The 66,843-nt window shown below is 43.6% G+C and overlaps 3 protein-coding genes across 12 annotated transcripts in view; 2 read left to right on the top strand and 1 right to left on the bottom strand.

Annotated features, from left to right (window-relative positions):
* The first annotated feature begins 28,651 nt into the window (after positions 1-28,651).
* id1 (inhibitor of DNA binding 1, HLH protein) lies at positions 28,652-29,859 on the top strand. Its single transcript, XM_079342247.1, has 2 exons — positions 28,652-29,109; positions 29,323-29,859. The coding sequence occupies exons 1-2, from the start codon at positions 28,753-28,755 to the stop codon at positions 29,356-29,358; spliced, it is 393 nt and encodes a 130-aa protein (XP_079198373.1). The 5' UTR covers positions 28,652-28,752; the 3' UTR covers positions 29,359-29,859.
* A 2,735-nt stretch (positions 29,860-32,594) lies between these two features.
* Positions 32,595-59,992, bottom strand: ncoa3 (nuclear receptor coactivator 3). Of its 2 annotated transcripts, XM_079340959.1 has the most exons (23): positions 59,878-59,992; positions 45,884-45,942; positions 43,814-43,918; positions 43,440-43,600; positions 42,165-42,265; positions 41,809-41,983; positions 41,470-41,661; positions 41,047-41,133; positions 40,586-40,729; positions 39,852-39,999; positions 39,183-39,739; positions 37,976-38,961; positions 37,768-37,891; positions 37,415-37,624; positions 37,060-37,272; positions 36,826-36,943; positions 36,480-36,651; positions 35,774-36,136; positions 35,495-35,617; positions 35,131-35,371; positions 34,854-35,046; positions 34,477-34,717; positions 32,595-34,373 (listed from the first exon to the last, which is right to left on the bottom strand). In XM_079340959.1, the coding sequence occupies exons 3-23, from the start codon at positions 43,897-43,899 to the stop codon at positions 34,362-34,364; spliced, it is 4,647 nt and encodes a 1,548-aa protein (XP_079197085.1). In that variant the 5' UTR covers positions 43,900-43,918; positions 45,884-45,942; positions 59,878-59,992; the 3' UTR covers positions 32,595-34,361. The 2 variants fall into 2 exon arrangements, with proteins under 2 accessions (XP_079197085.1, XP_079197086.1); XM_079340960.1 differs by lacking the exons at positions 45,884-45,942; positions 59,878-59,992 and adding an exon at positions 45,720-45,784.
* Positions 59,993-62,073: 2,081 nt separating this feature from the next.
* The window catches only part of zmynd8 (zinc finger, MYND-type containing 8), a 17,452-nt gene continuing 12,682 nt past the window's right edge, over positions 62,074-66,843 (top strand). For 2 of the 9 annotated variants that reach the window (XM_079340961.1, XM_079340969.1), the window contains exons 1-4: positions 62,074-62,144; positions 63,357-63,493; positions 63,863-63,903; positions 64,103-64,481. In XM_079340961.1, coding sequence (XP_079197087.1) covers positions 64,468-64,481 — 14 coding nt within the window. In that variant the 5' untranslated portion in view covers positions 62,074-62,144; positions 63,357-63,493; positions 63,863-63,903; positions 64,103-64,467. The other 7 variants (XM_079340963.1, XM_079340962.1, XM_079340964.1 and 4 more) reach the window with 7 other exon arrangements.

A 66,843-nucleotide genomic window follows, 5' to 3' on the forward strand; every position in this document is an offset into this window, starting at 1 on the left:
TAAAGAAAGAAAGAAGAAAACAAGACGATGTCTCCTCTTCTATTCCAATTTGAAAGTGACAAGATAAAATTGTGTATTAGGGTAATTGCTTGGAAGCATTGAAATTAAAGCTGCAGAAAGAAGGTATTTTTGCAGTTCAGGAGCTAATACTGTTTTCCAATTTAGTCTGTTTAACATGCAGGCTGTGAACTGTTCCCTCTGACAGGGCAAACCTCATTAAGATAGAGCAAACTAATTCACTTGCGAGCCGAATCTGTTTCTACATTTTTTTATCCTTTGCGATAGAGAGACAAACCCAAAATTGGGTCTTTGGGGTATACACAGTTGAAGGTAGCGCTTTTTCACATCTCTTATCAAAACACATGAACTGTAGATTAAAGACAAGAAGGGAGAGGATGTAACCCGAAGCTTCCTTTGAACTGGCTCTTACAGAAATAAAGCCTTTTTACAAGAAGTGCTCTTTGAACAACAAAACAGTGAAGAGCATGGACTTCTGAGCCATATGGGATCATTTAACTCGTGTGTCTACTCCTGCTGATAAAGCACTGCGAACCTTTTATGGAATGGAAGAAGAGAGGGCAAAGGGAAGGAAAGAAGGATAGAGGAAAAGGAAAGACCAAAGGCTGGACTTTAACCAAGCACTCAGCATGGGATGTGGCATTTACAGAGAGCAGCCAAATGCCATGGCAATTAATCGGGGGGTTGAATGCCAGCTGTATCAATGACCCTCGTACATGGTCATGGGTGCTCTTGTGCACATGAATTAACACACACACACACACACACACACACACACACCTACCTCAAAATAGATCCATATTCTGTTCTCTGTTTTCATATTAACAACCCAGTGTGAATAGAGTTCTGTAGTTTGTTCTAACCTTACTTCCATGTCTCAAATTAGGACACACACAGCGAAATGGAATGAATACATCACTTACACAATCACAGTCTAAAGCCTGGGAGATGGCACACATTTTACTCTGCGGGGAGTTGCAAATTGCTTTTGAATAACCAAGGTCTAATTGACAGGAAAAGAATGTGCTGTCATTTCGCTAGCGCAAGTGTCATTAACACATTTTTCATTTTGTACACGCTCCAAGGCATTATTGTTTTGTTGGCCCGAATCTCTCCCCGGTGCAGTGAATATGTTTTAAAATGATTGTGAGCAGAATGTTGTTATAGCTACGCAACGCTCCCCGAGGGAAACAAAGCACAAGAACAATTGGCTCATTAGAAGCAGAAACACTTCAAGCCACAACATGGCTGGAACGCTCTCCGAGGACAGAAAAAGTCAGTGAGTGAGGAGCACAGATGGATGGATAGGTGGGACAAGAGGAGAGACTTAGGCACACAGACGGAAGAGAAGCAACCTTGTGTTTAACACTCAGTTTGCACAAGAAATCTTGTGCAGAGCTGAAGAGCGATGTGTTACACATAATTAGATTATGGTAATCTGATTATCATTGTCGTTACCTGCAGCAAAGCAGTGTGTTTAAAAGGTTTACCTACTTTTTACAATTATATACTTGTGAAACTTGACTACATGAGCAGGCTTCATATCTTATACTCAATATACAGGTTTCTGTATTGGTAGCAGCACTTCTTAGGACTTTACTCTTTTCATTGTATGAATGGACAGTGTGACAGTGAGCCAACATGGACAAACACAGGACCCGAACTCTTAACAGATCCCATTAGTTCTTTGCAAATTAAATGTGACTAATGGTATGCATGAATTTGAGATTAACAAGAAGCTTCCAGATGGATTACATGTACATCTCCCGATTCTTGACAGGTAAAGAATAGAAACTCAAATGTGCTTTTGAGATTGTGATAAAGTGTTTCTAGGTTGTGCAGATTTAAGACCTGTTATTCTAACATCAACAATGATCATGAACTTGCTTCAGGATAAGATTAAACTTCTGTTTCACTTATACACCACACTCTGAAAGAGTAGTAAGCAAATGAATTGCACATTCTTGCTATACCAGTGCTTTGGTTTTTGACACAAGGGTCTTCTCTTATACCTTAAATGCATGGTGATGACCTTTGCTGTACAGCTTCAGTTGCTCTCTGGTAGAGGATGAGAATGACTCCCACAGAGCTGCTTCACTACAGCCTTTTTCACAGGACATCTATAAAAAGACAAACTGAGTATAAGTGAAAGAGTCAATGACCTTACTGTGACAGCCTAATACATAGCTGTCCTAAATACATCTTACTACAACTTGCCAGAGAATAGGCTACTACCAGTAACTGGTGTGTGTGTGTGTGTGTGTGTGTTTGTGTGTGTGTGTGTGTTGGGGGGGATTCTCCATCTGTGTCTCTTTTTAAGCGCAACTTTCAAATACTAAGCCATTACAGATGCTATAGAACAAACATAACTAGCTACAGGCGACATGAACTGCTCGTGTGTTGACATGTGCCATTGGTTATCTTCTCAATACAAGTCTGGTCCGATATTGTTTGGTGTAACAAACAATATGACACGTTCGCGTGTATACTTAGAAGCGTCTTTACATATATAAACAGGGCAAAAACAAGTTCACACAGCCGCTGCATATCCTACTTTCAGAGCGGTGACAGCTCTCACAGGACTAGCATAGTTTCACAGCGCCCTCTACCGATCAAAGATGGATACGCTCAATTCTTAAGTAAACTGTTTCTAAAAGTTACTGATGAAATGTGCTTTTAATGATTTCTCATTTGCTGAGTTATTGTCGATACGTAAATAAGACAAGGCGATAATATGGGCCTATATGATATGCCTATTTGTTATACAGTCACAGGTGTGTGGACCTGATCGTTGATCTGTAACGAAGGCAAACTGAATGCCTTTATGTTTACTATGCTGGTGAAGACGACATGACATGGAGAGTCGATGTGTCTAATGACTCCATGAAAGTTAGATAATGCTAAAATGCATTGTATGTCTATAACATGCATTCTTTAATAGTTCTGTATTTTGTTTATTTCAGTGTTTACATTCCCTTTTCTGTCTAATTTGATCTCACTATTCCCTCGGGTTGCTTGTTTACTAACTATACCTTGGATATATTTTTACTGTTTTCTAAATTTCCCTAAGTGTGCATTTGTCTATTCTCAAGTCTTGTCTTTAGTTTTTCTTGTTTTATTAAGTATTACCTTTTGTGTGTTTTCTTGTTCACCTTGTGCCCTCCCTGTAGCCTCTGTTTTATATCTGAAACTCTTTAATGTCCTGTTGTATTTTCTAGTTTTTCATTTCATACCTTTGTGTTTCCCTCCACTGTGACTGTGTGCAACATCCTCTTCACCCAGTAGTGTAGAGGTGCCTTAAAAAGTGGTTATACTATAATGTCAATCAATCTTTGGCATGAATCAGAAGAGATTTAAATTTGAGACATGAAAAAATAAGTGGGTATGCCCCACATGTGTATACCCTACACTACTGTCTTCTCTGTACTTTTGGGGTAATTCTCTGAATTACCCCAAAAGTACTCTCTATTTTCCTTAAACCTTATTGCATGTAAGATTTACAAATGCATCCACATTGTCATGATGGAACTGGACCCAAATGCAGATGTGGAACGATAGCATAATTTATTTTAACAAAAACAAAAACTTATTTTGTTCAAACCAAAAAGAGAAGACAGGAAGCCACTATAGGAAAAACACAGAGCCACAAGGAATCATGCAAGAATGACAAACACAAGAACTCTGACATTCGACAACTAAATCAACACAATGGTAATCAAACACAGGTGAAGACAATAAGGGCAGTCACACTGGAGGGAAACAGAGAGCGGCAGGAATAAAGACAAGAAACACAGAGGACAACTAATAAATCAGTAACCACTGAAGACACAGAGAAAACCATAAAATAATAATACACACGAGAACACAGAAAAATGGGATAATAAATTACAAAATACAACAGAAACATTCAGAGAAAAACAAATAAGACAAACAAGCAACACTAAATAACAACAAGGAAACCTATAAACTTAAAAAAGATTAAAGTAAATAAGAACAAATCACAACACACATTACACAATTGAAAGCTTCCTTTCTTCATTGTCACAATTATAATTACCACCCTACACCACCACATAGAAACAAGGAAAAAAGACAACATCATATTAACTTCTTTGTCACCGTCCCATTTGATGATGTGCCTTAATCACTGCCAGTCAAACTTTACTCAAGATAAACTTCTATGTTTAATGTGACTCTCTCAAACATTTGCCTTAAAGGGGGTCATGACATTTTCTTTTTTATTTAGGCCATACATACAAAGTATTCCTCCAATATCTATCTTTGCTATAAAATGTATTGCAATGCTGAAATTTATTTTTCACTTACTCATATCAAACACAAGAGGGCGCTATCCGTTTTATTTTCACAAGTGGGTAAATCCAAGTGAAAAGGAAGGAATGGCACCCATTTTTAGTTTCAGATCACTTAACATAGTAAAATGTGTCTTTAAGTCAATCAATCTAACATTTCCTGATTATACAGTTTATGTTTTTATTATTATGAGGATATCAATGCATATTGATTTTTTCTTTTCTACAGACATTTTGGATCCAATGTTTCTCTTTATATGACGATATATGATGATAAAGTCAAGTGATTCATGATAGAGTAATTTACAAGCTAAGAATCAAAGAACTGAAACATTTGGACTGAAAATGAAATCCTTCTGCTTTCTTACTCAATCCATTAGGAGGCTGATGTTTCTGTCAGGCCGACGCATTGTTGAAGATAAGTGTCATAAACAATTTAAAGTCTATTAATAACAGCTGCAGAGCAATAGGTGTAAATGAGCCATGACAAAAGTGTTTGACATCCATCATGATCCATTGTGTGTGTGTGGGGGGGGGGGGGGGGGGGGGGGGGGGGGGGCCTGTGGTGCTTGGATTACATAAACTTGTCCAAAAGCCATGGGAGAGCAGCAAAGACAGGAGTCCAGTAATAACCTGTGGATCACTTCTCTCTGAGTCAACATCAAGGCTCTGTGTTTATTTTTCATTATATCCTAAAGACCATGAGCTCCTGGAAGATAGACCTCATACACATGGACAGAGTCTTACCTAAACTACAAGATCTATCTCTGCATTCCTATTTTCAGTCCTGAAAACTACCATAACCCTGAAGAACAAGTGATGGCTTCATCTTCTATGACTCTTTGTTTTCTTGAGGTGGTGGTAGAGGTTTTGCAGGTGAAACAACAGATTACAGCCAGGGATAGGTGCCCATAATCTGTTAAATATGTCTCTGAGAATTATTGTTGTCATTATCAAGAGAGTTGTTATTACAGGCCTCTCTCGAGAACTGTTTGGTTTACATTCACAGGCAAGGCAGGATCACTGACAATAATAGCTGAATAACAGATAATTGATACATATAACACCACATCCCATGAAGTGAGTAATAGCCGTGATAGGAGAATAACCTTAAATGAAGCAGAAGGGTGGTGGGAGGGGTGGAGAGAGAGGTTGAGAGAAAGGTTAAGTGCCACCTGCAGACAGCAGAGTGTTCAGGACATTATAAGACAGCCATAAAAAAAGAAAGCCCTCTAAATGCAGTTTGTTACAAACCAGTTTAACGCACTGGAACAGTTTACGGCTGGAGCTAAAACACAGTAAAGTACTTTACACAGTCACTGTGACTGAGTGGTTTGACAGACACATATAATCACAAGATTGCACAGACACTCAGATTTTGGAACAACAGTCTTTATTTTGACACAATATATTTGGTTGGGTGCTATAATTACATGTTATCTGTTAAAATCCTGACACTTTAGTGGTAGACTAGGAGCTCTTTCATTTTTGTCTGAACCCCCACTCATACTTTTGATACAGATTAAAAATAAATGAAACAACACCCAAAGAAATATTGACTTTCTGCTGGATTCATTCTCTAACTGACATTCAGGTAATTTTAAATAAACTACTCTTCTGAAGGTCGCACAAGTATGGATAGTAACATATTAAAACAAGTTGTTTGTGTTTTTTGTTGTTGTTTTTTTTTTTCAGAAAAATTTGAAAAATGTGTTGATTTCTAACTTTTGCTGAAAAGCAGCCACTGTCGTTACCTCACTAGATCCTTTAAAGGTAGTGGAGATTGACATTATCATTACTGTGAGGTTTAAACATTGTTTGTCCAACTTTTTCAAGCCAAGCAGATGATACTCAAACATATAACAATAGTTATCCTCTGTGGCTATGGTGCATCAGACAGCACACTTTTCATCATACCTTACTTCGTCACTAGGCAGAGTTTATCCTAAGCCTGTGAATAGCACATTGACTCTGTTTGCCTAACTCCCTCAGCACACACACAATTACTGCCAACCTCTGTGTACCACCACTACTGCTGAGCCTCTCCCAGTGGGGCGTTGTGCAGGCCTGTGTTGAAAGCAGTGTTGTCCTAGTATGCCCAATGATTCACATACAAGGTTATGCCAATGTGCCTGTCTCAACAAACAGTACTGTTGCAAACACCAAGCTTATTAAGCAACGACATTAGAACCAATAACTTTCTCCAGCTCTGCAGACTCATGAGTAGCACACTCTCTCTCCCTGTATTGGAATGCACAAACACTTATTGTGCCATAAGTGGGTCTCGGTAGGACAGTAGAACTAAATAAATCAAATCAGCTGAATCTCAGCCTGGTACACAGTAAATCTCTCACCAATAAGATCTACATCTGGCTGACAATTTGGGAAAAAATGGAAAAAAAGACGGGAGAGTTTTGACTTTTTCTGAATTATTTAAAAACCCAGAGAAAAAAAAAATCAGTGATTCTCCAATAAATAATTTATTTGTTGGTGACAAAATAGCAAGATTTGAGGCTATCAGTGAACAGATATGCAGCACTTAAGCAGGAGAATTTGAGCTGTGTAGTTGTCACAGAATAGCACAGTGGGGAAAACATTTCCCCTTAACCTTTGTCTAGCGTGATATTTAAGACCCCCCCCCCATCCTCACAACAGGTGAGGGCCTTACCAACAGTTTGCACCTGTAATCTAAAGAGCTGAGGTCATCTCAATCACATGGGACTACTTTAAAAAAAACTCCCTCTATTGTATCTGGTGCCTTTTCTCTCACCTCCGGTATCTGTCCTGTGACTGAAAACAAGGGTGGGAACCAGAGCTGATACAGGTGGTGAGAGGATGTTCGAGGTTCGATGTGAGAGTGAGAGAGGAACACTGTTTGTTTTAATTGCTTCCAGATAAGGCAAACAGCAAGCAGCTCTACCCAGATGTTTTCTTAACTTCTTTAGTCATCTCTTTCTTGACTACTTTCTGAAGAAAAGTATTACCTTGTTGTACCGCAGTAGCTTTATAATTTGTTCCATTTGAGGTGTGTGTGTGTGTGTGTGTGTGTGTGTGCGTGTGTGTGTGTGTGTGTGTGCGTGTGTGTTGGGGGAAGGGGGGGGTGTTAGGCGACAGTCAGGCGAGCAGCCTCACAGGTTCAGGCCTTGTTGGAAGGGTATCGTGTAGCTGCCTTTTACGACCTGTTTAACACCAGAGAGTTGAACAGGGCCATTTATCCCACAGTGTATAACACACTGTGAATGCGATATCGTGTAATAGAAAGCTTGTGTTCATTTCTGAGGGAGGAAATCAGGCCGCATGGAAAGAAAGAGAGGTCCATGTTCATTAAACTGGCGTCTGCCTCTCAGGATCTGCAGACATGAGCTTCTTTACAACAACTTTCCACTATTTTAAAGGGAGACACTATTGTGTTGTGCTCATGTGCCAAAAGGCAAACCCTGACGCACACAGTTTACAGGAGGAGCGATTTTTAAAACAGCCACAGTCTGGAAGAGAAGATCATTTGCATAACAATGCATGTCTCAGCTAGAAAGTGGAGGTTTGTAACTGCCCCCAAAGACTGCATGACCAAAACATATTTATCTTCTGAAGCCGAGGGCTTCATCCATCATGCTGATGCACTTTGTGATAACACATTGTCTCTGTTTACACAAAACAGGCTTCTGAGCTAATGAGCGCTCCCATATATATATGAGAAAGTTAGAGATAACAACTTTCACTTTACAGGCTTTGTTCCTTATAGGACAGAGAGCTAGAGGAGATAAATAGTTTAAATGACTGGTGAAAGGAAAAGTGTCACTTCTGATAGAAAGTGTCACGTCTACTAGATCTTACACTGAACAAGGAACATTTGCCATGCAATAACAAAGCTAAATAAGGGAGTAAGCATGGGAGGTATCATGTTGATCCCACTGTTTATTATGTATGTCAGAGCCAATGTGTTTATGTGACTGCTCTGTGACTTAAGAGTCCGATCTTCAGTTATTTGAAAGATCACTTCAGGGTCCCCCCTGTGAACACTTAGAGGGAGAGGAATAACAATCCACTCTATGATATCTTCCACATGCTCTCTGTGACATTTAATAACGTTTTTTTTCGGACTATTTTGTCCTCCGTCAGATGTGTTTGAGGCTGGGCAAGAGGGGGAGAGAGGAGAAAGAAAGAGAGACAAGGGTTAAGGAAAGTGAGTGGGAGAGAGGAAAAAGTGAGAGCTGATATTAAATTTCAACTGAGGCCCGGCAGCTACACAAATAGTGGATGAAGGTGGGCGGGGGGAGACACAGCAGCTGAGGCAGAGGAAGGGATGGACGGATGGATATGGAGAGAGGAGAAGAAGGGAGGGAGGCGCTCAGCAGAGCCACTCAGTCTAGACTCCAGATGTGCAGGCAGCAGCAGTGTGGCTGCTTTGGCCCCCACCAGGCTGCTCTGGGAGTATCCCCAGCACATGTCCCCACGCCGCCTGTAAATCAGCCCAGCCAGGCCTCAGGCAGCACCACAGCCACAAAACCCCTCCGCCCGGACCCCCAAAACAGGCCGGCCAGCGACAGACGGACGCCGATGAGCCCGCTGTGCCGTGTTAAGCCTGTAATAGTCTCCATCACTGCCTAGATGAGATAGAATAGGCCCCGAGTTTTAAAAGTGACCTCACTTTTCCATGTTCACTTCTGTCTCTATTTTTTGGTGGGTGTTTGCATGTATATTCAGTTGATCCTTTAGAGCAGATGATGTCCATCAGAATACAGCTGCCTATACATCAGAGGAATTCTGCTCAGTGTCATTAACTCAATCGTCTCTCCTCATTTAGCTCCACCACAGATCCTCTCCTTCTTTGCCTCTCAGTCTCACTGGCACCAGGGTTCTCCATCAATAGCTTCACTGCTTCCCATACTTGACATCCACTCCAACATCCACAGCGTACATTCACACAATTACAGATTCCTGCTAGATGTGAGTGTGTGTGTATGTTATTCCTTTCCCATCAGAGCTCAACACATAATTAGATGTTGGATTGAGAGGCTGGGCCCAAATATAGTAAGCAATGCAGACCACAAACATGCGCTTAAAACCAGATTTCTTATTGTACTCCATCACACCAGAGAGAGCTATTTTAAAGAGAGGGTGAAAGTCTTTTAGTGGGTCATTGGGCAGCCTTTAACACATTCAAGTCCACACGTGCAGAAGGAGCACAAGAGGAGGAGGCCTGTGTGAGGATGTATGTGACTCTAAACCAGTCCTGTGCTATTGTGCAAAGTGCTAAAGTCAACGCTTCTCTCAGCTGTTCAAACAGGTAGCGTGGAAACATCCAAGCTGTGTTGATCAGGCTGCAGACATCCTCTGAACAAACAGGTGAGTACAGGGACAAAAATGTGGAGGTTGATGTCTGTTTGTGTGTGTATTTGTGCGTACACTCAGCCGTGACTCTGTGGCCCTGGGAAAAAACAAGGGGACTGCTTCCCTGTCTGACTGCTGTGTGTGAACAGGTGAACAAGCCGCCGTTTTTTTTTTTTTTGTCCAACCAGAAGACACAAACACATTACAGAAAGACGCAAATAAAACCATCCTCTCTCTCCCTCTCTCTCTCTCTCTCCCTCTCTCTCTCTCTCTCTCTTTCTCACATACACACACACTTAATCCCAGCTGATCCTCCTAAACATACCTACACCTGCTGATTCCAGTGGCAGCAGCATGTGTGTGGGTGTGTGTGTGAGAGTGCGCTTTGCTGTAGTCCAAACACCCTGAATGTTGTTTCTTGTTGAAGGGATTGAGAGGGAGGTGTCCTGTCATCAAGGCCTGGACCCTGCATGGGATGCCACAGGAAAAAACAGCTGACAGTCCGTGGAATGCTCCTGGACGTATGACGTTAACTGGCTTTTAACCTTTACACTGTGGGAAGGGAGCACTGCTAAAACACAGCAGCGACCTCCGACTGGACTGTCATCTGAAGATTACATTAGACAAAGAAGTTCTTAAGAATCAACAATGATGATTAAAACCATCAGAATGCCTTTTCTTTTATAAAACTCACATACATACACATACATTGCACATATGGAGTTTAAAGGGATACTTCACCCATTTGCATGAAGCTTTGTATCATTAGAAACACGGTAGTAGTGTTGAATGGTCGTGAATCCAGCCCTCATTTTGCCCTGAGACGAGAAAAATATGTTTTTCTTTGCCTGAAAGTTTTCTTCATGTGATGCAATATGACGCTTTTTGCATCACATGAAGAAAACTTTTAAGTTTTGCAAATGGGTGAAGTATCCCTTTAAAGAAACGTTTGCTTTTCCCTGTATATGTAACATAACACTGAATATCTTCATAAACATTTTGAAGACTATATCTTCTCTTTAAACATTGCATTAAACATATGTTTTCTTTTTTGATCTGATGTGTTCTCATGGGATGGTTAGATGTCACTTAGACACTCCTTTTTTCAAAGAGATATCATGTTGTTAATAACTTAAAAATGGATTTGTCAAAATATTAACATAACGATGAGCTGTCAGTCTTAGACATGGTTCGGTTACGTTTAGGATTGAACAGTACAGACCGCTCTCTGAGAGGCAAAATGTGAACCTTTCAAACGCTATTTACTGTAATCCATCTATTGACTTAGCAATTAATTGCTAACTGTTTGAAACACTAAGTTAGCATAACATTTATGAAAACACTCAACAACATTGTTAGACATAACTTTAAACTATTAATGTTTAACTTGAGTTTAACTACTATTCATTATATTTAGGTAATCAGTATTTTAATATTATATCCATTTCTTACTTTGATAACATTTAAGACTTGCTAACGGTTTGTACTAATCTTTATTGTAGCACACAGTTGAACCCCTGGTAAGCAACTTAACACACCAAGTACTTATCCTGATGGCCTTACAGTTGACGTAGTAGTCGTTAAGAAGGATAGAGTAAGCTGCAGCCTACTGCCAAACATTTACGCTGAATGTCTTCTATGATTTAAGATAGGGATAGAAAGATCCAGCAACTCAGACAATAACACGACAATCGTCCTGTCCTAAAACAGCCTCCACTTTAACCACAAGAGGGCCACCTAAACCATCTAAGGTCCTTCAGGGGTCCACAACAAATAGATGTTAGTGTGTCCATGTGTGTATTTGTGTGAGTGTCTGTTAGCATGCATGCATGAGCAATCCAGAGTGTTGGGGTTGCAGTAGACAAGGCAGTCAGTCAGAGGGCCCAGGGCTCTCCCACTTAATTAGTAGCAGGACTGTGGCACAAACAGGCCAGCAGCAGAGCAGCCGCCCGGCCAGCAGTCATCATGTGAAACGGCTGAAGGGGAGAACATCTCCCTGACACTGCAGATAGAGCCGTTCAAAGAGCTTATCTGTGGCTGTCTGGCCTTGTCTTATCTGATCTGACCCCAGCTTATACGCCTCCTGTTACATTATGTTTTATCTGGTGCAGAGGGTGGAATTGGTGCCTGTGTGTGTGCATTCATTTGAAGGTCTGTGTGAGTGTGTCTTGGAATCTGGTTATAATGTTAAATGCTTGGATGGATGTCAAAACCTTGTGAGGTCACCATAAGTTGTAACACAGTAAAATAAGGGGGTGCATTGGTGGGGGTTGTATATCAGATCTGCCACAGGTAATGTTACTATTATGAAGCAATCTGAAATCATTTAAGCGTACATTAGTGGGGTGATTTATGAAGTGATTTATGGGAAAGTTACTCAGGCAAATTCTGGGACCTGCAGCTCATTCTGTTCAGGAGTGGTTTTTTTTGTTGAAGTGAGTTAAAACCAAAGCTTAACAAATGCGAGAACATAAATAACAGAATCTGTCATAGTGAAAGTGTAAAAGTGAATCAGTTATGTGTGCAGAATAATATTCTTCAAACAGCCCCCTGAGCTTTGTATGAGTGTGTGCTCATCCTCCAGGTGATCATTTATTTTCTATTATATGCTAATAAGCAGTGTTGCATCTTTCAAACAAGCCACTGCACAGTAATTACATACCCTCTCTAAGCTTTTCTTTTCTGGCACCAACTGGCTGTGGGCAGGGACCAACAATTCAGAGACAATTTAGCTACAATGCTGCAGTAATTGTTGTTGCCCACTGTCTCCCCCTGGGGTGACCCCTCACTTCCCGAAACACAAACACATGCAGATACAGATGCACATACTCACACACATTAGCACACAGTGTTGACACAGCTTCAGCAGGGACCCCCACCCCCAGCACACACATGCACACACACACACACACACACACACACACACACACACACACACACACACACACACACACACCATGACAACTCTCCTTCTTCCCACCTCCCTCCTTATGCCTTCTTGATCCCTCATCTCAACATCCCTCCCTACACACACACACACACACACATTCATGCATGCATGCACGCACACGCACACACACACAGCACTGTTTGGTAGAGATCAGAAGCCCAGCTCAGAGGCCCCACACCTGGGCATGTTTGCAGAGGAAGCGGGCCCTGGGCGGGCTGCGCTCCATGCGCCTGTCGACTGGCTCCACCAAGTCTGGCCAGCTGTGCTCCTGGCCTGGCCTCGCGCTGTGGGGGCTGTGCAGCTGGGAAAGGCATGTTTCCCAAAAGAGGAGAAAAAAGACAGAGAGGGGAGGAGGGAGGGAGGACACTAAAGAGAGAAAAAAAGAGAAAAAAGGGCTTTAGGTTATTTCAAGCTCATTACACATTCATCCCTGAGCTCTCCTAAAGCATCTCCTTTTATATGAAGAAAACATTATTGGTTAAGCTGGGTGATTCCTTGGACATGTTTGAATAGTTTATTTTTTCCAGAATTAGCAAGGCAGTTTAAATGTTTTAAAGTATAACAGTAAAAGTCTTACATAGCAAACAGACAAGCTTTATTTCTTCAATTACGCACCAAGATTAGCTCATTTTCTGACACATCTGCTTTTTCGGTTAATAATGTGACTTTTAAATCTTGGATTTAATCTCTGTCTGTTAAATAATAAAGGTAAACTATAATAATCAAAATTGAGCCAACATTTTCTCGTATTTCAAAATGCCATATGTTCTTGAGGACATATGTTTTATGCATTGCATTGTTTAACAAATTATTGAGTGCTTGAACGTTTTGCAGCAGTTGTGTAATTACCACAAAGTAATGTGGTAATATGTTTAATTCATGAAAATAAGTAGATAGATGACAAGCAGACAGACAGACAGACAGACAGACAGACAGACAGACAGACAGACAGACAGACACTTTATTGATCCCAAGGGAGATTCAAGTATTACCAAGCTTGGTATCTGGCAGATGCTCAAGCGCCCATAAACAGCACAGGTATACCTTTAGAGACAGAACAAAGTGATGCAGCATTTGTCGTTTCAGATGTCACCTCTTGTGTGTGTACTTAAACTCCTGCAGCCATGTGGAGCTCCTGATGGCTGCTGAGCCCAGCAGTAGCTCAAGATGTGGAGAGGTCGCCATGTTCCTCTGTCAGTCAGATCTTCAGGGTACAGCCAGCGGGACCAAGCCAGGGGGACCAGCGCCAGAAAACTCCAGAGCTAGGCTATCCTGCTGAAACATGACCAAAGCACAAGCCTCGTTCTGGACAAGAAACCACTGCTCAGCCTTTCTGTCCTCTGAGCCTCCATCCCTCAAGATAAGACATCAATGCCATAATTATAATAGAGTAAAAACAAATTGGACAAATTGACATGCATATTGTTATATTTTGGGAAAATAAATCTGCCAGAGATTGCAGCTGCTGTCTCTTTTGGTCATTGCTTGAAGCTCTATTTTCAGACCAGTTACCTTGATAGCATCTTTATAGATGAGGCAATGGTCAGCGGCACACTTGAATAGGTTTCCCTTTGGGTTTGTTTGACTACAGGTTGAGTGTTCAGGTGAAACAACACTAGTTATCCAGTCCAACTGTTTATTGCCCCTGCCAGGTTGTTCTCCCTCAGAGAACCTCAAACATATGAGAGCAGCCGAGCAAACAGAGGCGCAACACACTGCAACCATTTGTCCATTGCTGAAGGCACACAGCCTGCTGACACACACTGTTCTGTCTGTGAAGAGCCCATGTGCAAGCCAGAAACCCCTTAAAGAAGGCTCTCACAGCTTGGCCTCTATGTGGGGTGAGGCTAAGAGGTATACTGGCTGACAGCGGACCGTAACCTTTCTTTAGGTTAGGTTGGAACGGCACCACAGGATCTTAGCCTCTGTGCTCAGAGTAGTGCTGGTACCTTCTGCCTTCTCACCTCTGGCCTGACCCTGGACCTGCCACCCTGCTGTCACCAGTGGCCCAGGTGGCCTGATAGTCATACAGCGAGTGCATGAGGTGAACATATGCCACATAATAGGAGTTGGAAACTTTTTCCAGGAAGTTCATTTGTGTTATAAACCACATATGATGAGAGATACAAATGCTGCAGCAATAAATGAATGTTTTATGGGTGGCAGGTGATGTGTTGCAGGGCTAGAGACACCAAAAACTCCAACAGCAAGGAGTCCACAATCAAAATAAATTCACTCCTACAGACTTGGGCAGCTTCTTTCCTCGGAATTGCTCCCTCTTTCTATCCTTAGGCCTGTGCTTTCTTACCCACTCAGGGCTCACCCTTACAGGTTATCTGTGATTTGTCCTGCCTAAACATCACAGTTCTGTTCTCAGGCTTGGCGTACCGACCAGAGCCAGTCTCTGCTCGCTACCAGGCCCACACACCCACTGCATTCCTCCACTCCTAGCCAGAGGGGAGGGCGAGGTGCAGGAGGAGGTGAAGATCGACTATTTTCTCCAGATGAGCAGGTATGAACTTTGATGTCTGTCTCCTCAATCTCATTGGGTTTGTATGATATCTGTTTGGTTAATTTTTTCTGCGATGCTGCCCTTTACAGGTCATTCTATTCATGAGGTGATCCATCTCTGGGGTATCACATTTGCTTTGCTTTGTATCAAAATAAACCTGCAGCTTAGCAAAGTTAATGGAAAAAAGAAGACCTCTGGAGACACAGAAAGAGAGATAGAAAAAAAATCCTGACAATAGCAGAAAGTGAGGATTATCTCTGCAGCTGTCTGTGCGTCAGGAAGTTCTCTCCCAGAGATTCAGCTCTTGTCGGCCTGATCACAGAGGCAGAACAGGAAGTCCCACAAAAAGAAAAGGAAGTGAACACCAGCTCCAGGAAGTGAGTTTTTGCAGCTTCGGCTCCACGAAGTCTGGACCCTGAAGGGAGGGGTGGGGGAGGAGGAAGGGAGGGAGCCCAGCTGAACTCCAGAGTGTGAGAGAGGAGGAAAAAAAGAGGGACAGAAACAGAAAGAGAGACAGATGAGGGCGTAGTGACGGCAGTGACAGCTGTCTCCATGCAGCCAGCTGTGTGTCATTTAGTGAGTGCTTATAAAAATGAGCCTGGCACCAGGGAGTGATGTATCTGATGCTGTGGCGCCAGGCGCTCTGCTTCAAATGACATGGGATGCCACCACCAACTTCCTCTCAGCCTACACACACACACACACACACACACACACACACACACACTAATATATATGCTCACAAATGAAAGAGCACAAAAAGCTACATTCAGCACAAGTATGAAGGCTTGTTTTTGTGTGACATATTTTCAGCCTCTTCCATCCTTTCTCAGCATTCTCCTACAATAGAATGTGGTTCCACAAAGCATGTAATTACACAATAGTGTGATTCAATAGCACCAGAGCAAACACAGCGAACGTCAGGACAAACAGATTTGCGGCTCCGCTGACAACATCCCCACCGCGTCCCACTCACACACACCTGTGTTCACACATTTTGTGACTAAGCCCAGTGTTTTGCATGTAAATAGAGTGTGTCACTGCACTGTGGAGGTGCTAACCTCCTCTGTGCTGCACCTGGGCCGACTGCTCATCTGCATGAAGAGGGAGGGGTAGTGAGGGAGAGAGCTGCAAGGACACAGAGGGAGAATATCAGAGGTGTTAATGGGTTAAAACCTGATAATTGGGGGGTACTTATTGTCACTGTGAGGCCTCAGGGACAACAGATGAAAGATCATTTGGATATCTTAGAGGTCACACGTAACTTGAAGTTCCTCTCAAGTTATATCACTTTAGTGCCCTATAGACATGTATCCTACAGTTTTTGTCTTTCTCTCAGCTCAACTTCTGAGGTGTTTCTTCTTTCACTATTAACCCCTTGACGCCTATTGTCGCAAATTTGCATCAAACTGCTTCCGCTTCAAATGCAGCCATAATAGCGTCCGTATTCCTCCACTGCCGGTCAATGCATTTTCAATACATACTGAGCAACCTTTTGCAAGCATTAGTTTGTCATAGTAGGCTACCAGTCGGAGACAGAACAACATCTGTTTGATGTGCTATGTATGTGCTATTTTTATATAATATCTATTTATGTGCTGTTTTCAAATAATTTAGCATCTACTTGAAAGCAGAAACACATGTAAAAAAATGTTTCATACTTGGAAACAAATTCAGGCATCAAAAGGGTTACAGAGTTGTTTTGTATTTGTGGTGCATCTAGTACTGTTTTTTTTTGTTTTGCCCCACTTTGTGCACTGTATTGTATTTTTTATGTCACTTTTGTTTTCCATACTTCCTTTTAAGGCTTTTAGTTGCAGGTGTGATCCTTTCACTTCGTTGCAGTTTAGCTCATCTGCATCAAAATCATTTATTCTAGTACATATAAAACCGTGCACACTGCGTCTTTAAAAGCTTGAATTCCCTATGCATGCTCTGTGCGTTTATTTTCAGCATTCAGTATTTTAATGAGTGCCTATATCATAAACATGTGGTTGTAAAATGTCAGCGAGCCGTGAAACCAAATCTCAAAATGTGCCCTGTGAGATGTCTTCAGATTTTTTTAGAACCTCTTCAGTAGGGAGGCAGAAAAATTGAATGACATGTATTAAGAAGGAACAGTTTGACTTCACAGAAATTCCGATAAGTTAAAGTCATCATGTCTTGATGCAGCCAATGTGACCTGTACGTTTCTTTGTGTCCTCCTGCATGTCCTTTATCCTCGATCCTGCTCCTTTTTGTCTAGATGGGCGATTAAGCAGAAAACCATATGTTCTCTTTTTGCTATCAGAGGCTATCAGGGCCTCACTACGGTATCCACTCGAGCACCATCAAGGTCATCTTAAAACCCTGCAGACTCATTACTGCTTTTAGAAGGCACTCTGGTGTCTTTGAGTCACTACAGGACACACAGTCATAACATTTGGATTGGAGTCTCCCAACAGACATAATTCAGCACAGTTTTGAAAGCAAAAAGCTGATAATATTCAAAATGACGTCTGTCATCATAATTTAGAGACTGGGTGCTCTGACTCAGCTGAGATATTTGGTCATTTTCCTAGTTTCAATGAATTCAGTGGTGCAGTTTGTGTTGTTTCAGTCTCATTTTCAGTAAACTCTGTGATCACCTTGCCTTTGCGTTCCACAGGCCTTTCACTGGGAGCACAAAGGGAGAGAGGGGCATTAGTCCACAAGAAAAGCCCAGCTTTGGCTTCTTAAAGAAAGCAGAGGTTTAGCTCTTTCACTTCCACTGCATTGTTATGCTAAGGCCCAGCTTGGGAATAAGAGTGAACCATTAGCATCTGAAGAAGAGCCAACATCTGAGGGAAACATGTCTTTAAGGCCCCAATGAAAAGAATCCATGCTGTCTCTCCCTCTCATTTTCTCATTCTCTTACTCATTCACTTGTTCTTCAACTCGACTCTCATTCCTCGCCATTCTAAAACCCATTCTCTTTTCTCCCAGATTCTCCTGCAGGCTCTTTTGGCGCGAAGGGGGATAAGAGGTGTACATTGGTGTGTGTGTGGGTGGATAGAGGATTAGGAATCGAAATACTCCATCAAATATTAAGTGTATCTCTAAAAGGATCTCAAAATCGACTTTATTTATTCGGCAGTATATTTCAAGAAGAGATCTCAAAGGTAATGTGTTTGGTAGTGCTTTAAATATATAAGACACTGTCATGTGTTTTTATTGAGCCATATTATTTAGACACCTTACATAAGAAAAAAGAAAAAGCTGTTGGCTGTGTCCTTATTTCCAAAAAAACATTAATATTCAAAGATTCTTTCAACAAACAAAATAGTTCAAACACAAATGGAAAACACCTTCATAAAAAAGTCTAAAATTGGCAAAACTCTCTCATAGCTGACTTTTATCATCATCTCTATACACTCTGTGACATTGGTGTACACAATATCAAGACCTTGTTATGACTTAATGTGATGCGTCGGAGCAACCAGCATGAGCAAGTTCAATTATGTATTATATTTCTACCCCATCGATTAGTGGACTTAATTCCCAGCAAAAAGTCCTATTAGTCATTTCAATCTGTTAAGTCAACCATTGGTGTTTAAGGTCCAAAGTATGTTTTCACTCTTCGGTCAAAGATAATGCATAAGGATATGATTAGAACTCATATCTTCTATTTCCCTAATACATTAACTAAGTAGTCCATCACAAAAATAATGCTGTCAGCAACTCCAATTGTTCTTATCTTCATGGGATTACATTTTGGACAAATGTGAAAATTAGGTACAACCAAGTCAGTAATCAGTTTCATTGAAATGCTCCACAGGTGTTTTACCTGTGGCACTTCTCAGGGTTTGCAAAGAACAGGTGATGTTTACTTATATATACAGGTTTGGTTGTTCTTTTTTCAAGTCCTCACAAATCGTCACACTTTATCATCTTTTGAATGTCACTGAATGACAGCAAAGCTGAGACAACATCGGGGACCTTATATAAGCAAACCTCCAACAAAATGTGACCAAGGGTTCAGACGGCTTCTGATGTCTCACTGCTGTAAGCTTGGGCTTGTTGAAAACGGTCAGAGCATTGGCTCTGTTGCTCCTGTTGTATGCTGGAGTTGGTCACGGCCCAAACACACACACGTCATTCTGGGAGTTAACCCACAAGGGTCAATACTAGACATGGGGTAGAGGGGTAGGGGTGCTAATTCTTAGGGAGGGAGAGTGATACTGTACAGATAAATAAACACTCACTGTTTGGGAAAAAAGCAGGAACCGAAACCCAGAATGTTGAGTCACCGAGGTTGGTGGACTGCTTTGCTCCCAGCTGGCTGCTGACAACCAACGGAGAAGGGATGAGCTGAGTGATAACAACAACACCATCACCAGCAGCACTGTGGAGCTACTGTCTGATAAACACATGACTCTGACAGGGCTTTTTGGTCAAGCCCTTCACAAGCTGACTAAAGCCTCGTTGAAGCACAAACTCTTTCGGGAAAGAGAAGAATGACTAAGTGATGCACCTGCCTCTCTGTCAGGCTTGCAGAGCCGGCACACTGACAGGAGGGAAGGGGGTGAGAGGGCTGCTTGAAAAAAAAAAAAGAATTTTCCAAGGACAGGAAAGATGTTGTGAAATCATATTGCGCATGTGGCCTGCACAGCTGCAGAGGGAGTAAATCGCTTCATGTGTAACAGTATGAATCATCAGTAGAGTTCCTTAGAAGTCAGCTCACACTTTGAGCTGAGTTTTTCTCTCTCTCTTTTTCATTTTTTTCTCCCTATCTCTCGCTCTCTAAAATACACTGCTTCCTTTCTTTTTGACTCTCATCTGTTTCCATACCTAGCCTTCTCTGTCACAGGTGCATTATATGAAACCAGATTACCCACATGCTATAAACCCTTAAAACATATCTACCGACAAACGCACACAAGCATGCGCACACACACGCACTACCAGAAATAAGCACACCTCTGGAATCACAATGAACAATGATGGAGTTATCTCATCTATCTCTCTCTTCATCAGCATGAGATCATGTGACAAATATAACACACATTGCTCACACATTTCCTCCCCCCACAGCACATGCAGGTGGCTGGCTGCAGCAGCAGCCGTAGCAGCATTCCTGCTCTGTTGTTAAGTGACATCTCCTCTGTAGAAGTGTCCTCATCCTCATCCAGGAAAACATGATGACTCACAGGGTTGTTTACCTCATGTGGATCTCATTTTATTTCACTGCTAATGTATCTGGAATGCTTGCGGGTGTTCACCTTTAGCATACACTATTAGATGTCAAATAAATAGGTACAGGGAATCAAATTGTTTCTTTCTTCTATGGCTCACAAATGGCCTGGTCATATCAGCAGTTAAGATTACAACATCTTTAGGTAAAATCTAATTACTCTGTTGCGGTTTCCATTTTTACTTACCCACGTGTTGTTGGAGAGTCAAACAGTGTGGCTCAAAAATGTGTGTTCTTTGCCAACAGCTGCAAAACAGGAGCCGTCGACAACCTGTATCTTCCCTGTTATCAACCACATACAAAGTTTGAAAAATTGCCATCATTCTTCAGTAATCTTTAAAAAAAACATAAATGAAAAAAATGTCCCTATTTGGGAGAAAGAAAAACAGATGCCTGAAGATCTATTGTTACTGGTTTGGGATAGCATACGCTGCTGGCTGGTTGAGATGTCAGCTTTTCAGATATGGTACAACTGGCTCGTCTTGCTACTTGTCAGTAGATCCTGAAACTTCAAGGAGTGTGATGTGTTTTGGGGTTTTGTGTAATGGTTTTACGGAAGAGGGGCAGCTGATAAGGGAAAAGCCATGAAGTGGAAAGACAGCCAACATCTTTATATGTCAAGGCTCTGATGCTGAATTGAAAGCTTAGGAATGTGCCTTAAATGCTAATACATTGGCTAAATCCACCCTGAACCAAGCTAGCTGTTGTGCCCTCTGGGGCAACAATGTTTTCTAGGGTCCCTAAGGACTGTCTAACAGTGCCCTGTGTGGTCCAAGCCCCCCCCCCCCAAGAGAGAGCTGTGGCCTGGGGGACTCTGGGCTTTTGCGTCCTCCTTTGATATCAGGAGTGTTGGAATGGAGGAGCAGCACTAGAGAGGGAAAGGGGGGGACTGGCTCTCCCTAGTTGCCAAGCGAACGCCATATGGGCAGCTCACTGGTGTTACTGGGGGCCCAGGGCAGTTCCCAGAATTCACATGATAATGAAGCCTGAGGCCATTCAGAGTGCTGGCCTAAAGCTGGGCCTAAGAGCTTTTGATAGCCCCCAGCAGCCTGTAGGCCTGCCCACCCTGGGCCCAGCCAGCTTTCCTGCCAGGCCCAAACCACCTGTTTGATTTTCCCAGGGCCCTGCCATAGCAGAGGGAGAGAAAGAGGGAGCAGAGAGGAGGAGGGGAGGGGCAGCAAAGGAATGTCTCCCTCTTATTTTGTCACCGAGTGTGTACTTCCCATTCACTTCCTCTTTATAATCCTTCGGCCCTCCCCTCACGTGCACACACACAGACACACAGTTGCATTAACACAGGCGTGCACACGAACACACGCAACCCGGCATAACCTAGATGCACATACGCACACACCCCTGCTGACCCACACATAGGCTCTGTACCCTTTTGTTACACCCCCTGAAACAATCCCAGGGAGAAGAATGAAGTTTAAAAGTAGGGCACCTTCTGCTGCTTCAAAGTTTCACACAAACAGATTCCTGGAAGTGGGTCCTGGGTGAAAAGCAGGGTGCTTGTCTTAGCAGTGTGTCTCTTACTTCAACGTGGGAACCAGGGAGGATCCAGGCAGCTGAGGGGACTGGGAAACTGGCAGTGAAGGACATGGGTCTGTTGACTAGGTGATGGAGACTGGGTTGAGTGAGGGTACAAATGAGGGATGGGGGGGGGGGGTTTGGGGTGTTGCTCATTACAACTTTACTCATCTATAGGTACAAAAGAATTCTTTGCAATAAAATGTCATCTGAAAGAGTGCTCCCTCTTTCAAAGAGATTCACTGGTAGAATATTTCCTGTCGAGAAATCATGTGATGTGATCACAGTAACAAAACAAGCACTGAGTGCACAGGTGCAGGTGTGACGCTGTGTGTTCTGCAGCTACTTCTCGTTTCCCGGGGTAAAGGCGGGGCAGCGCTCCTACAGTTTAACCTGAAATGCTGCCTTGCTGGGGGCTAAACACCTGCGCTGCACTCCCAGGGCTACAGAGAAAAGGTAAGGGAGAGTGGGGGTGGGTGTACACCTAACCTGCTTGTGTTTACCCCCATCCCTATACCGAACAGGGTCTCTGGTTACTGTAGTCCCCCAGCTGAGCTTTTCTTTTAACATTCTCATGCACATTGTACTAGGGACATCTGCATAGAAAACATAACAATAACACCTCTGTAGCGCTATTGAGTGTGACAAGAATACCCACACCTACACCTGTTGCACCTGCACCAGCTTCTATCGTACACATGAATAGATAGGCAGATTCCCACACCCAGGGAAATTAACTTCCTCTTGCTGTTGTGCTCACGACACAGCTTTGATAAATAGAAACAACAAACAGGAGGGGAAACTTGAGCGCACTCAGATCACAGCTGAGCCAGCAGTGACTGTTAAGGTGGGACTTAAGTGTCAAGAGCATCATAAGAGAGAAACAAAAACTCCCCGAGGCCCAAATAACTTGATTATACCCGCTCCACAATCAAAACAAAAGTGGCAGGCCCAATCTGTTCACTGTCAATGGCGGCTCTCATTTGTCAAGCTCATCCAAGAGGTTGGTTCTCAGGCGACTTGCACAATGCCCAGTGACAAACAGGAGGGCTCTCCTTTTAGCCCTGCCTGCCACCGGGAAGCCCATCTGAAGTATTAATCTTTGGGTGGAAGAGTGGAGGAGAGGGCTCAGCCTGGCCCAGCCATTGTCCCCAGGCCTGAGCCTTCTGAATGGGGCTTTGTCAGCTCCCCAGCTGCCACTGTCCATGCTCCATCTTTGGGCTTTGGCTCCCATGTCCCCTGGCCGTGCTGACTGGACGCCTCTGTGCAGCTGTGGGGATGTGCTGGTTTGTGTGTGTATGTGTATGTGTGTGTCTGTTGTGGGACGAAAGAGAGATTAGGTGACAGACTATTTATCTCATACTCACACACACAAACAGATGAAAACATGTGGCTTTAGGTCTTGTCAATCTGAAAAATGGCATTCAGTTTTCATGAAAACTGAAACAAGATAAGAGTTCCTGTTTTTCATGCCTTGGTGCAGTTTCCAATTCAAATTGAATATCACTTTTTGGGTGTCTATAAAAATGCAATTAACAAATTTACAAAAAAACAACAACAACAAAAATGTTTTTGGCAATGACCTGGGTTTGGGCTTCCCTTTCCATTTTCATCAGCTGTCTTAAGTGTAATTAATTAATTAAAAAAAATATTTGTTATAACTCCAACAATGCTTCCTGGGGTGCAAGTAGGTGGACTATAATCATGAAGGTATACTGGAGGGGACCTGATGGTTTCCCAGGGGCAGTTATTTATTTGTTCTCTTTTTCCCTCCTAAAGCAGGGAGCAGCTGGCCAGCAGCATTCAGGCCAGTCCCCCAGCAGCATCCTCTGGCTACCAGCTGGGAACAGCTGGTCTCTCCTTCTGCTACCAGTGGACCAGTGCTCTGCTGGAAGTCCTGGAAGAGACAGGGCCACATAGGATCTGACAAACAGGCCGCATTCACACATCGACAGATTCTGCTAATGAACAGGCCTCATTAGGCTACATTTACAGTTTGTATAGAGGTGCGTCTATTGTTCAATACAAGGGAGGAGCAATAGCCATGGGGCTCCTTGGGACAATGGATGACTCTTCAGGTTATATTGTCTGTTTCACCAAGGTCTCTCAGCATATATATATATATATATATATATATATACATATATATATATATATACATGTATATATATATATATATATATGTGTGCTCACGACAATACACATATATACAAAGCTTACAAAACTGTCTAATGGAAGGTGATTGCTACAGTGAAAGCAGCTAAAAGATTCAGAGAGATGGTCTAGGTGGGATGTGAGATAGTTGCAAGCGGTGGGTGGGGGGTGGGGGGTGGGGGATGATGATCAGTGGACGGAAAAGGGACCTTAGCGTTATTAGATTTGCAACAAGCCGTAACACTGTCTACCATTGTGTATCCCTCCACCCTTGCCCTCCCCCTAGCCCTAACTGTAGAGAACCTTACCCAGCATCCTTTCCTCCCCCTTCTTCTCCTTCTCACCCCCTCCTCACCCAGCCCCACCCCAGCAACCCCCACACCCCTAACTAAAGCTCTCTCTCCAGGCAATTGCCATTGGAGTGGAAAGTATTCCAGAGCACAATGCCTATGCTCTCAATGGGTGCTTTAGCATGCCACCAGTGCGCTGTCACCAGCAGATGGGGAGCTAATTAGAAGCCATTAAAGGGCTTTGATAGTGTGTGTGGGAACCAGGCAGAGGGAGATGGCCACAGGGGTGTAAAGGAGGGGTGGGCTTCGAGTCCGGTGAATGCACACCAACAAACACATACACATGTACACAAGAGGGTGAAAGAGATAGAGAGAGACCAAGCTGTCCCTGCGAGTCCTCCTGGGCCAAGGACGTGGAGCAGAGGACACCTGTGGAGCTTCAAGGATCTCTGGGAGGCTTCCCGCACATCAGCTATCAGATGGAGATAGCGTTCCTGTAATCCACCCCATGCTGTCTCGGCTGGAAGGGCATCCATACCCACCCAGTCTGCTGTCTGCACACAGGAAACACACCAACAGGCAGCAAGGCTCCAGTCCGTCTGCCCTACTCATGACACATCTCTGAACCAAGACTCCCACAGGAAGTGACTCCCAACCACGGGCCCTCAGTCATTACAGAGACCAGGCAGCCCAGGGAGTTGCCATGCCCAACCAGGGCACCAGCAATCCAGGCGGAAACATACACATCACACACCCACAGATACAGTGACACACAGAATTACAAACCTCAAATCAGCACAAAGTTCCACCACTTCTATCTGAGACACATATCAGTGCTGAGTGCCACCAGTCAGTTAGTGCTCTGCTAGTGTAAGTTCTTGTATCCGATACTAAACTCACCCCTCCCAGTCCCATATGAGCCTCTCCGCACACCTGCACACAGGTGTGATCATTATCACGCAAACAGGAAGAGTGAGACTGGGAACTGGAAACTAATCCCACAGCTGCGCGGAGATGGCTTACGTGTATGCATGCGTGTGTATGCTTGTGAGGGTGTGTGTGAGTAAAAATTGTTGAAAACCTGCTTCGTGTGCATGTGCTATCCTTTCATAATAAAATTCCTGACCATTTCTTTTCAACAGAGTATCTCAATAATCACGCTGAAGTACAACCCCCAGTGGAAGAAACCTTTTATTTTCCCCTCACTCGTATTGTGCTCTGGTCACTTTCATGTTTCAGGAAGTAGTACACACACTACTTATTGTCCCCACAGTAATAATAACATCAGCCAAAGTGTGAAAGCATTGCTGGAATGTCCTATTTCCTTGAAGAGAATACATGCACTAAGTTTTCCTCTTTTGGCTTCCTGTAGTGTGCTTTTGTAGATCTATTTACTGTAGTGACAAACAGGGTGTATAGCTAAGTTTCCCCTCAGTACCAAATGGAACAATTTCCCTGAAAATAACAGTTCTGGGAAAAGGATTGTGTGCTTGCAAAATTTAGCCAAGATACACAATGACCTGAAGCAAAATAAGACAAAGTGTTGCCTCTTGGCTGTTTGATTGATGCACAATGTTGCAACAACACTTACACAGTCAGTAGCTTGACTCAGAAATAAACTGTGAAGTGATAATTGGCTCTCATGTAAAGAGCCCACTGGGAAACAACGTCTGTATCAGCCATGAAAGAGGGAAGAAGAAGTGAAGGGGAGTTGTGAGAAGGCACTGTCGTTCTGTCAGTTAAAATCAGGAGCTAATATGTTTCACTTTTCTTTCCCCTCCTCTGCCTCTTCCCTCTGTCTTCTCTCTCCCCTTGCCTTGATGTGCTGTAAACAGGCTAAAAAGGGCCCAGCTGTGTGGAGTTATTGTTGGTGTCAGTAGGAAGTGCTGATAGCTTTTGCAGCTGAACAAAAGCTGGATGAGGGGAGTGGAGGGGCGCTCCAGACACTGTGGCTCCAGCCTAGATTCTCTCCCACAATCCCTGCACCGCACTCCCATTGTTCTGCCCACCCGGCACTCCCTCCGCCCTGTCAGCTGCGACCTAGGACAGAGGGCAAAAAAAGAAAAAGGGAAAAAAAGAAAGTTTTTTTAAAGGTTTTTACAGGCTACTGCAAGAAACAGTCCTGGTGGTTGTTAAATATGTTACAAGACAACCCCAGCATTACTGGTGTTATCTCTGATCAACTTAAACATCTGTGCAGATAAAAGCAGCCAATCTTTAAATAGCAGTCATATTAAAGTCTAAAGAGCGAAAGCTGTTAATTACTTAAAGACGACACAATTTCTCTTAGACTTTATAGAACAAACAAGCATGCATCAGCCTGTTCAATGACAAAGATTTACATGGCATTTAAGGAAATCTTTCATTTAAAACAACACACATCTTAAAACAGATATTATGCACAACATTAACAGTGTAGATGATTCTTATTTATAATCAAACAACAGTGTATCATATTGACATGGAATGTCCCTTAGATTATTTTCTCAAAATGTAATAATGTATAACTTTGAGGGATTGAAACGGTTTGTTTAAAAATGTTGAATATTTGTACAAGGTTACCTGAAGTTAAAACATGCAGATTGAGACTTTGCTACTTATCAGTTTAAAACAAATAGGTTCACATTTTGCATGACAAACAGATTAAATATTTGTTGTTATACTATATTTAAGTATTTTATACATCAAAGACACTTGTATTGAACAATATCCAGGCCTGATGCAAGCCCAACATTTTGCAGGTGAGAGTTTTTGAAAAGTAAGATTTAAACACCTGGATCTAGTACATTTTTGAAGGAGTTTCTCTCTTTTTTAAATTGTATTTATACCATGGCTATTTTTATTCAAGCGTCAAAATGTTGTTTTTTTCAGTAAAGCGCCAAAATGATATTTTCTGCTGCTTGTCCAAAATGCATTTTAAATGCAATACTAATGATTTATTTTCATAATCAGAAATAATTAGATGACGCATAAAGTCATCTTAAATCAATAATAGAAATAAAGCAAAATCGTGAGATGACTGCAAAACAATAAGTAATAGTTTATATGTAAGCAACAGCTATACACAAAGTTGAAAGTTGGCTCTGTGGTGGAATGCAACAGTTGTTCTGTGTTAAAATGCAGTAACAACATAATGCCACCCATCCCCTTTCAATCTGTCTTTCTGTTAACCGGCTGACAGCGGGGCTCTGCAGGTGCGCGGGGCGGTAATCTCATCCCGCTGCTTAAAGGTGATAAATGAACGACAAAAGCTCCTGAGCCGGTTTGTTCTCAGGCTCTGCGCGCCACGCAGGTGAATGGAGTAGTGCGGATTGCAAGCCCTCTTGTTTGACGTCTCCATGGTTACCGCCCGAGCGGCGCCAGGCTGACAGGCGTCAAGGCTCGGATGAATGGGTGACGTCAGCGCGCTGGCGCCTGCCAGTCTGCTCGGTCTTGTTTGGACAATCTGGGGGGAAGATTTCAGAACAGAGCGATGCGATCTGAGTGAGCACACAAGGCTGAGCACACACTGCAGAAACATGTGAAGGAATCCGTGAAGCTGCTGCTCTTTCTGGACTTCCTTTAGCACTGAAAAGTAATTAAAAAAGGACTTTGTGCTGAGAGAAAAGTTTTTTTTGTAAACTCAAAGAAAGCTTGAAGTTTAAAGTAGCAAATTTGTCCAAGGAGAAGCAGCTTGTTATGGACGTGCAGCGGATTTTCTCTGATGCAATGTTAAACTAAACCAATCATCGCATATAAATTCATAAACTTTTAATCTATTTTAAAGGAAATAAAAGTCACATGCACAAATGAATAAAAACAATCATCTTGTCATAAATGAAAATTGAATGTCTTTCACACAATTGTTTGGCCATTATTTAATCACATTGTCTTAATTCACTGTGTAGTAGTGGTGCACATCTGCAGTGCTGTATTCAATTGTGAGAGGAAAATCTAGGGCACTACGGCAACCTAATTATCATTTGCCATTCATTCTATTCATCCTGTCCCATCCCACACACATTCTCACAGCACATACCCAGGCATTCACCACCCCTTCACTGTCCCCAGGCTATCTACACCTGCAGAGTCCCCAAGCCACGGACAGCTGGATTCCCACATATTACCCATAAAAGACACACATTTGTTTCCATTTGTAACGCCATCCCTCAAACAGATTGTAAATCCCGATAACCAGGCGAATGCAGGCATTGGCTCAGAGTGCTTTTGTGTACCAACCCATCAATACAAGCGCAGCCATCTCATTGGCTGTATTTCTTCAAACAGGCCAGTGCTGACCCGCCCCCGGCTCCTGTTCAGCGATAAATACGAGGAGGTCTGTCCATGTGGATGTTGCAAACTGTCAACATTGCCTTGCTATCATCACTAAGGGGAGAAGACACCTCTTTGCAGATCTCAACATCTCCCTTGTCATTTTGGAAAATACACCTTCAACACGAATCAACATGAAGGTTGTCGGATCTACCTGCGCCCTGAAGAGCAAAGTTAGCGGTGATGACATGGTACGCTGCCTGTCGGACCAGAGCCTGACCATCTGCAAGATCCCACTGCTGGACGAGCAAATGGCTGCATTTCTCCAGGACATGAACAGCTGCTACAGCAAGCTAAAGGAGCTCGTGCCCACCCTGCCTACGAACAAAAAGGCCAGCAAAGTTGAGATCCTCCAACATGTCATCGACTATATCTGGGACCTGCAGGTCGAGTTGGACGAGCCGGAGAAGAGCCGTCAGCTCTCCAACGGCACCGTTCCCCGCACGCCGCTGACCACCCTCAATGCAGAACTCGCCAGCATCGCAGTAGAGGTAAATAGTTCTTTATATATGTATATGTACAACAGTGGACATCTGAGAATACCTCAGTGTTCTACACAGCTGATTAAACTACCGTAATAAGTGTCCTTGAACGTAACTCGGCATGCGTAAAAGATACTTTTGCGCACCAGTTTGCTTGTTGCTGCTATACAATCCATGTAATGCAAATGTACTCATCAACTCTACTTTTTTTCTCTCCCGCAGAATGGGTGCTCGGACGACAGGATCATGTGCCGTTAAGAGGTCGTGGAAATATCGCACCATGAACCTACAGTGAGCACCTCACGAACAAGGCTCATTGATGTGACTTCACAAGCACATCGATAAAAAAAAATACCTTGAACTCAGTAGGGACGTTTCAAACAGTGTGAACATCCTGCGGCTTTGAGGATCTCTGTCACTCAGGGCTCTCGATTCATCAGAGGGCCCTGAGAGAAGAAATAGACCGGTGGTGTCCAGATATAGACTGGGTTAGCCGGAGGACCAAGACAAGTTCAGTGCAACACAGCATCGCTTGTTGCTTGTAGAGTTTTTAAAGAAAGCTAATTTCTGTTATGCTCTTTGTATCTTGTGTAAACCATATAGAGAAATTAACGTCTTGTTAAAAAGTACATTTCTCAGATTCCTGAGCAAAAAACTGTATTGTATATTACAATGCCATATTATGTGAAGATATTGTTTTCTTACAATGTACCTTATTGATGTTTTTATTAAAACAAGACAATTATTTTTGAAGAAGAATCATTCTCTTGTCATTCTGTGTGAGTGTGTTTGTGGGTTTACGAGAAGAGAAAAATAAAATAGTATATCTACACTAAATAAATCAAGCTTTACTGTTGAGTACCTGACAAAATCTGGCCATAATAGTGAAAACTTTACACTTGGGTGATTGAATGGATGCCCAACAGACTTAACAATATATTCACCTGGAAAGGTCATCTTGTTAACTGGGGTATTTGGGGGAGTAATATAGTTATATTTTAGAAGTGTGACATCTATAAGAAGCTGTTAAGTCATTTAGGTAACATAAAACCAAAGCTGGTGGTCAACATAATGGCCCTAAACCAGTTAAACTGGTCATTTACCTCCCGATGGCTCATTACCATATCATGTTACAAGAGGAAGTCTCTGGTTGAATTATCAAGTCTAAACATCTTGACACAGATGGTTGTGAGATAAATTAAAGTCGTTTTATAAAATGGTCACAGTCAGGATTAATGTTTTAGCCTTGAGTTGAGGGTATTTAGGATTTATTTATGATGGGTCTTTATATCAAAACGTGGTCTAAAACGGTTTATACATGGTGTCATGTGATGACTTAGATGGGCGTAAAATACGTAGAAAACCTGTTGAAAAGGGGAAAAGTAGTAAATACAATTACAAATATCTGACTGAATAAAGTGAACGTAATCGAAGATCGTCTGTAGGGAGAAAAAAAAATAAGGAAATGACTTGTTTTAACCCATAAAACAGCCATTTAAATATGGTGTTTTAATGTGTAATCGTGTAAATCAGCACTGTTCCTCCTTCCCCGCACTGCAGGAGTTAAACTGGCTTTGGCGAAGCGATTCGTTATAAGATTTATTCTGTCTCCCTGGTGCAATGTTTTTCCCATTTCCCTGCGGTGCGATGCGCACAGCTGCAGCCCCGGCGTGGCCAGTGTGTGATTGTGTTTGTGTGATAGCTTTGTGCCAAGGGCAGGGGAGGGCGGCGGGGCCCAGACTGAGCGGCGCCTCGGCACACCTGGGGAAGTTCAGGTTAAATAGCTCCACATTCCTCAACACACAGCTGATTGAAACATTAACAAACAGTAATCCACGGGCCAGGCCGCAGATGGGCCGGGAACTACGCCAACACTGAGAGAGGGAGGGAGAGAGAGAGAGAGCTGCTCCGGGGGAGAGATTCCCACAGTATACTCCTATGTTATACATTAACTATTTATACATTCACTTTTATTTTGTTCCAGAAACCTTCGGTGCTTTAGCTGTTAGAGACCAGCGGTTGAACAGAACTGTTTCCAGTTTTAGGTTCTTTTTTTTTTCTTCTCGACATTAAAAATCTCTGATACAATTTCTACTCTATACATCTAATCACTGATAATTATCTATAACATATAATTTCCTTTTGCATAATCCAGAAAATAAAAACTAAAATGTTGTGGTCTTAATAACAAGTCTCTAAAAGACATTTAATTATGAAATCTAATTGAATATCTGTCCTAGAAGTTATATTTTATTAGTTCCATATTGTTGTCCCCCCTAATTTCTTTAATTGTTAATTTGTGTCACACCATATGACCTCTCTTCAACTCTCTTACTCATAGCGCTCCCTTGTGGGCATCAGAATAATTGGAGTATTGTGCGGGTAAGGTTTCCAGACATTGCAGAACGCATAATTTGACAGCAGCGCCCCCTTCTGGTTAAATAACGGGGAAAAACATCTTAGTGTTAGTCTTAATACTTAAATCTGGTAACTTTATCCTCACGCCAAATTACACTTAATGAACATTCCAAACGTGCAGTTAACGTTCCCTATAATTTTCCAAATCACATGACCTTGTACACTATCAGAAATCCATAGAGAGATATATTGTTTGTCCAAAGTACTTGAAGCTGCAAGCTATTGCTGTATTCCACACAATGAATAAAAGATTATCTAAAAATACCTTACAGTGTTTTAAATTGATCACAAATGTTAGAGAAAGTAGAAAAATCCTAACCTAACATACCGAGTACTGCTCACAGAATTCAGATAATAAAACTGATGTGAACAACCCTTTCCTAACACTTGTGTTTGGGTACCGGTTCTTAACTTGTGTATTTCCATTTGATGTCCCACTCTATGAAATGGACACGTTTACTTTACATTTTAGAGAGAATGTTGTTGCATTATGTTTCTTATTTATCAACTGCAGGTTATTTTTTCATTTATAGATATTCTTTAACTTAAAAAAATAAAATCAACCATGACCTACACCAGAGGGAATTTCTCCTTTAAAACCTGAGACCATTATGAATACAACTTGGTTGAGCAAAATCTTTTTCCAATTACACTTCACTTTTTCATTTGTGACTTTTAGTGTGTGTGGGGACCCTCACACACTCTCAAATGTCATAGGGAGAAATCTAATTGAGCCTCAGCTGAAGCAACCACAACAGTGAAACAAAGTTAGAAAATTAGACATTCATAATCATTTGTGTTAACCATACAAAGGGCATTTTAATCGTCTCCAAACCAACAACTTTGTTCACGTTTGTCGAAACAACTAGACTGAATAAGTTGCATATTGAAGATTATATTCAAAATGGATATCTGATATACGGATGTTATTTTTCATTGTTTTTAGGTTAGGACAGTCACCTTCAGTTATTGTTCTTTCAGTGCAATAAACCATCTGACATTCATTGTTCAAGTGAAGCTCAGGGAAATGCATGCATACATCCCTGCTCATAATAAGAGAGCCAGAATCAAGGGTGTTTAAATAGAAATTTGTATTTACATCAATATCAACATCGACAGAATAAATCTGTTAATATACAACCTGTAAAATGACAGCTTATCTTCCAAACAAAGAAAAACAAAAACTAACCGCATGATCACTTTGCCCCATTTTGCACTTCATTTGAACTTTAGAAAAAAACTCCTTTGCATGAAGTGATAAAATCTGGACACACAATGAAGTTGTTTCCTGAAAAAATTGTTATTGATATGTCTTTAGGTGGATTTCCTTCCATTGGTGTTTCTTTTTAAAGCACAACAGGTTTCATCCAGATGTTCAAATGTTGTGCTCTTAGTCCAGTCCTCTCCACGCTGCAGTGGTAGCTCCTCACTGTGGAACAACTTAACCCCATCCTCTCGTGCTTCCAGTACATAACCATCATACACTTTTACAAATCCATGATATGTACCCATTTACCATCACACAAATATAACACATAGCATTAAGAGTGTACACCTGAAACCTCAGAAACTATACAAAGACATGGAAAAGTATCTTTGGATTGCGCATGTTGAAAGGTAGATTCAGTAAGTTGACAAAAACAGTCAGAAGATGCAAAAAAAAAAAAAAAAAAAAAAAAAAAAACACTTGAAAAAGGAGCTAGTGAGAAGGGAGAACACTGTGAGAACCAGGCATGTCAGTAAACTGAGGAGTGTGTGACTCTGTCATCACTGTACTGCATATTTAAAAAAAAAAAAGCCCCAAAAAAACAGCTCAGCTTACACGAAACCCAACAACATTTCATCATTCGTCCACAACCCTCCAATAAAACCTCCGACTGTCAGAAAGCTCAAATCTTCAACTCATCAGATACCTATCACAGAAAAAAGTGCCTCGCTAAAACATGAATGACTTTTTGGAAAATTTGAAAATACAGCATTCAAAAAAAAAAAAAAAGAGAAAAAAAAGTTAAGGAAAAATCCAAACACACCTGCTATATTTGCTAAGGCATAACAAAAAGCAAATGAACGAAATCAGTACTATTGACCTATGGGACACAAAAATACAACCAGGTCTCATACATTGTGCAATTATGGGCCTTTAAAAAGCATTTTTGATATATTTTGTCGAATATTTACAATTCATATTCACAGAGGACATTTGAGACATCTAATACTGCAGTACCATTCGTTTGCTAATAAAAATGGGTTATGATGCTCAGTTACAGTCTAAAGCATAGAGGCAAGACTTATTGCTCCAATCTGCATGACAGAAAACTGTGTGCTTATATTCCAATGACTTCAACAATGGGGTGCATCCAAAGCATAAGAAAGATAAAAGAACCCATAGGTATGAAGGCATTGAATCTCTTGTAAGGCTGTAATGACGAAGAAATATTGCATCAATCTTAATTTCACACAGAAGCCTCCAGGTAAAGTGCCACCACAGTTGTACCATAGTCCTGCTCTGCAGCCTTGCTGTAACACCGAACCCTTCCTGATGGCTCTGGGTCATTCACGTGTACACACACAAACATGCAGAAGCACACACTGTTATTTGTGTGTGATATTGTGCATCGCCATAACAAGGTAACAGTATTTGTGGTGTCAGTTGGAGATGATGCTCAGCGCATATTTCTCTTTCTCCACGAACACTCGGTTGTTCTGTGTCTCCTGCATCAAGTGTTATTCTGGAGAATCCTCCTCTTTATACTTGTGAGTTTGTTCAGGTCCACCTCTTTTTGGGGCTAACACCACTCTGCCACAGCTGTCAGGCTCCAGAATCTGTCGTTGGCCACAGTTTATCAGCAATACTTCTGCAAAGACAGAAAGATAATGAAATGTGCAATACTTTCTGGTGGTTATAAATCCCTTTTTTTCCTCTAATATTGCCATGACACATGTGAAATTGTTATTTACCTGATCAGGTCCCATTGGTATCCTACCCATCCCCATGGGGTTCATGCCCATTTGGCCTTGCATCTGGCCCTGCCTCTGTCCTGGCATCTGGCTCGGTATTTGGCCCGGTATTTGGCCCGGCATTTGGCCCATCTGTCCAGTACCCGCTACTGGCCCGGGTCCACCCATGGCGTTGTTCATCATCATGGGTCCAAACTGGCCCTGATTGCCCTGTTGGGGGAACTGTTGCTGGGGATATGTGCTGGAAAAAAACAAAAGATTATGATCAACCATATCCCTCAGAAACCTTAAGAAATATTTACTATGGATAAGCCTCTCTGGGTATGGCGCTAAAATGTTGCTAATCATTTAGCTCACAGAAGCTACTTGTTACATACTTGTTGCGCTGCATGGCACCCTGTGGCCAGCCTTTCATTTCTCCTGAGGGGTACATGGGCCCTCCCTGTGGATTGGCTTGCATTCCCTGCATCATGTTATTCTGAGGAGGACCTCCCATTCGTCCTTGCATCATGTTTCCTGGTGGGCTGCTACCTGGAGCCATGAATGATGGGTCCCCCTGCTGGTTCATCCCTGAAAGTACAACAAAGAAAGAGATGAGTCATGGGGGTGTGATCCAGGAGACAGATATTCAAAGCTCCGTCTCGATTAACTCACCATAGTTTCCTCCATAGTTAAAGCCTTGCTGTCCAGGCTGGTTCATGGGGGGGCCTCCCATAGGACTCTCCATGCCCCCTGGTGCCGTGACATTTGGAGGTGGGCTGAAGCCTCTTGGTGCCCCCTGCTCCTGCCTCTGTTGTTGCTGCATCAGCATCATCATCCGCTGCCTTCTCATCTGCATAGTCATCATCTCTCTGCTGCGCTGAGCCATCATCTGTGCGTTCAGGAAACCAGATTGCTGAAACACATCAAAACTTAAGCATTAACTCAACAAATCAAGAACACTGGTGTCTGGATTGATGCCATGAAAGAGTCAAGTGTAATTGGAATGAATGTGGAAAAAAAAGTGCAGCCTACATACCTGACTGCCCATGCCTGCAGGCTGCATGCCAGGTTGAATACCAGGTTGCATGCCTGGATGCATGGCAGGGTTTCCTCCGGGGGCATGTTCCATCTTCATGGCCTGTCGGGTCTGATTCATAAACTGGCAGATAAGACGAGACTGGTTAGTATTACGTTTTTTTTAAAGGTTTATTTTTTTCAATAAACCTTACAGCCACAAACTTCGATGACACAAGTTCACCTTCTGTACCTGATATAACAACAAATCATTCATTATCATTATTCTGTGAGGGATCACCTGCTGTCCTTGCAGTCTCTGCTGCAGCTGCAGTCGCAGAGGCTTGGTGGCAGTCATCATGCGAGGCCGCATCATGTTAGCACGGGGGTTACCCATGTTAGTCATGCCAGGGAAGCCTCCAGCCTGGCCCATCTGATTCATCATGGGGTTGAAGCTTCCAGGAGACTGGCTTTGTATTGGGGTTCCTCCATAACCAGGCTGCATACCAATGGTTGAGGGTCCTGGTGGGCCTGGGTAGCCTTGGTTGTAGTTGGGTTTTTGGTCCACACCTAAGGAGGAGTTCGGTCTAGGGAAAGACTCTGATGGTGGACACTGACCCTGGCCTTGATCGGGGCCCTGCTGATGGCCTTCAGGTCCATGGTTCTAGAGTACAGAAAAGTTGCAATATGAGTATTAGAGAATTTATGCTATTAAACCACTGGCTGCCAACAAGCTACAAAAAACTAAGCACCGTTTCATATGGAGAGCAGTGAAGAAAAACTACAAGCCTGCAGTGATTTTGTGTTATTCTGGACCTCTGAACAATTTGTGGTTTACCCATAGCACTATAGTTAATCCTTTCCATGTTGTGCATCTACTTCATAACTTCAAAGAACTTAAAGTGAAGGTAATGTGGGCCCGTGCAACATTAGGGCAAGCATTTCCATAACCCGTAAACACAATAAGTGTGTCAATTACAAAATGTGTACTTGGGTGTGCTCTGTACCTGGCCTACTATTTCAGGGATGCCAAGGGCTCGGTCTATCTCCTGCAGAGCGATGACATCAGCAGTATTGAGCAAAGAATCCAACTGGTCAAGAAGTGCCCGTTCCTCATTCGGGCCCTCGCTGCAAGTGAGGGGCCCAAACAGCTCCTCGAGAGGACGCCCAAACTGATCCCTAAAAACACAGCATGTAATTACATTAAGAAGAGTAGGCTGAGATCACAGACACAAGTTCAGGATTATGTCTCTCAATGGGAGTATTCCTGGTAAAAACAAGGTTAAAACGCAAAAACATCTGCATATGAGTAAAATGCCAGAAATACAGTTTGGACCAGTGAGAAAAGTTTACCTGTTTGTATTAGCATGTGGTCTGTCCACAGACATGGCAGAGTCTGGCCAGGAGGGGGACTGAGGTAGGGGCCCATGTCCACCAAAACGAGTCACACCCATATTGGCTTCGTTGGTACCTGCAGAGTTGAGTGGCAGTGTATGTTTGATCACTACTAAGTTTAAAACCCCCCCAAAAAAGTTTACCATTCAATCAACAGAAAATGATTCAGATTCAAATACATAAATGACATACCCATGTCCATGAGTTGCTGCTGGAGCATAGACCTTGTGTTTCCAGGTACACTGTTGGAGCGGTTGATCATGGATCCACTCATTGGACCAGTGCGACCCATACCAGGGTGTCCTGGTCCAGTGACTGGACTGCTGCTGGACCTAGGCCCACCCCAATCTCCTGGCCCTGACATTGGAGGGCGTTGGGGCATTCCCATTGCCCTGCCCATAGCTCCTGAAAAACAATAAAGAAAAACACAAACGTTGAGTGAGTCATCAGTGTGTTAGGGCACTGTACCTCGGTTTCTGTCTTTCCAGACTAAGTTGGAAGCACATTGTCTTTTCTTGTCTTACTAATGGATAAAAGATCAACTCACTTATTGGATTGCCTCGTGTTGGACATGCATTCATGCCTCCAGGGAAGCCTTGTCTGATCGGAGCATCCATGTTCTCCTGTTTGATCAACGTGGGACAGGGTACATTCCTTCTCCCAGCCAGCCCCACTCCACCCATGGGCTTGGCATCCATGGACAAGGCTCTCTGATAGGCACCTCGCTGGACTGGAGGCAAGGGGCCTCTTTCCCCATCTAAAGAGTATGAAAAAAAAAGTGCTTCTGACTGAGAAACATCTACAGTGTGATCTGAGATCCATCATGCAAGACATAGTACAACTATCTAACACAACGGATGCAGATGCTGCTACGACAAATTAGACAGTAGGCTGACTTACCATGCAAACTGTCTGGCATATTTCCCGGTTTGTTTCCAACCTCCTTCCCTGCTCTCGAGTCAGGTTCAGGGTAGAAGCCACTGTTATTTCTTGGGACCCCCAGAATGGTCTCCAGCGTCTCCGCCTGAACCATCAAAACAGAAAAATATTAGGACACAATTTTCCCCTCGGTATATTAAACTGCAGTTCATCTGATGAGGCTCCTTACCTCATCAGATGGCTCCATCTTGACCTTTCCATCCATGCAGTGAGTGTCTGAGCTGGTGACCCCAGCACCTTGTGCACCTCTCCCCTCCAGGTCCTCCAGTTTTGGTTTGACATCAACAACTTCCTTGGAGTCATCCTTATTGAGGAGGTAGTGAAGGAGGGCGTGGGGCTTCTCCTTCTTAGGGCTGTGCTGTTCCTGCTTCGACTCCGACCCCCTTGCCCCTCCAGCAGCTGCAGGTCCTGGCTCGGGCGCCCCTGAATCCAGGCTGCTCTTCCCAGTGGCCTCAGCAGTGATCCGAGCCACCTCATCTGGAGTGTTTCCGTTCTGCAGCAGCTTGTGGAGGATCTTGTGCTTCTCCTGCAGTGACTGGCTTGTTAAATGCCCTGTGCCACCAGAGGAGGGCGCAGAACTCGCATTTCCTCCCGTGGATGAGGACACTCCGGTTGAAGACGAGGGGCTGGTGACACCAGTCGTTCCGTCCTTAGCTTCGGGGGTTGAGCCTGGCCCAGAGCTGGTTGTGTGATTTGGTGGCACCAGCTCATCGGTGGGGGAAGTGAGGAGCTGCAAAAGCTTCTTGTGGCTCTTGCTGTCAGGGACTCGTCGGTTGGCTTCTGCTGCCAGTTGACCTGCCTCTCTGTTCACTTGGCTGTCCGGCTTGTCTGGAGGGCCTTCACTGGTTGGGGTATGTGGGTGCTGCTGGGACAGTTGCTCTCCTCCAGCCCCGAGTGAGATGCCCGGGCTTTTGGAGTCAGAGTATCCTGGGAGGCCTGGTTTACAGGGACCACTTGCTGCCTGATTGGTGGAGTTAATGCTTGGAGAGCTGTCAGGCTTGTGGGGAGGGGGAGAGGTGAGGGGGGAGGACATGGGATTCCCTACTCCTTCACTTATGGCTTGGAGGGCGTTTAAGGAACTGCTGGAGAAGGTGGTGCCTCCTCCTCCTCCTCCAGAGTTACTAGGGTGACCAGAGCTCATGGGAGAGTTTATACCTGCAAAAGACACAACAACAGATATATTATTTGGTTAGGTAGCGAGCCCCCTAAATAAAGGCTAAAGTCCTCATCGAAGAGCCCTTAGATTCCAAAACAACCTCTGCCCTTTGCTTAACATCATCCCCCACTCCCTCCTCCCAAGATTTCCTGTCTCTCTTCAGCTGTCCTATCAATAAAGGCGAAAGGCCCAACAAAAATAACAGAACATGTTTGCATACCTCCAGGAGAGAAAGGGCTGGCACCCATCTTGGGGCTTCCTCGGACCCTGGGTGAGCCCATGACGTTGTGCGGGGGGCCGCTAATCCCTGGACTGACTTGAGGAGGACTCGTCATTCCCATCCCATAGCCCCCTGGTCCACCTCCACCTCCATGGAACGGACCCATCTGCTGCTGATGTTGGTGATGCTGCTGATGCATGCCATGGTGGCCCATCTGGTTCATGGGCCCCATCTGGTTCATGGAGTTCATTGGGGAGTTCATTGGATGCATTGAATTCATCTGATTCATTTGACCCACGTTGTTCATCTGATGCATGGAATTCATCTGATTCATCTGATGCATGGAATTCATCTGATTCATGGAATTCATGCGGTTGCCCCCCGTGTAGGGGGGTACTCCTCTTTGAGCTAGGTTTCCCTGTTCAGCCATGCCATAGCCCCTGTTCATGCCCATTCCACCTCCTGGGCCCATGTTCATCTGGTGATTAGGATTGTTCACTCCCATGTTAGGAGGTCTCATACCTCCCCCCTGGTTCCCACGGTAACCATTCTGTTCCCTACAAAGAAACAATGGCAATATTACAAACTAAAATAAACAACAAAGAGAATACAATCCTCAAACGGAGGAAAAATGACTCAGGCTTATTGTTACTGAAAGAGTATTTGCACCTCTGTAGCAAATGTGTGGAGAGAAACGAGTGTGGTTCATTGGTGTTGGGGTTCCTGCAGAGGTCACTTCTGGTCTGGGCTGTGACTGGGGTGCCATCAGAGAGGGAGAAGCGGTAGAGTGGGGTCTCTGCATGACCAGTATGGAAAGCTAGAGTAGAGAGAAGGACAAAAAGAAGACCCCACAATTGGCTTACAATGGGACGTAACACTGACACAGAAAAAGGTTGAAAAAATTGTCAGGAAACAGCCGTGAGAAGATGCTAGTTTTAGCTAAGGTTTCACGCCGTGGCTGTACGTGTGCTGCTCTGTAATGATCGCATATAAAACTGCCATGTAGCCTGTCGGCATAACAACCCTTCAAGAGGCGGGATGGGCTTAAAAACAGCCCTGTGTACAACTTTGTGAAATCAAACGGTGGAGTTGAGTGACTCATTGCTCGTTTCAGCCTCACATTCATCAAATAAAGGCTGTGTCCCACATACCAAAAGTTTACACAAGGTCACCTGGTACATTCATTGTATGGTTTTGTGATGGCTGCCTCCTAGACAATGCTAAACCTGCCCTCCAGACAATTCTTACATAGATCATGTCTTTGTCAAGCCTGGATTCCCTGTAATTAGAGCATGTCGACCTTTACACGTGACGTGTTTTATAATGTCAATGTCTGCTGTTGTACTTTTTTGGCAGCGACAGTGTGAGTGGAGGTTAGATGGTAGTGTGGCAGAGTTATTTACCGTCTTGATAGTGGCGTTTGTAGGACCATGGTTGTCCCTCACTTCGATGGAGGAACATCTGCATGCAGCGCCTCACGAGGTCCTCCCAGCCTGGACGCATGGTGGTGTGAGGAGAGCTCTGCTGTTCTATTTCAATGAGTTTACCTGCAACAAAGGGATTACAAGGAAGATAATTGATTGGGAAGGCAAAAAATACCTATGAGACTATGATGGAGAAATCAATTGTGTGCATATCTGCAGTAGATGAATGACATGGCTATTGATCATTGATCGGTCATAATTCCATAACAGTAGTGAAATAAGGGACTGAGAAATCTAAACTGTAACTTTTCTCGAAGGTTAAGTACACATCATCCGCGCAGCAGTGCATCCGAAAACAGAGAAGTTTCCAAACATCTCTTCACATGTATAAAACATTCAAGCAATTCAGTTAAGAGCCACATAAGAAACTAGAAACTTACCTGAGAGTTCATGGCGAGTGCTAAACCTCTCCGTCCTCTCTACCGCAATGATACGTCGAGCGACACAGATCATACAGGACTGCAAATCTGAGCGAAGAGACGACACAACGTGAATTCACACTTTGGATAAACAGGAGGAAAAAACTGTATCTCTTAAATATTACAGATGCGTTTCATATGCAACATTTAAGTTCAAATAAAAACCCAGTGGAAGAAATGTAAACAAAGTAAGCCAGGTAAAGTCAGTGTGTAATTTAAAATAGCTTGACTGTGTGACTGCTGGATGAATCATCTTCTACATGTATAATAGTATTTAAACTTTTGTTACACACTTGACCCTTCCCCCCCCCCCACGTCTTATCATAAGGAAAAAAAAACGTAATAAAAAATGATCGTTGTGACAGATGCTAATGATGACTTTACCTTCTCCTTCCTCCATCATGGCCCGGGGCTGAGTGAGGGCAAAACACTGCATGGCCTCATATCGCTGGCCTCCGGGTCGCTCTTCTGACATCCCATGACTTTGGCCGTGAACAAAGTTCACCAGCATACGACAGTTGAATGTGTGGCTCTTCTGCCGTGGTGCCTCTGCACCCCACGATGCTCCATTGGGTGCTGTGGAGAGTAATTGCAGAGGTGAACAGGTGACCTAGTTTGATTCAGAGCATTCAGGTGTTCATAAGGGATTTGATGACAGCACATGTTGAAGTAAGTTTTAAAACAACTTAACAGCTCTCAACTATGTAGGAACAGATGTCTCACCATTGGACTTAGGAAGATTCTTGTGAAACTCCTCCCTGTCGTCGTCATGGATGATGTTGTACACACTGGTGTTGATCAGCTCCTCCTGCTTGTACTGAAGATACTGCGTCACGTTGTCTGACACGAATACGATGCTGCCCTCTCGGTTAACCACAAACAGAAAGCCATCCAGGGCCTGAGAACAGCAAGAGAGTCAAATGAAGAATAAAAAATATACTTATTAATATTCACATGTAAACCTCATTTAATGACAGTTCTTTCCAGCTCAAAACCAGCTGAGACCTTCCATGAGCAAGGAGAGCTAATCCCTCGTTGAACATAGTGATTCATGTTGTTTTGCTTGTCCCCAGGCTGACCTGTAGGAGCAGCGGTCCCAGATGATCCTTGTCAATAACTCCTTGACCAGTGGAGGACACATCGGCCTTCTGGACGTCGTCGTCACTGCAAGAGTTCTTTCCTGAGGACAGATAAGGCGGGTTCAGAATATTTTAACAACATAAATATGTTTGTTTATTTTGTACTTCCACTGCGCAACTCAACAGGAAATGCCTTTCTACCGAACACAAATTAGTGACAGTGAGCTTCACTTTGAAAAGTGCACAAGCATGTGTAACAGTTTGAATGTTTTAGGCCACGTGTCATTTTTGAGTATTGTCTTGAACATGCCATTTTTCATCACTTCGTTTCATCCTGGCCTGTCATTGATTCCCTCTGATTGGCTGAGGGAGCCGCCTGCTTAGTTCAGAGAAATAAATGCCTTTTCTGGCCAGCAGATGGCAGCATGAGTCATGGACGCATGCTTAACATGCCATTCTATTTTTAAAATCAGCATGTGTTTGAGGCTTTGTTAGATACCACTTTATATAGCAGGGTCATCGGCGGCGCTAAGCTCGGCGACAAAATAACGTGACACTGAATTTAGGTCCATATCAAACTGAATTAACGGCATGATCAAAAAGAACAGAGGAGGCTGTGACTAACATACAAAGTGACAGAGACAATGAAATGCAAACGAATGGCAATGTATCAGCAATGGATGGGAAGAGGTGTTTTAAAGTAGAAAACGAAACAGAGCAGAGAAGAAACAGAAGACAGATCGTTTATCATTTTCTATCCTGTTACTATGACGCCTGTGACCCTCTGGGGAGATCACAACACGATTGCTCTTTTTCCCTTCAACTTGACCTTGAAGATCTAATCTCAAATGAGATTTAAAAAAAAAAAAAAAAGGTGAAAGAAAATATGTCCCTGGATGAACCAAATCCTCCCAAATCTGCAGGATTGTAGCTTCTCTCTCTAATCTCTCGATTCTGAGTCACCAGTGTCACCCACCAGTCTCCTAGAGAGAGGCAGGGTTTGGCACTGACAGAGACACGCTTTCAGTCACAGCCTTGAGCCATGACCACCCAGCATTGGTCTCAATTACTGGTGTTCATTTACCCTGCGCAATACAATCAGCCAAACTGGCTGCTGGTCTGAGGCCGCCTGGCCGTGAACCAAACACTCCACTTTATCACTGGCCTCATCTGTCCTGCAGCGGGGTACTTTTCTTTATTCTGAGTACTGCTCAAAACAAACACTGAGGAAAAGTCTATGATGAGGAGTGCGTGTAGTTTTGGACAGTGTCGTACCTTGCTCTTTGATTTGTCGGATCTGTCTCACCGTCTCCTTCAGGATGGCACATTTGTCAGGCTTGACGTTGAAGCTGTCGATGTTGGAGAGGTTGGCAGAGATGAGCTCAGCCAGCTCCTCGATGTACTTACTCTCCTGTTCCCTCCGACGCTTGTCACACCTGCCAGGGAGCCAAGGGGATTAGACAAGTTGCCATGACAACCTCACCTCCACATGCCCTGTCCATATGTGGGCCATACAGCTTGGGCTCAGAATATTTCACGTCTTTATTATCGGCAGGCACACGTTTGAAGCAGATGGGTGGGATTGTTTTACACGAGGCCAGCAGGACGGAAGTGACCACAAAGTGAACGGGTACGGACACTGTACTCACCCTAAGCCCGGTGTGTCACAGGTGGACAGTTTACGTTTGCGGTCGGGGCACAGCGGCTCCATCGAGTTGTCTCCTATGCCACTCATCTTCAGCGCATATCAGCACCTGAAAGCACAGACATCACTTACGTTAACGCTATAGAAGTGGACCAACAGATTAAAAGGGAATTAACTAGGTGTGCGGTTTAATATTGTCTTTCTGTAAAGGTCAAATCACATCAAAAGGATAAGCTCTTGTTTCTTTGCCAGGTCCACAAAGGCATGATCGCTAATTCAGGCAAACTTGGACTTCATAATTTGAAATAAAATGGATAAATTCCCAGAGCTGTTGAGCTAATAAATGATTTTCAAAGCGGAAGAGTAGATTGTGGATACCGACAGTTTTATGATATTGGACTGTCCAGTTAGCAAAGCAGCCTTTGGTTCCTGCTCAGTGCTTGATGAGAGTGAAACCTCATCTGTTCCACAGCGAGGAGCGACTGATGATGATGTAGTGATTTGGAGCCTCTGGGGGGGGGGGGGGGGGGGGGGGGGGGGGGGGGACTACAGGTCATCCCGCGTTCAGACAGCCTTGCTCATGAGAAGGATACCACTCTTTGCTTGCTAGCAAGCGGCAACACACGTTAGAATTCCAACAATTTCCTGTACACTTACACGTTCAGGCATGTCACACAGAGAGATGAGTCCTTGGAGCTACTGTACCAGCAAGGAGCGTATTCACCAGCAAGCCTCTTTGTCAGACTGACTGGGACTGCACAAGGAGAGAATACTAACTGCATAGTGGAGCCTGGATAGAATCCAGAAAGGCTCCACAGCGGATTTCAGGAAATAGTAAGAACTTTTCCACATTCCCTTTTCTCTCCACTCTCCATACTAGGCGACATCCGCTCTTTCTTCCAATGGGTTTTTACTGTTTTTCCCCCCATACCATCCTGTGGCAACCCCTCCCTTCTTCCCTCCCTCTCTGGGTGTAGCAATCCTGGGCTGGGGGACCCTGCCCTTGTTTTCTTGCTCTGGCATTGCCCTGTGTCTGACCCCCCCTTCAGAGTTCATGTTAAAGGAAACCTCTGTAGACGCTGTCTAAGGTCACCGCTCTTTCCTATTCCCTTCCCAGAGACGCACACAAAGCTTCAACAGCAGATTGTTCTGTTACAGCTCTCTCCTGGACTTTGTGTCTGCATGCGTGTACAGTATGTGCGCACGCAAGCCTTCTTAAATACAGTGAGCTCATTCCAGAGTGGAAAAGTGTCGAACCAATGGAAGCCGTTATGCAACTCCTGCTTCAGAACTGCAGGCTGGGACATGCAAGTGCAGTCACCTACCACCACTACTACGGAACAAGAAGCACGCACCGAGTCTCAGACACACACTCTTCTGCATCATAAATCTGCACTGCATGCTTCTTGTCTGTTTCCCTTTTAACACCTCTCTCTAAAAATCTGCCTGGCTGCAACTCTCTCTGCCCAGCCTTCCTCTCCTTCCCCCGCTTTCTGTCCTAAGGCTCACCTCTGCAGCCGTGGAGAGAGACGACATCATCACCTCAACGTCCTAAAACAGACAAACAGCACAGCTAAGGGGCTTCGAGGGGTCTTTCATAAACCGGGCACAATATCGGGTGAAATCCTGGAGGAGCAGTGCTGAAAACAGAGTTCAAAGTATGCTGCTATTCTGTCTGGGGGTAAAAAAAAAAAAAAAAAGTTTGGAGTCCCAGGATTACATTTAACCTGCAGCAAACATCTGTGTTCAAGTGATTTCAAAATGTCTTTTCATGTTTCACAGAAGTACGTCTCATTTGTGCTCCTGTTTGTATCTCACAGCGTCGAAGTTTGGCGATGTATCAAACTGAAAATCCAAGCACTCACTACTTGTATAGTAGAGTCAGTGAGAGATTCTGAGCAGCAGCTCACCTAAACCACGGATGAGTCTCAACAGGCCTGGCACTCTGCCACCGCCCTGACTCCTCTTCTTCTGAGGAACTCAATCAACTGCCAGGTAAAACAAACGGCAGCTGCCAACATGGTCAGAATGGGTCGTTTTTGTTGTCCACCATGGGTGTGTGTTGGAGTCTCACCTTAACCAGTACAAGACCCAGTCAAGCTCCATCCAGGGTCTTCAGAGCCTCGACATCTCCTGTAAACATGCAGAGGAAATAAAAAGGTCAGGTGCTGTGGCCTTCTCTTCAATTCCTGGATATCTAAACATGACCTGATAATAGAAGCGTTGTTCTTTGAAAATAAGCAGAGGGGGAAGGGGGGGAGGAGGAGGAGGTCTTTGCACGTTTTGCTTTCACATAAATTCATGGGAAAACTGTACTTCTAAAATTGCACAGGAAGCCACAGCAGATAGCATCCTGTTTGTGTCCTCCCTCCAGCCTGTTCCCCCTGCGTCATCACTTCCCTTTCCTGGAAATGTGGCCACTCATCCACGCCATTTACATATTTGGTTTATCAACGCGCTGTCCCCGTCCTATGACAGCGTGTGTCCGGCAGAGACAAAATGAGCGTATTCAGTATTTGATGGTGTGTAAATAATCTGAACACACGTGCTCAGAATCATTCGCTCAAAGAGTCCACGGGCTTCAGTTCTTTACGCCGCCGCGGAGAGACGGCCCGCTGGGGTTTCGTGTTTTCTGATCAGAGTAAGCTCTCACCAAAGCAACAGAAAGGAATCTCTCGAGCTGGACGTCAACATCTGAGTGCATTTTACCCCCCCCCCCCCCCCCCCCCCAAAAAAAAAAACACATGCAGTACAACATTAGCATATCATATATTTGTGATTTTTTTTTGTTGGCTGTAGGAAGAGGACATGTGAGGTTCTTCAGTGTTTGGGTACAAACTGATCCCTGAACAGGTGACCTTTAGCACCGTAATCCTACTGCCACAGATAAGCCCGTCAGATGTTCTTTCCTTTATGAAATCTAAGAACAATCACCCTGCTCATGGAATAAATTCTGTAAAATACAGAAGAAAAAAAAAAAGAATATATATGTAAGAGCACATTCGGGATCTCTTTCTCTTTCATTCAGGATCAGTCTTATTAGCCATTAGTCCAACTCCCACTTACTGCAGGCACACACACACAACACAGTAGTTATACAGCTATCTACTCTGCCAACAGAGAGTATGTGTGTGTGTGTGCGTGTGCGTGCCTACACCACAGATCACATCAGCCCTAAACGTCTGGCTGCTACTGAGCTAATGCTGCAGCTGAATTATTCAACGCAGAGAAACAGAGCGAGCTCTTCCTTCCTGTCAACTGACCGAACAACGTTTGATCATTTAAAGTGTTTTCATGCTGCTGCAGCAAAACAACAAGACAAACAAGAAAATCCATAGAAACTACAGTTTAAAAAAAAAAACCAAAAAACATGTGAGAAGATCTTTTATCATTCATCAAACATTTCAGTTTGATCCTTTCTTATCGTCAGAATCTGTCCTCCGCCCACTCACAGGTGAAGAAACATGAACCTGTGTAATGACTAATGAACGGCCTCAGTTTAGACTGATCGAAAATCGCTTCGTACTCTTGCTGTGTCTCTTCATCAAAATCATTCCACTACATCCAATAACATTTTTTGCTTGTTTGAGAGACATGACAGAAACTGGAATCAGGGAGAGAGAGAGAAAAGGAGCCACAGGCTGGATTCTAACCTGGGCCGCCCACTTCAAGGCCAACAACCTCTGTACACAAGGCCACCAGCGCCCCGCTGATGAATCATTCTGAACTCTTGATTGAAGTCGTATGCACTCTTTTAAACTACCAGACACATTTCACAGAAGAAGGGACGCTGGCGGCATGATAACCCTGCAGTCGGAGAAAACAGCGGGGTTGCTACTTGGCTAAGCTTTGAATTCGAGGCTGGAGCTGAATAACATTATAGACTGATATCTGTGAGCAGCAAAGTGCATCCTAACTTCATTTGAACGTGCTCATCAGTAACAGTGAGGAGTGAAGGGACAGAAGCCTTCTCTTTTACACTGCTGATGCGCTCTGACGGACTTTCCTTCCTCATAGTCTCATTAAAACCACTCCCATGACAACGAGGTGTCACAAAACAAGTACTTAAAGTCCCCAGAGTTACTATATCTAGCAATGAGGAACAGGTTCGACTTATAGTGAGCGGCTCTGATGCTTGTCAAGGCTGTTTTAACTTCACCACTAGGAACGTGCCTAAACAAAAAGATTTAATCGAGCAAACGCATCATTTGGATGGAGTGAGTTTTGGCTGGAGGCCAGTCGATCAGTCAGGACCAGAATAGTGAGGATGACATTCCTTCTCAGCCTAAAATAAAGCCTGCAATCTGAGCTCCTTGAGACAATGAGTGGCAGGCCCCACCATAAACACCGGCCTCTCCAAAACAAAGAGCTGACAATGTGGAGCGCACACATACACGCCATTAGAGAGACCCAAAAATCACAGCCAAGGCAAATGTCCCCACACTTAAAAAAAACAAAACTTATTTTTCTTTACATTGACTCCAGACACAAACCAAAGAATCAACAGCCCACACAGTCACAGCAGAGGAAAGGTGATCAAGTAACAAAAAGGTGTCCACTTGAGTTTGAAACTTCAAGAGCAAAAAGGAAACATAAAGGAAAGAATGACTTCCTGTTTTTTTTGTTGTTTTTTTTTTTAACTTCAAAGAACATCTCCACCCACAGCTCAAAGTGAACACCCGGCTCACACCAAGCCCGTCCTCAAAGCCTTCAGTGAAGAAAGAACAGGCGTGCAGCTTGGAGGCCGTGACGACTCCTCAGCCGTGCGTCTTCATGTGCTTAAATTTATGCGTAGTTACATTCATCAAATAATCACTGGATGTTAAACACACACTTTATGAAGTGGAACACTTGTTCCAGTTGCCTTGATGTTAGAAACTTGTTCTACTGACACCCACTTGTGATTTTAAACCTGTTCAATAAACCATTTCCTGATGAATCTTTAAACATCCTCCATGGTCAGATGGACTGCTGGCTGATGACGCAGGAACGTACTGCTCCTTACACCTCAGAGAGTCAGTGATGCTGAGACATGCGACGTCTACACGGGACTTTCATATTGCGATCACTTCTGTTTTATACATATCTGAGACACTATGAGTGTGTACTTCACCACGGCTTGAACCGTCCGTGCTGTTAAACTCCACACCGTGACCAATAACCATTCACATTTCTACCCTCGCTCAACGGCATCAAAAACAAAGCCCTCATTGAAAACATTAGCCGAGCCATATGCTTCTATTAAGAACCTAATTTGACTTTGTGGAGCAGCCATTTATCATGGAGACGTTTCGGGGATTCCCCCTGAATTTTTAGAGGGAAGACAATTTCCAGAAGTCAACATTATTCATGGAGTTGAAAGCAGCCTTGTTAGTGACGATCTCTGCCAACATAACACATGATTTTGATGAAGTGGGCACAAGTGGGACTAGACTGGAGTCAGAGGGTTAGATGGGAGAATGAGATTCAAGGAGTGGGAGGAAGTCGACGCATGTTTAGCGTGTGTGAATGAGAGAGGATTTTAGAAACATAAAAGGTGTGCATTAGAAAAGCTTCCACACTGACAGCGAGGCAGCCCAGCGTCTCCAGCAGAAAGACGAGCAGCACTTCAGAGTGGAAGAAAGTCGAGGGAAGAGGAAACGCACGCGGACAGGAGCATGCACGGGAGTGTGTGGAAACCATCAGAAGTCTCTTTCTAAAGATCTGATCAAATGATCAAGGATAAAACATAAACGTGGAAAAGGTTCGATAGATTCAAAGTAGAGCCTGACACGTATGGACAGTCATCGGCTTATTTCACGGGAGATATTTTTACGAGGTTTCATTCAAGTAAAACGTCTCCGGACCTTCAGCGTATGTCACTAGAATCTTTTTCTAAAAACAAACTTACTAAACTTTAAAAACATGAAGTCCTGCAAAGCATGATGGGATATGTGGGGCCCATACTCCTCACTACAGGACGTGTCACAGCTGATGTGTGGAGTCACAGCTGTTGAAGTTGTTATTGATGACGATATATTAAAGTGAATCACTTTTTAGAAAAGGCTCGGCCTGTCGCTCCGATCGGACTTAAAGTCGTTTTTTTTGCACTTAATGATGTCGTTTGTTCCTCTCTGGATCCTCGGCTAAATCAACTGTAGATTTGTAGGAAAAGAAAATTGAATTTATCGATAGTATTGAATATTGAAATCACATTACTGGTTGTAAAAGTCACACTTAATAATAATAATATGTTTCAGACATTTGTCTGTCATTTTAAAACAAGTGTTTGAGAACTCCGTTGGTATCAATATCTAAAGATGGAGGACAGATCTAAGAAAGATGGGTGGTGATATAATGGTGTCAGAATCATTTTTCTTGCCTTGTTGAAGTATTGGCCAAAACATCCCATATTGGTCGGGCCCTCATCAAAAGTTTCCCATACGAAGCGTACACACTGCTGTATGTTGTCAGTGTGAAGGAGGTTTCTGCTCTGACAGAGGCACGAACATTAATGCACACCAGATAAAAGCAGCAGGCAGCTGTCTGTCCTGGTGTTGTTTTCCTCATATGTGTAGTGTGCATGATGTTCATAGATAAATATGTCAGAGAGAGAGAGAGAGAGAGGGAGAGAGAGAGACGGGCGTTCAAAGCAAAGAGGAACTGTGTTCACAGGAAAAACATTCCCCGCCCTCGACCATCGCACACAACTCACCGACTGCAATGTGTAGAGAAAGCAGGGAAATAAATGAAGGAGGAAACAAAGGGATGGCAGATTCCACAGAGAGAGTCAGAGTGTGTGTGTGTGTGTGTGTGTGTGTGTGTGTGTGTGTGTGTGTGTGTGTGTGTGTGTGTGTGTGTGTGTGTGTGTGTGTGTGTGTGTGTGTGTGTGTGTGTGTGTGTGTGTGTGTGTGTGTGTGTGTGTGTGTGTGTGTGTGTGTGTGTTTCTCTCACATGCATCTTCTTTAACAATCCGTCATTAATATGGACAAAGAACAGAGAGAGAAGAGGAGCGACTCGGGCTCATGTATAACTTGCTCCCTCAGCTCGCAGAAGCAGCACTGATTCTCAACATGCTTTCGTCTTCTATGAGCTGGATGTGTTTATGGAGAGGTGATGAAAGGGAGAACGCGACATCATTCTATAAGGAGACCACAACAGCCGCGCTGAAAGCAGGCGGTGATCACACAAGGCTAATATTATGGAAATGAGTGCATTAATCAACGGCTAAGCAGCCTTTTATCTGGAGAGCCAGAGCCCCGTGGCCTGCTCAGCGTCCACGCCGCCCGGCTGATAACACGCATGTCTGCACCTGCGACCAATGAAAAATCGGCTATAGCCACATAATCAAGGGGAAAGATATGTCAGCCATTGGAATGTCTTCAATCATTTTTCTAAATGGAGTCAACTCCATTTGATATAGATTGTGTGCGTGTGTGTGTGTTCACAATTCAAATGTGCCACTCTCAAATGTGAAAACTGCTATTCATTTTCAGACCGCAGCGCAGCTCCGATGATTTTCCCCCTTCCCTCGCGTCTTTCTCTCCTCCCTCTCTGTGCTCCCTCGCCCCTCCCCCCTCTCCCCACCGTCCCTGTTGGATTGGTGGAGTAAACACAGGAAGAGAGCGGGCTCTGTTCCACCACGCCAGAGCTGGGCGTTCCTGCAGAGCTCCTGCGCCGGGGTCAAAAGTTTACCGTGGTTTTCATTTCACCTTTCCTCAGCCATCACGGCGCTACGTTGCAGCGGCTGAACTCTGACCCCTGCAAAGAATTCCGCTCAAAAGATGGTCTTACGCCAGTTTCACAACTGCACCCCCCACCCTTCCCATCTCCCATTTTCCCCCTTACGACTCCTTTTCCTTTCTTTCGCCTGGCTCGCTCCATGTGTTGACGGAGCTGAGGTGAAAAAGATTCCTGAGAGGAGGTACGCGGGGAAGCACGGCTCTCAGAAAACTATCAATCCGTTTGCTTTTCAACCAGGGAGGTGAAGCGCTTACCACGGCAAAATGCAAAACAATTTGACAAGTCTCTACAAGCAATCCAGAAATGTGTGAAACTGTTCATAAGGAGATTATTTTAGTTTGTCGCTCCCCATTATTAAAAGATCATAAACCGAAAACTTTTATCTTCTTTCATCCACAGAGCCGTCATATGATGCCCAGCACATTCTGCTCAGTTTCAGGTTAACCCTGTTAAAAGTGTGTTTAAATGACTGAGGAGGACACGAGGGACGCAGGGGTCAGCAGGATCAAGTATTGAAAGAGACAAAGAAGTCAAAGAGGAGAGAGAGAAAGGAGCTGTGCTGTGCTTGAATCAAATCCTCACAGTGTCTCTGTTCTGGACACAAACACGCGTGCACACACTGAGCCATAATCCAACCGTGGGTTTGGTGTGTGTGTGTTTTTTTTTTGTCTTGGTGACACTGCACTCTGTTCCCATCTGCTGAGTGATTAAGCTCGTACTGCTAATCACGTCTCTCAGGCTGTAAGGGAGCAAGCGAAGGACGAGTGCAGCTCTCTGCTTTTAAACGTCTTTTTCCTGGTTAGAGCACAGAAACACACGTCATTACATGAAGACAGAACAACAGTCAGTCTCTTCAGTCCCCAGAGTTCAGCACGATTGGATTGGAGGTGTGGACAATATGAACAATACTGCTGTCTGCTCGTCAGCCTGATCAGTGCTCGGGTCGAAAACAATCCTCTCTTAGCTTAACTAGATAAGATACTTGATTAATCCCGAGGGAAATTCAAGAACACAAACTACAGTTTGAGTGACACTTGTCTCAAAATGTGGTTTGGACCCCAAATCAGAAATCAGCCTTTTGTACCCATCATAGTTAGAGTCTGAGTTTTGAGCTCAGAGTTTTGAGCATGCATTTACTGTTTTGGGCAGAAGTTAAAAATGGACTGCTTATAGTTTCTGTTTCACTCGAGACTTTTTGTATAAGCAGAGCTGTCAACAGTCCAGAAGAGCGAGAGACCTGATATTTCTTCTGTTGAATCTTTTTGTTTTGTAAGTCGTGTCATTGGACGTATAGAGCGATGAAAAAAAACCTCTCCACAACAAATGTGACATTATTGAAGCTCTGCTGGCTAAACACAGTAATAACACTCGTTCACTACTGTGTAACTTTATCAATGCTTCTGTTGTTTGTTTTCATGGCAGATGATATATTTCCCAAAGACTTAAGATAATGATCAAAACGATCTTTAAATTTAATCTGAGCACGTCGTGAACATGGAGCCTTACTGTTGTGATGTAACACAAGTGATGATGCAGACTTCATCCAACTGCTCAGTGCTCACACATGGTGCATGTAAAGATGGGCCGACCAACCAGCCAGCCGATAGGCCGATATCAGCATATCTAGTTTCACAGCAGGTATGTGATACGACTAGGTTTACTCACCAGTCAAACAGCATTTCATTAGAGTACAGTTGAACAGTTCTCTCTCTGGCGTTCAGCAGTGGAGTGTGCTGCATGGATCACAACAAGCGTTGTCACCCTCAACAGTGTCAAAACACGACGCTTGGTGGAGTCTAGTCATCGCAGCCTGATGAGGCTGAGGGTTCGATCTCCAGCTCCTGCAGCCACGTGTCCCATGCGTCCTCGCACACTTCATCCCAAAGTCGTTCCCGCTGCTTCATCTTGTGTGGTGGGAATGTTTGGTACTGATGGTCTCTGTCATGAGTGTGTGAATGGGTAGGAGTGGCCTGCGGCGTCAAAGCACTCTGAGTAGTCCTTTCCTTTCCAGTGACGAACCATCTACATCATACTGTATGTGTCATTAAGTGTTTGATCGCTGCATTTGAGGAATCACTGCAAAAAAATGTAACACCTACATCTCTCTCTCTTTTTCCACTTCCTGATAACAATGTCAGAATGAGCCCCAAAACTCTCCCATCCATCGGCCCACAGTTGTTTGTACTTTAGCGGAGGATTTACACGTCCGATCACCAGGAAAGCAAATCTGAGTATCACATATCTCCCAGGGTGTTCACCACGAAACAAACGTCTTCTATCAAGATTACATTCTTCAATTGGCACGCTCACATTTTTCATCCATCTATGAACAGGCAGCGAGCCTTTTCTGCTGCCCTCTGCACACCGCAGGGAGAGAGCTGTCAATCATGGCGTGCTCCACCTTTTCACAGCACCGTGAGTACTCCAAGAGAAAACTCTCAGAAAGGACGTGGACATAAACTGGCATCATAATCCCGATCATGATGAAACGGGGTTTGATAACAAAAAGAGTCTGACATGCGTTTCACCCACGTCCCGTCTTATACAGCATTCAGTCAGAGGGGGGCGCTCTAATTTGTGTGGTTCATTCTTTATACAGTCTATCGGAGTCACTGGGGATTTCTTGTCTTTTGCAGCCAGCTTCAAGATGACACGAGAGGTGCTGCACATCTGCATCGTCTTCCTTTTTGAACACTGGAGGGAGGTTGCAGCTTTAAATCTAACCTTCACTGCACGTATTATTCCAATACTGCATGTGCCTGTCTGTCACAGGAAATGTTTTACATTCATATCAGTTTGTTGTTTGACTCTTTATTTTCCCTCATTTATGTGAAGATGGGAGGGCAGCAGTAATGTCAGTGAAGACTTCTCATGAGGTTCTTCGTTTAGAGAAACTTTTACTTCACCCGTCTCCGTCATACGATCAGAACGTTTGAAAAAAAAAAAAAAACCTTTGCACCTTTCATACATAAAAAGCAGCTCAAAGTGCTTCACGAAGGAACAGACTGGAAATCAAACACACACTGATGGATTAACTAAGTTACAGTGACATTAAAACAAGAAGGAAGTGATTACATTTAACAGAAATAGATCCAGGTAAATTAAATGAAAACACATTAACTCAATGCAACAATGAAAGCTCCTTATTTATGGAGCAGTAATGGCCAACGTTGGTCAGTGTTCGTCGGTATATTAAACTACAGCATCAGTGCAGAGCTTGCAGCGGTGTCAGGAGGGTTGCTTTTGGCTCGGCTATTCTGGGGACAACAGTAAGCTCCAGAGCAGCAACCTTTTGATTGGAGCGTTGCCTTAACGACAGGCCACATACACAGCAGTGATGTCATCACAACAAAGAGCAATAATGGTGAAAGGAACATTTTTGACTTCATCCAGAAATGGGAGGAGGAGGGACAAAATGAGTCCAACTCATATATGAGTGATGGGAGAAAAAAAAAAGAGGGATGGTAGTAAATTATCTGGCACATGGCTTGCCAGTGTTGACATGCTGCTGTAAGTCTGGCGCGCTCTACACTGGCTTGGAAATCTGACATTCAGAACTTGACTTTTCCCTCAACTCAAAGACGCAATAGAACAATCTCACTCGTGGAAACTCTTAATGATGTCTAGCACTTTACTGTGAGCTTGTTTGCACACTGAAGGACTTTTCTTTTTTTTCTTCTTTTTTTTTTAAGCTGTAAAATGCACAGGCGAGCTTAAGGTGGGAGATGCTCAGGCCACGTCTACATGAAAATGGTTCAGAAGACAACATTTTAATAACAAGGAAAAACAAAAAAAACAAAAAACACACACACTAAAAGCACTGTAGTATCCACACCAGGCCAGTAGTTGGCACTGTGACTTTGTTATAAAAATTCTTCCCTTTCCAGAAAAATGTTTACGGGGAGTCCAGCCAGATGCACGATCAGACCTGGGGAGTCGGCCATTGTTGTTGTAGTCCAACCACTCGTTGAAGGATTTTAATTATGACGGTAAAGTTTACGTGGTAAAACTCGTGGAGCTCCTGCATATTTCCAGTTTACACGTAGACAGTGCAGTTTTCAAATGTTTGAACCCGTTTTCTAAATGTCACCTAAAACACTGTGACAAGGTAACTGAACAGCCAAAACACAACAAAGGCTTACCATTCAGTGCCCATCCTGTCCCTGCTTGCACGGCTACATCTGTGTACGTATCCTCTTACAACTTACATCTGCAGCGCTGTTCCAGCCACAGCTGCCTCTTGTACCAAGCAGACCCCAGGAACCCCACCCAGCTGCCAAAGAGGTCCAACATAGGCCTGTACGATCTCGGTGATGTGGAGGGAAATAAAGACATACTCGAGGTAAACTAAGGAAATACACACAACCAACCATTTGGACACGGTTGAATTTCAGGATGTGGAGGAGTGAAGATGGTCACAGGAAGCGTTGTGGGACAGAGAACCTGCACACAATGTCAATCCTCTTGTTTAATGGAGGAAAATTGGAGAGAGGGAAAAGGTGGAGTTTTTCTATGAAGAAGAAGTAGAAGTTGAAAAGTTCATCCATGACAGCGCGTCTCTTCTCCTCTTTACCAGCCTCACTTTTTTTCTCTCTTTACGTTGTATAACTGACAGAGAGAGCATCTGGTTGCAGTTATCTCACAAACCAAACTTTTTTTTTTTCACCCTCGCTGTCTCTCCCCCACCGCATTTTTTTTTAATGAAAAGAGGGCCCTAAACAAAACACAAACAAGGTCTTGCTAACATTTTACAATGGTAACAAAACTAGGCCAAGGAGCAACCCTCCCACTGGCTTGTTCAGGTGAACCTGGTTTACGAGCATTCTTCAGCCGGGGGAGCGAAAGTTAAAGGGGGAGTTGAAGTTAAAGAGGAAGGGCAAGGGGGATGGGGGACAAAGCTCTTGGCACCCCCTTCCCTAATAAACTCTTGCCTTCCACCAATCAACAAAGACTACAGAGAGAGTTCCAAATCCTTGCTGGTTATAAACTAGAATTGGGTGCAATGATTGCTTCAGGCTGCCTGCTTGGCCCTGTAGAAGTGTGCATGGCTCACATATGGCACCGCAGCCAGCCCGACACTTGAGGAGTTACCTCAGAGTTGAGGAAGAGGGGACTGAGGGGAGGAATGAGATGTGCGACTTCAAACAGAGTCAGGGTGTAAACCGCTCGGCTCGACTAGGGACTCAAGGCTTTTCTGGCTTCCTCTGAGAAGTGAACCATCGCCTCACAGTTTCACTCTCACTTGTTTGGGCAAATTAGTTGTAAATATTTCAGCGGTGGAAACACGACTGTCTCGTTGAGCAGTGTTCTATATTTAGCTCCACTGTGATTGGTCTTAGGAAAAGCAAACCTACCTGTTGCGTGCGTGAACGTGCACTTGGAGATGGACAAAGTCAGAGTCTCCGCTTGAGTGACCTTGAGTCGTGAGGGCTTCACGGGATGTTTTACACGGCTTGAGCTGACCACAGGAAACTTTTGTGTCCTGAAACCGTGTGTTGTAAAACAGCCACCAACAACAAGTCAGAGTCAAGTCGACACAGTGTAGAGCAGACTGAATCCTGGAGAACTGCTGAGAGCTAACTGGACTTGAACGCAGATTGAGGAACATCAGAAATAAATGACATTAAAAGCTCATTAAAAAAAAAGAAGTACTTTTTAGTTCAATTAGAAATTCCAGAGGTAGCGTCTGGAGTGTATTCTTGGCTAATACTACTTTAACTGCTGCTTAACAACACGTTATGAAGCTCATGGAGTCATATTTCAATTAGTGGAAACAATAAGGCTTTCCTTTCAGCTCTTCATGTTAACAGGAGTCCTCTCAGAGTCGCCGCTCACCCACACAGCTCTTCATCTCAAATAGAAGCAAAAGCACGCCAGTGATTGGTGGGTTGCTTAAAACGAAACTTCTTACGTCTGTCTCTCGGTTTCTCTTGACACAAGCAGACTGACAAAACACTTCAAGAATGTCACGTGTTCAGATATCTGATGCAAAAAAAAAAAAAGCAGCTCGACTCCGACAGATTGCAGACTGTAATCAAACGTGTCTCAGCAGCAGGCTCCACTCTTTACTGCTGTCCAAACTTCAACGGCCAATTTCATCCTGACTAAACAATCAAAAGAAGTGTGAAAAACTAAGTTCCAACCAAGACAGTGAAGAATAGAAACTTAAGTATTCTCTGAACCATACAAACCACATGTTGAGCATCAGTCCACATGATGCATTATTTGTGTTTCACGCAAAAAAAGAGTCTGTCAAAGTTTCTCACAAATGACATTTTCTACATTTTGATCGGATCAACTGGATGTAAATCTATTTGACATCCAACCTTAATTCTATGAGTGTAACCTTGAATATCTGTAGCACAAGTTAAACGTAGAAGTCTCATTATCAATGGGACTTTCTGCTGTAACCACACCGTGTGCCACCACACAGAGGCTTCTCCCAGGCCCATGAGAAAAAGAAAAAGTGATAAGTTAATGAATTATTGAGAGCACAGGGGCCGGCAGACAAAGAGCGAAAGCCATGCATCCCAGTCACTCTTCACCCCATCTGCAGTCAAAGAATCCCCCCAAAGATTGATTCATTGTTAACGCAGCCTGACACCCTGTGTGAGGGAGAAAGAAAGAGGTAGATAAAGGGGAAGAGAATGGGGGACAGGGGGCTCCATTTGCCAAGAATATGAGCAGAAGCACTTCATTGGACAGGTTCCCACAGTGGTCATTCTACCTCTTACAAAAATACCACATATGTGGACTTGAGTAATGGCATTCCATCAGACTCAAAATAAAGACCAGTTAGCTCATCTGACTGCTGAGGTCTGACACAAGCATGGTTCTCACTTGTTCATTGCCGTCTGTAATGCCCACATGTTTGAAACACTGCAGCTTATATAGTGAACAGTATGCATTGAATAATATAAGCGGGGGGCATTCCTACCTCAGTATTATAATACCTTAACGTTTCAGACACTCGCATGGAAAAAAAAAAAAAAAAAAAAAGCATTGAGCTGCAAATCCCTGAAAGTCTGTGCAGGGAGTGCCCGGGGCTGAGTGAGCGACAGGCAGCACACCTAAACCTCAAAAGGTTTCTGCTGAATGACTAACTTGCATTCTCATTGTCTGCCTACACATGAACATGTTCTCCAAGAATGTCCTCCTGCAACCTGAAAAACGAAGTGCTGAGCATTCACCTTTAAATGCATGGAGAGAGTCAGCGTGGACTCTACCTGAACCCTGAGTGTGCTCTTCCTCTCCTGCACTACAACTCATCCAGCTCCCTCGCTTTCTGTCTCTCTCGCACATACATTAGCTAAATATGATTGATCAGCTATGAAATTTATCACCGTACGATGGACCATTATACCAACCAGAACAAGCACGGAGAGTTGCTTTCACTACAGTGCCACAGATAAATAACAGATGCTGGTGATTCACCAGAGCGACCAGTTCAAGTTTGTCACTCAGCACTGGGGGACAGTGATGTCCTCATGACCTGCAGCCAGTTAACCTCATACAATAAAGACAGGGAGACGTCTTCTCTAAAAGTCCCTCCTCCCCCCATATTATACCTAAGAACTAGGAATTAAATTGCTATTAGTGTTGTTATTGCAATATGTGAGGCAAATTGAAGGCAAGAAACAAAACTTGGACTGCACTCATTTCCAGTGTGTCTTATATCAGTTACATCCATGGGGAAGACTCTACCACAGTCATCCAGCGATAAACTAAATCAATGTGATGTTGTCCCCAAACACAGCTGCTCAGGTGTAATTCACGTTGGCTGAGAATACATAAAAATCCTGCAGTCCCCGTGGCACCTAAACTGCACACAAGTCAGAGCGTCTATTTAAAAGAAGAACAAAAATGTCCAAAGATAATCAGTTGAATTGTGGGAAATAAACACAGTCTATCGGTGCTTCAAAGATGAAGTTAAGCGTTTTGACACACACAGTTCTCTCATAGTGCTCAATATAAAGTGCTATGCTATTGCACACAAGCGAACCAGAGAGCCCGTATCTCGTAAACTTTGCAGCCAGCGGATAATGGGAACACCACCAAGCACTAACACCGATAGGAACTGCACATCCCCAAGCCAAGCTCCCGGCTATCGTCACCTCATTAGCAGTTTTTGAGTCAGTAATATCGTTAAACATCCCATTACAGATAGACAGCGGTAATGTGGGTTCATTGTATCACGGTAGCTTAAACCCACAGCTTGGTCGGAAGCGGAGCAATACCGACTGCTTCTGTGCCAAATGTGCGCCTTTAAAACCACACGAGCATTAGCCTAGTTCAAAACTTAAGAAGAGCGGTATCAAAACATTCAGCCAACAGCAGAAAACTCACCGGCTCCGCCGCTTTCATTGAGTAATACAGTTTCTTTTACACCTCTACAAACTCTCCGCCATCTTCGTCAGGACCGTGTTTGTTTAAATGCGAAACACTCCCCGAGCGGAGGGAGCCAGCTTGGAACAGAGCGACGGGGCTTATGGGTAATGTAGTTACTTTCGTTGGCAAGCCGCTTCAAACTGTTTACCACGTTCTGCGAATGAACTACACTAAAAGCCATAGGTGATATGAGCAGCAGTCACTGATATTATTAGGGTAGAGATTTAAAAATGTATTTATAGTCTGGCCGAAAATCAGCTTTATGCAGGTTACTTGTCATGCCCCTCGAGTATAGCATATTAGATTAATAGGCTTTCATTACCTAAAATGTAATGTAGGCTATAGCCTATATAAATGTAAAACAAAGAATATAAGGTCTGGGGAGGCCTATTTAAAAGTGACAAGTTCCAAAGCATCACCATTCATCAATGTGTATGTTTTTTTTCTCCCAATAACATGTCTGCTGCTTTTTAAATTGATTGATTTGTAAGATGGCTTGAATTAAGCAATACCTGAATTGAACTGCCAGTATTAAAAACTGACTTTAGATTGCTAAACATTTCAATCTTTAGCTTACATTGTATCAGAATAGAGAATGGTGACAAAAGACATATTATATTATGCAGCCTGATACCTCAAAGGTGACCAGTGTCAGATAGTTCAATGTGAAGCACCTGAGTGAGCACAAAGGATGGAGGAAAATGAACAACTGTCTCCCTGTGTATTTCAGGTATTAGCTTTGAATGCTTTCTACCCAGGCGGGACTGATGGCTGAGATGGAGCTTGAGCAGCAGGTTATGAGATGAAAAGAGGAGAAAAAGGCTGAGTTAAAATAGGTTGAAAGCTCCTGACCTGGTCATTCTTGTAAGGACAAAGCAATAAAAGGTCCAGATTGAAAAAAGGGATGGGTAAAATATTAGGTTGTTTGTTTCTGTATAGCTGCTGCAGGGCAGTGAAGTCCATCAGTAAATGACCACATTTGTTATGCTATTGAAAAGTATTATTCTATAACATTTGTTGACAAGATTAAGACTGCATGGCTGTAAGTGTAAAATGTGGAATATGGATAATATTTAACTCTACTACATATTATTGATGTAAAGATATGATAACATTACACAATACTCTATCTATGCAGATATAGCATGGGTATTGCTAATGTTTCGTGACAAGATAATGTCTTAAAAACTGTGTGCATTTATGTTGTGTGTTTTTGGTCTGTTTGTGTCTGCCGGAGTGACAGAGCCTCAATTACATTCCATGGAGACCCAAAAAGGGGCCCGGTGGCCCTCTGTTTGTGCCCCTTCCCCCACAAAACATGACAAACTGACCTCCCCCCTCAGCGAGTGCGAGACGCTTTATCCCCTCCCCCTCCATGCTCTGTCTCTCTACTTTGAAAGGACAGGAGATAACAGTTTGAAAAGACAGGAGATAGCCCAATAATCATTAATGTATTCAGATTGGTTTACCTGCAAACAGCTAACAGCATGCCACTCTGTTCATCTCCCAGTCCCATCCCCCCAATTGTCAATGCAATGAAAATGTATTAGAGGACAAAAACATCTTGCATAACATCTTATTTAGCCATTTAGAACTGTGTAAATTCAATAACTTGTATCTAATCTTCAGTGAAAAGTTAAAGACGTTGCTGACACATTTGCATTGTGTTTAAAAATGGAAAAGCTAACATCTGTTTATAAATGTGAAAATAATTAAAGTAATCCCTCTGGCTTCACTGCTGTCATTCCTCTTATCAAAAATATTTATCTAATATCTTTTATGTTGGAACCAATAATTGATTTAAGAATAATCTGTTTTAACAACTACAGTTATATTTACAGAAACAGACATTTGCATACACTATTGGCACATGTCTAATTCTAACATGCATAGGCCTCCAATATTAATGATTCATTTTCATTGCACGCAAATAAAGTTTTATAAATATTCTTAATCGCTCGTCCATTTATCAAAAGAAGAGCTGCAAATTAACAGTTGGATCATAGAACTACGCGTATGAACTGACAAAAAAAACAACAACTTGAAAGCACGAAAGAGCTTTCTGATATGACATTCACACCATCTGCATTCAAGGCCTTTTACACAGAGGAGTCTGGTCTCAGCCGTGCAAGGCTCCCTCGAGCGCCCTCTCGTGGCGTGCAGGGCTCCTTACAGACAGGCGGTGAGTAGTCACGCTCAGGTCATTTGGCGGTGGACGACACATGGTAGGTCACTGTGAAGCTGACGTTCAGAATAAACTGCGAATAATATGCTATATTATTATGTATTTATTTTTTACTGTGGTCGACGGCTGAATAACAAAATACTGTTAAAACATCTGAGTAAAGGAGAAGCAAAGCTTCTTTTTTTTCAAAAGTGGATTGCTAACTTTTGGCTAAACTTACTGAAACGAAATAAATTTGCAAATTTTGAAGTAACATGGCAGAAGAGAGCCTCCTTATTTCACAACATAGCCCTGATTTGAAGGTAGGATGCGAAATTGTTTCAGGTAGACTAAACTCAAATAATCATTAGGCATGTAGCTCTAGTTAAATACTATCCCTTCACACCATGTCTTCATTCTACTTTGTTGATGAACACAACAGGCCGTCATTTGCCAGTTCCCAACAATTTAATGGCAGTAAAACAATTTATATGTATTTTATCTTTCCTCCCAAATAAAGCCCCTATAAATGATGCCTGAACATGAATTTACATCAGCTGTGATCTGAAGTATACAGTCAAACTTAAAGGACCTTGGTCAACCCAGTCGTGTCCAATAGCAGGCTGGATAAGACAGGAAATGTCCTCGCTGACCTGAAGCTTCATGTCAATGTGTTTGTCTGTTTCTTCTGCATTGACTTGTGATTGATTCACTAAGCATATAGTTAACACAGAGAGGGTAAACATGGTCTTTGAAATACGATTAAGTTAGACTTTTCAATGCTAACTTGCTGCATTATCATTCACCTTATATCACATACAAATCTGTATGCGTCTTGACATGTCTGCTTGTAGAAGTGAACGGAGCAGGCAGCTGTTCACTGTTCACCTCAGAAGACAAAACATAAAAAGGACTCCGAGTACAGTTAAGAGTTGTCGTTATGTCAAACTAGTTCCATCAATAACATCTGACCTACAGAAGATACCATCCTTAAATAAGCCAACCCCATATATGGTCACCTAAATGCCGTTCTAAACATATATTTTTAAATAAGAGCAGTTGGATGAATAGCTTTATTGTCCACTTGGTCCCCAATCTCATTGTGTTATCAACATCAGTGCATTAAACCACTCGTACAGAGCAGGAGGACAAGTCTTCTAAGTACTTACCAACGTGTACTAATTACAAAATAGATAGACGTGAATATGAAGCAGGTGACAGGTTAGGACTAGCAGCTCAGATTTCTATTAAAGCCAGTGTTGTTGTTTTTTAGGTACTGTCATCACTATAGGTATGGAGCAACTTTAACAAGAGACATCTGTAAGACAGAGCAGGGTCCAGGTCATCAGAAGCCGATGTTACGACAGACACGCAGACTTTAGACCAAGACAAAATCAAGGTACAGTTAAGGTAAGGTTACAACAGGAAGACAGAGGACTGAAAACACAACCATTATCAGACACACGGATGAACACAGACAAGCAGGGTCAATCATTTCCATCTGACACTGTGTGTAGCAGAGTTATATGTCTTTGACCCACACACACACACACACACACACACACACACAATGCATTTATGCAACCTAATTACAAATGCACAAGTTATTTAAACTACCCTGCTAATATTCCACGTTTTTTTTTAAACATGCATGTATGTTTTCTTCATAGCCATATTTTTAAAAATCTATTAAAATCTGTAAAAAAACAAAAAAGGCTGTGACATAGTGTCACCATTGTTAATCGTTCTTGTCTCTTTGCCCATCTGACTTAAAAACAGGTTGTAAGATGGGATCAAACCAGTTCATTGGCCAGTATCAGGTGAGTCACAAGCTGCTGGTACATTACAGTACTTCAGTCTGCAGCGTTCAGTAGTGCAGTTTACATACTGCTCCTTTTTCACGTTCTGCCATGATGGTTGGTTTATCTTGAGGGTGGGACCTTGTGACTCAGATTCCTCCTTTCGAACACACAGACAGACCTGTTCTTTATGTACACATGTGCTTCCAACTCTTCACAGCCAGACCAATGTCCAATAATACCTAGTGACTCCATCCAAACAGCTGAGTGCAGCCCTCTCTGTGGGTGAAAGGGGTGATTCGGTGTTGGGCCTAGCTCTTCTTGCTCTGAGAACACTGTTTCAGCTTGCCTGCGTGCTAAACAAAAGACAAGCAGCCAGGAAATGCACTAGCCAATCAGCAGCAGCCTTACATTTTGCTTGCGTGCTGGGCCACTCTGAGAGTGCCTTACATCCCCCGAGCGCAGAGAGTCGGACAGCTTGGAGAGCCGTGGCTGTGCTCTGAGCAGGGTGAGGGCTGACAGGGCTGTCCTCCATGTTTTAATAAGCATTGACATATCACATAGAGTTTTTTTTTTTTTTTAGCCATGCATCCACAGAGGTAAGCCTTATTTTCCTTCTTTCACGTGTACTGCTCTGTTGATAAGGCACCAGCCACTGTGTGATCTGTGTCTGAGTAATAATACAGGTTTGTCAGATAGTCTGGGGGAGGGGGAAGACAGTTTGTCACCCCACAGCATATGAGTGGAGCCTTTAAGGGAAGCATAGCATGGCACAGTGCAAGAGACGGCCCAGCTAACAGCAGGAGACCAAAGGTCACGTGTAAGGTCATTGTGTTCTTCTGACTGAGTGAACCTGTTTGCTTTTGTCCAGATTAAAAAAAAGGAAAAGGACTGTGTGTTTGTGTGGCAGTGCTCAGGCCTGTGCTGTGACGCTTGCAGGCCTGGTGAGGGATGCAGGAAGGATGGGAGAGCCAGAGTGGAGTCCCCCCGAGGAATGGACAGATGGTAAACTGACAGCACAGCAAGTTTAATTTAGGCCTCAAACTGGCACGAGCAAGGCAGCAGGGCACTGTTGTTCATTGTCTGCTGGACTAACGTGGCTTTGAAAAAGCGACTGTGAAGAGTCTGCCTGCCTCATTTTTTGACACTTCACCCCGAACCCTGTGTAACCTCACCACGACGCCCCTCTCTTTAACTCGGTGAAACACAGAGCAGCCTCGCACCTCCACTTGTCCTGTAAAGCTTTTCAGCAGGACTTTTGTTGGACATGATAATTATGTGGGGAGTTAACACGCTATAGCAGCTTATTTATCAGAGGGTTGGGAGAATTGGCTTTATATGAAACGGTGCACACTGCCTCCTCCCAGTGTTGCTCTCTGCTTTTTGAGTGTCAGCCATTTTAGAAAGCTTCCCCTTTCTGTCCCTCTGCTCCAAGCACACCGAGTATTTGCATGTAAAGAGAGAGAGAGAGAGAGGGGGGGGGGGGGGGGGGGGAAGGAGAAGGGAAGGACTTCCTGTGAAAAAAAAAAGGCTCTCTCCTCCTGAGGAGCTTGAAGAGCTGTTTTGAGGTGGACCAGGTCAGATTCACTTCTGTTTTTATTCACTGCTCTTGGTGTTGATCATCTGTTCTGTCCAAACGAGTCAGACCCGTTTGATTCATCCATGTGTCTTGTTTGTGCTCAGCGTTGAATTTGTAAACGTGTGATGTCATCCAGGTAAAGTTTATGTTAAAGGTGTTTTTGTCATGTTTGGCTCGAAGTGTCTGACAGAGGTTTTTTTTTGTTTTTTTTTTACATCCGAGCAGAGGCTCTTACAGCCTGCTTGACATGCTGAATGTAATAATGCTTGACCAGAGCCCAGGACCGGTCTGCACCCACAGAAACTGCAAATCACCCATCAACCCCCCCCCCCCCACCCACCCACCCCTGTGTTTAGTGAATGGTGCCTCGTAATTCGTTTAATCCCTTCATTCCACAATGGTGCGAGGACTGGCAAACGTAATCCTTCATTTCACAGATGCATATTTCCTCTGAGGGTCTTATTTCCCTCATTTCACCTTCCCAGACATGCACACCTGATGGTTGACACTTCACCCAGGCTGTGCGATTAGTTTGATTGTGTGATTAGTTTGTACTAGTTGAAGTTTGCAGTGATTCATGTCTTCACCTCCAAACAGAAAGAGGATGGAAAAAATGCACAACTTGGCTCGATGTGTGTGTGTGTGTGTTTTTTTGTTTTTTTTTTCCAGAGTGCTGTTGCTAAATGATCTGATCTCATGTCAGAGAGAGATCACGCTCAGGTTTAAGCAGAAGAAGCATCGGAAAGACCGAGGGAGGGGAAGGGGAGGGGGTTCTTTGCTTCTGTGCTGTCCAAGAGGCCTGTGACATTTTCTCCTCTGTCTTTGTGTCCTTTATCAGGGCCCGTGTGCTGCACATCGACAAGCTGAAGCACATAATAAGCTGCATGTGGTCCTTCACGGCAGATTTGACTGGTGCCGCGTGTGTGTGTTGTGTGTGCTGTGGCGCACAGTGGTCAGAGAGAGAAGGAGAGAGAGAGAGAGAGAGAGTTCAAAATGGATGCCATACGCACACACTGGCTGAGAGCACAGCGAGAAAGAGAATGTGATCCTGTCCCTGTCAAGCCTGTAGAGCCATATCAGAAATGTTTGAGAGAAACCTGCAGCCGGTGTATGTGTGGGTTTCATGGGTTTAAATGAAATGAGGACTTTGGTTTTCAAGGTTTTTTTTTTTTTTCTTTTTTTTTTTTGAGCGACAGTGAGGAGCAGTCCTCTCTGCATTGCAGCACTGTGTCTGAGGAGAGCGGGGAGAAGAGAGGCCTGTGTGGCACACCGAGCTGAGCACCCAATCAGGCACCTCCGTGTGGTGCTCAAGCCAATCGGCAGGCTGCAGCTGAGGTTAAAGATTGACAATTGCAGGAGAGAGCAGCAGGGAGAGAAGGCCT

Source organism: Symphodus melops (genome assembly GCF_947650265.1).
Source record: "Symphodus melops genome assembly, chromosome: 4".
NCBI lineage: Eukaryota > Metazoa > Chordata > Actinopteri > Labriformes > Labridae > Symphodus > Symphodus melops.

Coding starts and splice junctions, on each gene's coding strand:
- id1 (XM_079342247.1), top strand. CDS start 28,753: ATGAAGGTTGTCGGATCTACCTGCGCCCTGAAGAGCAAAGTTAGCGGT. Junction 29,110..29,322: donor TCGCCAGCATCGCAGTAGAG/GTAAATAGTTCT, acceptor TCTCTCCCGCAG/AATGGGTGCTCGGACGACAG.
- ncoa3 (XM_079340959.1), bottom strand. CDS start 43,899: ATGAGTGGCATAGGAGACAACTCGATGGAGCCGCTGTGCCCCGACCGC. Junction 41,984..42,164: donor TGGGACCGCTGCTCCTACAG/GTCAGCCTGGGG, acceptor TGCTGTTCTCAG/GCCCTGGATGGCTTTCTGTT. Junction 38,962..39,182: donor CAGCCCTTTCTCTCCTGGAG/GTATGCAAACAT, acceptor TGTCTTTTGCAG/GTATAAACTCTCCCATGAGC.